Source organism: Setaria viridis, chromosome 2 (assembly GCF_005286985.2).
Source record: "Setaria viridis chromosome 2, Setaria_viridis_v4.0, whole genome shotgun sequence".
In the NCBI taxonomy this organism is placed as follows: domain Eukaryota; kingdom Viridiplantae; phylum Streptophyta; class Magnoliopsida; order Poales; family Poaceae; genus Setaria; species Setaria viridis.
In genome coordinates this window covers 34,880,486-34,941,433 of record NC_048264.2, presented here as the reverse complement: position 1 = coordinate 34,941,433, position 60,948 = coordinate 34,880,486, and the positions used below count along the sequence as shown (strand labels likewise).

Sequence of the window (60,948 nt, the reverse complement as noted above, 5' to 3'; positions counted from 1 at the left end):
AATCCACGGAAATCCTGACCCCGCCTGATCCTCCCACCTGAATCCTAAACCCAACGCCATTTTTTTTTTGAGGAAAACGATGGAGGGGATGAGTGTCCCCACCTGATTCTTTTCAACGGATGCCGGCAAGCCACAAATGGACGATGTGTACACCGTTTACAGAGTCAGGAGCCCCAGGAGCCCTAGGGCCAGATTAATACATGATTAGATGGGGAAGCTTAGAGCAACTCCAAGAGCTCTCCCTCGAGGCCTGCTGCTGCGGGAGGCGCTCTTGCTTCGTCCATCTGTCGGTCATCGACCAACACGAGGACGTACTCAACTCGGCCGCATAAGCAGAAGCATTGAGATCTATATGACAGCTTGGGATAGAACAACAGCTAGCTCAATCGTTTTAGCTCCCGTAGCAAAAGGTAGTCTACTTCAATTTAGTTGGAAAAGTTTTAGTTTTGATTCCGTATCACTGTAAATAGCACACAAATGCGCGAGTAGGGAAAAATGTGTTGTACATATAAAACATATAAAATTCAGAATGATGACATGGCCTGTTTTGAAATATTGGAGAGTAGTTTTTAGCGTTCTGCTGTGATCTGATATGTTTTTAGAGGAAAGTTTTTTTAGCATAGCCCTAATATCTTATTTTGCCGAAGAATTTTTGAGGAATTCTTAAGAGTTGCTGATTACACCACATATCAACAACTACTCGGTGCTAACGAGGCAATCGTGTAGCGCCATCAATCAAGAGGAGGGAATGTGTAGGTGTCCACGAAATGCCTTGCACTTGCGCGTTTGCTAAACCCAAGCCAGACGTTAAAAAAAGAGAATAGAAAAGGAAAAACCGGGACCCGAATTCGGCTACTGCGCCAGGCGCGAGAACGCTCATCGTACTCCCCCGGTCTCCCCTCAAAACGGGGGGACTGGCGGGCACCGGGGCGGAACACGAGGCCACCGGCACGAGCACATCGCCCCACCGGCGCCTATAACTTCGAGAGGCAATCTTGCCACTCGCAAATCCCCTTCCATTCGGAAGCCTCCCGCCCCGCCGCCTCTTCCCGAGCGCGACATCGCCGCCTCATCGGAACCCTAGAACCCCGCCGGCGGGCACCTCGTCGCCGATCACCGGGCATCCGCCATCCACGGCGATGGCGAGGGCGGCGGCGCGGCCGCGGCGGCTCGAGCTGGCCGAGCGGTGGCGCGGGATCCAGGAGGACGAGGAGGCCGAAGACGGCGGCGAGCCGTCCGCCGCCAAGCACCGCCGCCTCATTCGGGCCAAGGAGGAGTGGTACGTGCGGCTGCAGCCCTGCCAAGTCTCCCCTCATCGCTCACCCACTTCGCTTATCTCTTAAGACGGCGCGGCGGTCGGTACTATGCGTAATCGCGCGCGGGTTTAGGGGTGTCTTCGTGGGTTTAGGATTGCCCTGGGATTAGGATTCGAGCAACTTGGCTGCACATTACTAGGCCTGGGATTTGGTTTCTGGCTAGTTGGATTTGGCAGTGCGAATTTCAGCGCCTTACTGCCTATGAAGTCTCTCGAGCTCCTCACTTTGACTTTTGTAACTTAGCTGATCGAAACTCGCAGATTCCAGGGTTTACTAACATCATGAATGCAAGCATTGTTTATATTGGAATATGTGCTGTTGGAAGTCTGGTGGCAGTACTTTTATTTGATAGGAACTGGATTTTTTGAAACTGAACTTTTTCAATGGTGGTTGCAGACATAGTATTTGATTTGTAATGTGCTCAGAAGTAGACACTGGATGCAAAGTCTTGGGCATAAGGATTGAGTGTTTAGGTTCCAAGTTTGTTGGCAGTAACCAGTAAGTTGGGGAATCAGACGATCATAGGTCGTCGTATGATGGCTGTTACACCTAAAGGGTAGCAAGCTAACTGTGCGGATCTACGTACATGATATGGGTTTAAGATTCACTGGCCTGAATGTAAACTTAGCTAGCTAAAAAGTGGATCTAAAAGAATGCTATGGGTTTAAGATTAGCTGGCACGAATGGAACTTTCCAAATAGCTCAAGGACATTATTTACATTACTTTATGTGGCGTTTTATGTAACAGGCTTTCATGCCAGACATTGGATTAGGCATTTATAGGTTATAGCCAAATTCTATATGTTTCGTGGCCCATCTTTGTTAATTTTAGTTTCGGCACCAGAACAGTTTCATTTAGGTGAGTATGCGGACAACTTATCCATTTGATAACCACAACAGTAAAGTGGGGGTCACATTTACTTGATTTTGGAAAGAAGCATTTTCTGAGTTTGAACTGACATTTCTGCAAAAGATACAGTAATCCCCAAAAAAATTCTCAGTGAGCACGGTATGAGCTATGTAGCTTATTTTCTGCTTCTTGATCTGATATTGGATGTGCTGAGAAAGTTAGTTATTAAGATGAGTGATTATGATGTTGAATGGTTGGTTTGACAACGAAGCTTTTCGTCCCGATGACTATTTTAAAATGGGTAAAGCTGTGTACCAAGCAAATGACATGGCAAACCTAATATTGACCACTGCTTGGTCACCAAATTAAAGGACTATTACTCCATTTTTCAATTCTACTCTGCATCTTTAGTTCCAATCTTAGAATGATATGTATCTAGTGTTGTGTTTAGGGAAACTTAATTGTTGTTGCTTTTTTATACCACAGAAATATAAATCTTGAAACAATTAATTAGTCAATGGTGAGAAGGGTTTCAAATTATGCACCTGTGTAGAAATTGGCATTGTTTTTTTTTCTTGATTTTCTGACATTAAATGAAAGCTGATGTAGTCTAGGGTTATGATGAAAGACATTTTGGTCTATCTGAAATTAAACTGCCTCAGACACCAAAAACACGCAAATGCTAGTTCATGATGCTCCCTCGTACGTCTCCCTTGTTATCATAATGAGATCTTACACCTCACGTTTGTTAAATCATCTGCAGGTTTTCACATTGTTATACTTTCCTGGTAAATTTGCCAAAAGAAGAGCATATTTGGTGCGGATATGCTGATATTATGGGCCCCTTCTTGGAAACATTCCATGGCTTCTTTGACGATAAGGATGATGAGTCATCTCTTAGAATAATATGGAGACGAGTTTCTCAAGAAATGGGTATTTGCACACAATGTGTATGCGAACACCACCAGGCGCAGGGATTTTTCGATACTGAATATCGTTCAGATACTGTCGATCCCCTTCTGAAAGTATTGCGGCTTCTTGATGAAGAGAGGGTAACGGAGCATCTTATACAAATCAACAAAATGATTCAGCTCAAGGAATATGACCCTTCATGCCATGGTGAAGAAGTTGTCAGCATAATGTTCGAAGTATGCTCCATTCATGCGATGCCTTTTCAGTTTCTCTTTCTGCAACTTGTTGATTTCCTCTTGTAATTTGTAAAAGTTGGATTTCTTTTATTTACTTTTTTTTCCTTGAGAAGTATGGTCATGAATTATGATTAACTGGAGACTCCTATCTTTTCTTTTTATTGGATGTATTGTGATTTTAAAAACTCATTTCTAAGTTTGGATAACAATCAGTCAATTATATGCATCTTTGTGTATAAAAGCTGTATCAATGTATTCATTTACCACATATCTCTTAATGCAAAATTTATTTTGTAGCAATTCATGATATATCACACAATAAATTGATGGTCAAGCATAACTTTTAAAGACTTCATTCAAATCCTAATGCAGCCAATGAAAAGAAATTTTGGGAATAGTAAAAGGTCACATTACTGCATAGAGTACACAGATAAATTGGCATTTATTTATTAGTGCATTTGCATACAATGTTTTGTCTGCCATTATCACACAATCTGTCCTTCTGATTTTATTATTGTTATTAGGTGATAATTGACACCCATTGAATCTGTACGTATTTCACAAATTAATTGAATACCATTTGCTATGTTAATAATGTAAGAGGAACATTATTAGCCTGCACATATGGTGTACTGTGTTTGTGACCTGTAAATGAGCAGCTAATTTCCTTTTTCTTTTGTTATCTAATGTTGACAATGAACCTAATACTTTTATCTGCAAAACAACAAACATCCGTATCTTCTATAAGTATCTACATAAAACCATCTCATAGGTTCTTAAGTTCCGTGACAACCATGACCGACTCTTTTTTCTTTTTATTGTTTGCAGGTTTTGATGTATCCTGTTCTTTTAGATGACCAATCTTTGGCTAATCAGTTTCAGATGTTCATTGAAACAATTGATGAATCATATGAATTGAGCCTTTCAACTAATCAGCAATACCCTGTAAGCTAACTTTTTCCCTTGATCCCTGCTCATAGCACAAGTTTCTCAGTTGAGTATTGGAGACTTAAAAGCTGGAGTTTTTCTGGATGATCAAGTAGTCAAGGATATGTGTGTCTCGCCATTATTTTAGCCTAATGCTCAGATAGTATTGTTAAGATTCTCCACCTGTATCTCACAATGTTTTTAAAACTTTCAAATTTAGGGTGTCTATGCCCTACTTTTCTTCAAAAGTTGCAAAGCTCGGGCTATTGGGCTTCGATTGGCTCGATCCATGGGGAAACTGAGGTAATACTTGCCAGTCGCCACTTGTCCGTTCATCACGAGCCAAGAAAGTTACGACATTTCCGTAGCATATGATATGTAGAAATACATCTAATGATCTAGACGGTTGTGCAATGTGGACTTTAGTTGGCATGGTGGTTGGGTGGTGAGACTGCGCTAGGATCTATCAACTGTGTCGATAATGCTGTTTCCTGTCATCCATAGGCCATAGTGTGTATTAGAGCTTCATACTTGAAATTTTAATAAACACGGAACATTAATTCGGAAGCCCTTATAAGTGGTACCGACCTTAAATGCTCACGATAACATGAAAAATCAATTTATTTTTCATATAAAATTGATCAGCTTATGTTAAAGTTGTGCTTTATATATCTATACGTCTATTCTCAATTTCCCTGACTTTTAACTCATGTAAAATGTTTGGAAGACTCATACAATTCTTAAACCCAGCTGGCCAGCTCGTTTGTTACATGTATTTAGTTGTTCTTGAGCTCTTGGCACAGCAATCAAGACTAGTGGTGAAATTACCTAATATTGTTGTAGCTCTTTTGTTTCATATATTTAGTTCTTTAGCTGTTGGCAAATCCGAAACAAACATTAATTACAGACACAATTTTGCAATTTAATGAGGAGCATTGATTAGGAAAATTTGGCAAGTTATCCCTGTAAAGGTAGAACAATTTCTACCATGGTTTTTAAGGCTTTGCCTAGGCCACAAGGCGCTCACAGATCCTGGGAGTCTCCATTCACTGCCAAAAACTTTGGAAAACCGAGAAGGAAACCGGCCCACAGGGCCAAGCAGCCACAGCATGTCCTATGCTTGCCGAATCTGGCGCCGGTGGATGGTGCAGCACTCTCTATGGTCAGCTGTGGTGGCGGCGGTTATCAAAGAGCGCAGAGGTATCGGTTATCAAAGAGCTCAGCAGGGGTGGTTGGGGCAGGGGAGCTAGAGGGAGGAGTAGCCGGGGCCTAGCAGCACAACAAAAAGAAAGGTGGGGGATGCAAGCGAGGAAGGGGGAGCTGAGAGAGAGATCTGAGGAGTATAGGAGGGTTTCTACGAGAGGGAAAGGCACATTTGTGCTGGCTGTTTTGCTATTTCTCAAGAGCTTGGTAAGCCATTGCCTTGGGTTGCCTAGGCATTTGGAAGGGGGTGGATTGCCATGCGTCACCTTTACGGCCTTAAGAACCATGATTTCTACAGTAAAGTCCTATTAGAAGGGCATGCTGACTTATAATGCTAAAACACGAGAGGGACATGAATGCTTCTGTATTTATCCTTTAAATACTCCTTTTCCTTATCATCACCACTTTTCTTATCAGTTCATAGAGTATTGAATCTTAGGTTCAATGAATCTGTTGTTGTATATAACTCGCCATCTTAACTCTATACAAGGAAGCAAGTTGCATGTGAGCAATTGCTCTAATGACGTTAAGCATGCTGGGTTTTGCTTTAACCTAGTTGGGATTTAACATATTGGGTTTTGTTAACCAGGTCTGCTTTAAGTATAAAGTCATCATGCAAATATTTGAGTTTTTGACAATTTGCAGGAGAGCAGTTGATTTGGAACAATTGCAACCCTTAATGCAAAAGTATATTAACTTTTTGGAAGCGGAAGTTCTTCCATCTACTTCAGAACATTCAAGGCCTAGGGTGCAGCTGAAAAGAGCTGACATATGGCTTGGATTTAAATCACTGTATGTGTGTTTAACACATGACTTATTGCTTATGTAACTCAAACATCATGCCTGCTAATTTGTTGACTTGGTTTTGCAGCCTTGGATTTCTTGAGGCGCCAGCTTTTGAAGATGGAATTCTGGAAAAGTACCCTGTATTCCTGAATATTGTACTTAACCATGTCAGTGATGACACATCTGATTTGTCGTGTGCTGTAAGTTGCCTCAAAGCTTCATTTGAAATGCTTGGTAAGTGTGCTACGAGTTTCTGTTGACCTGCGGTACTTGCTTAATTTCAAAATTTAAATTCTCTTGTTTTAGGTTGCAAACTTTGGTTGAGAACAACACTATCACCTAGTGTTATGCGAAACACATTATTAGGTCACTGTTTCCATACCCGAGATGAGAAAAGTCACAAGGAAATTTTTGATCTTTTCCTCCCATTTCTTCAGGCATGTTTCTCATTCCTTTACTGAATTGTCTTCTCATCTAGCAAACGTTAATGTAATATATGATAAGCCAGCTATTTATATGCAGTCACTTGAAGCACTACAAGACGGTGAGCATGAAAAGCAAAGGAGGAACATCCTATATTTTCTTCTTCATCAAGTCACCCGGAGTAGTAATTTCAGTGCTCTGATGAGAAAAAACGCCACTAAGGTTAGCTTATGTATTTTTTTTCCTTTTTAGTTATTTTTGTCTTACATACAGTGGCCAATGAGCGTAGCTTATGGTGCATGACTGGGGCCTCCACACTCATGAGCTTCTCTTTAGGTCGCTGGCCCCTGACTCTTAGTACTGAGAGGTGTTTTGGTTGAGGTTGTCTGGATCCTAGACTCTGGCGCGAATGTAACTTAGTTTCTCTTCTTGCGTGTGCGTGCATGCGTGTGTGTGGGCGCACGTGCGTGCTGCAGAGATCTCTAGGGCTCTCCTTTGTAGCTCCCTTCTTAATGAGATGACACGCAGTTCTCCTGTGCTGTTCCAGAAATCAGAAGTTATTTGACTTTCCATTTAAATCCCCTCACAATTTTATTTCCTGTAACCCTTGTTCTTTTTTCTGGCTATTAAGTTCCACCTTTCTCTATTGCTCCTATATTGTTTTTGCTGTTTCCCCCTTTTGACCTGGTTTGGTATCGCTATCTTCGATTCCTTCTTATTATAATGACGGGCAGGGGCAGCTGTCCTGCCGATTCGAGAAAAAATTGCCACCTTTTTGGGACTTGGACTCATTTAAAATGGTTGTGTTAGCTTGAAATCCACAATGCCAAGGGACACATCTGTTGTGATGGTGATTTCCTTTTGTTTCAGAATACTATGCAATAGAATGATTTTTGGGTTAAACTAAGCATGATTGACCTTGACATCTTGCCATCTTCAAAACACTGTATTGGGGATCATTGACTTTTGGTGCATTTGGTGATGAAGTGGTTGAATATACTTTTATCTTGGTGTTGCAAAGCAACGCATCCTTGATTAGGTTCCATCATGGGATTTTTAAACTATCTTTTATATTATATATCACCTTTAATGTAAAAACTAGCCAAGCTACTGCAGGATTTTCTTGGATATTTAAAATTGTATGCTGGTCATCATTTTTTTACTGATTGCAAAATATCATATTCTGTTATTAGTTATTGTTTGTGATGACTTTTCTAGTTTCCTTTCCCTTCCAGATTGCCCTTCTTATTGTTCAAAGAGGATACACAATGTGCCCTCCTTGCCCACCTACCGAATGCGCCCATATGTGGTAATGAACAAACATGCTTATTCTGATGATAGTTTATATCTATTAGATTTCTCGTTATGTTTATGATGTATTGAGGCCATATGTGATAGTTAATGAAATTTTTAGTGATGCTGACTAATAGAAACAGAGGGGAAACCAACAATTATGCTGCTCACTGAATATTTCATAGCAGATACCTTTACTGTTTCATGCATGCTTTTGTTGAATGTTATTGGTGAACATGGTTCCTGGTCTTTATATTTTTAATTTCTTATACAGCTTTGCTTTTAAAATTATTCAGTGAGAAAATAGCATGGTGCCCTAGGTCATGTGCTGTCAAACTATTTATTTCTGAACTAAAATGATTCTAGTTAGCATTTAGATTGACCATATGGGGATTATGATTATAATGGGCCCGGGTTTACAGGTTGGCCCGGGTTTACATGGGATGTTCATGGGTTCAGTTGTCCTCTGAGCTGGGTGTTTTGAGTTTTGACTGTTTCAATGTACTGACTTGGGAGTGAAATGGCCCAATCCAAGCCAAACTATCCCATATCTTACTGACTTGACTGCTCACACATATTTCCACCAAGGCAATTCATTGTTCTGATGTTCTCTGAATCATAGAGTGGATTATTGTCCGTCCGTCCGTCTGTTTCAAGCAAAAAACTGATGTTTTTTTACTTCTGCTGTATTGCCATTTTCTCCTTTAAGGTTGCCTTAATTTATCTATTGTTTCACGTCATCTTTTGTTCTTTGTTTTTTTTTTTGATAGGGGGCCATCTTTGATAAGTTCGATAGAGGATACATGCTTACATAGTTCATTGCGGCAACCTGCACTTGGTCTTATATATATTATCATAATTTCTGATGCTTCTGCCTTGATTTCCTATAAATTGAAGTATGAGTCTGTTAAAAAGGATAATATAAGCAATTCTGTCATGTTTGCGGATGATGATGATGAATTGCCTTTCTCGCATGACGCTGAAGAAAAGTCTCAGAGCTGTTGGAACGACTTCAATGTTCTGAACAAGTTGGCAAGCCGGGAATGCAAGGATTGGAAATGCATCCCTTTGCTATGGTATCTTACAATGGTTCAGTTGGAACCCTCTAAGCTACCCATAGCATTTTCAAAAGCAGTCCTTTGGGGATTGTCTCATATATCTGTTTTAGAGCCTGGGTTAGCTACAGAGTCGTCGGTGCCTGTGAATGTTTGGTTATCATCACATGTCGGAGAAGTTTCCTCAACATTTACATGGCAAGTTCCAAATGGTGCTGATGATGGTGGAAGTGGGAAGGATTGTATCAATACCCTCAAGGTGTCACAGTTTTGCGTTCTCTTATTGAAAGTATTTAAAAGGTTGATCCTATTTTATTAATTTCTTTTTCTTCTCATTTGGTCTATTTAGTTTGTCTGCAATTCCATATTGACATCTTGCATTGACTGCAAACCTTAAGACCTAAATATTTTTTTTTGCCAATATGTCATATTTACATGAAATTAATACCTTTTAGATTATCCATTCATGTCATGACACAAATTGAACAACGTGGGCTCCAAAAGCAATGGACTTGGGAACCAATGATGGGAGAAAGCTTGATATTGGTGCTAGTTGATAATAATGATGTAAGGTTACTTCCATTATCTTTCATTCTACCCCTAATTTCATCTAACTGGTTATTATTATTCGTTACTGTACTTGTTATAGGATGTGCGGCAAGTTGGGAGGGCTATCTTGGAACATGTATCCCAAGCACGGGGTCTGACTTCTGGGCTTCAATTTTTGTGCTCGAGTGCATCTTCACTCTCTGCTGTTTTTCTGGGTCTAAGATATGCAGTTCAACTGGTAAAAAAAATTCATACTTCCCCTGTGTCTGGCATTTATCTTCATTTAGCTTTGTTGGAATTGAAGCATGAACCTAAGTTTGAAATTCACTTGGTTGGTCTCAGACTGTCAGTTTCTTGCAGTTACTGGAGGAATACCAGCAGAAACAATTTGGTCATATTTAAATCTTTAAATTTTGTACAAACAATTTTGGGATGGGAATCATCTGGTATCTTTTAATTTTAAAGGGCTGTGCTATTCAATTTGACGATCAATGAGAATGATTGTTTTCTCTTACCTATTCATACAGTTCTCTCCTTTTATTCCTTTGAAATTTGGAAATAGTTAATAATGATATTGTCTACTTGTTTGAAATATCTAGGTGGGAACGAGATCAGTTTTGGCAGATTTTCATACTTTCCATCACCTGTTTTTTGTCATGTGCAAACTACTTAAGGAGGTTGTTGCTCAAAAACCTCCAGTTGCACAGCCAGGGAAACCTTCAGAAGGGGGTTTCCTGCGGCAACCCTATTCAAGCGTGCTAGGTAGCCCACCAGAACATGTTGTGGATGTTACTAACTGGGAGAAGTTCTGCACTTTGCTTTCTGCAACTCTCTGGCCTTTCATTTCCACATGCTTGAGAGAAGGAAAGGAGCTAATAGGTACCAAACAGTGTCAGGTGAATCTCTAGCACTGTTTGTTATAAAGTTTGACAGCATTGTTCATATTGATTTGTTGTTATTTCCACCTGTTATATCTTCATGTATAAATATTGTTTCAGATATCTTGTGTCCGTTTGCTTGAGTTGCTTCCTCTGGTGTATGAGAGGGTCAGTATAAATTGTCGGACCCAATCTTGCAGTATGACGACAATGTTTCAGGACCCTATGGATATTGCATGGTTTCTTCACTTGATCCACTGGGGAAAATCATCTCTCCTTGTGATTATCAGACATTGGAAACAGTGCGTGCTCTCTTTATTGAAAGAACTTAAAGGTTCATATAGTGGTACTGGTACCATTCAGCGCTACATTGAAGATCTTGACAATATCATTTCGCATGGTTAGAATAATGCTCAAACCTTTGAATGTATATAATAGAAGCTTTGAAAAGAATTCGTAACACCTTTTGCCTTGCTTTCAGATGCAGTCAATATTGATGAACTTGAAGAGAGTGTTTCAAATCTTAAACTTGCACTGTCCAAGGAGGCTCCTGCAACAGTTAAAAGGGGAGAGTTAATTGATGCACCGATGTTCAAAGAACCAATTGTTAGTGTCCCTTCTCCAGTTCAGGGGAGACATACTGGCATGGACAATGTTGTGAATGTTGAAAGCACAAAGCCCTCCTGTTCACCAGATATTCACGAAATAATACTCCTTTCAGATAGTGAAGATAATTTAGCGGCTGCGGATGTGTCCAGTGAGGAGGTCTTATCATCAGTTATGGAGAATGATGCATCAACTACTTCCAATACGTCGAAAGAAGTTAAGCGTCCAGAACAAAGAATGCTGACTGAAGCTAGACACGTGCCTTTAAAACCGCAGATATCCACTCCAGCTAGTAATATTAGTGCTTCTTCTAGACCCATATCAACAGATAGTAGGGGCAACATTGCTGCCTCAAAACGTTTAGATGGAATGAAAAAGATGAGGCTTCCAACAAATGCAAATAATAATTCCTTTTTACCAAAATTGGTTAAATCATCTGTTAGTGGCACTTCTCAACCACAGCGTCCAAATTTGTCATCAGGTACAGAAAAATTTAAGTCAATCTTCAGGGATATATCTGATGATGAAGATGATCCTTTGGATCATGCACTTGATAATTTCCAAAAGCCACAAATCCCTTCAGCAAAGCCTAGTATATTAGTTCCTAAGAGACAAGTTGTTCAGCTTCCAGTGCCTGTTGGAAGAAGACAAGGTTCTGGCTGTAAGGTTACAAGTACACGACGGCTTCAGCCACCTAAATTGGGTAGCTGGTTTAAAAATATATTGGAAATGGACTACTTTACTGTTGTTGGGTTATCTTCTTCTGAAGTAGTAAAAATGCCTGCTTTAAAAGAAATTCCTGTATGCTTTGATTCACAAGCTCAATATGTTGAGATTTTCCAGCCACTAGTTCTGGAAGAGTTTAAGGCTCAGTTGCAGAATTCTTATGTTGAGACCCCTCTTGATGACATGATTTGTGGATGCATATCTATCCTGTCCGTTGAAAGAGTTGATGAATTCCTTATCGTCCGTGCCCGCCCTGAGAATAGTCAGTCTATCAAATTTAAAGGCTGCATGGAGAATGATTTAATACTACTCACGAAAGATTCACTGAAGGACCCAGAACAGCAAGTCCATGTGCTCGGGAAGGTGCAGTTCTTGCCCACCATTGTTTGCTACTCCAATGAACTAAACTCTTTTATGTGCTGTCTAATATTTTTCTATTCTTTCAGGTGGAGAGGCGTGAGAGTGATAAAAATAAGGCATTGATTTTTGTGATAAAGTTCTTTCTTTCTAGTAACAATGCACGTCTAAATAAAGCGAAACGACTTCTTGTTGAAAGAAGTAAGTGGTTCTTAAATCGGGTTATGAGCATGACCCCTCAAATTCGTGAATTCAGTGCTCTCTCATCGTTAAATGATATCCCAGTGCTTCCAGCAATCTTGAATCCTGTTTCTTGTGCTGAAAGCTATCATAAATCTGGAAAAGTGCATCTTGATCGACTAGCACACCCTTTGAGGAAAGTATTGAAATCATCATACAATGAAAGTCAGCTCCAAGCTGTAAGCATTGCCATTGGATCAACAAGCTCTAAAACAAAATTTGACCTCTCCCTTATTCAGGGCCCTCCAGGTTTGTCTTTTCACAATTTTTATCAGCAAGTTTGTGCAACTCTTGTCACCACATGTCAGAAGCATAAATATTTGTACTTGTTTTTTTTCCTGCAGGTACAGGTAAAACAAGGACAATCGTAGCAATTGTAAGTGCTCTGCTATCTGTACATGCAGATAACTCTTACAAGTTATCAAGAAATGAATCTGTGAATAGTACTGATTCTACCAAGCCAAGAGCAAAGATTAGTGAATCTGCTGCTGTAACTAGAGCTTGGCAGGATGCAGCCCTTGCTAAACAATTGGAAAAGGATTCTCAGACAGAATGTCCTGGAACGACAGAGCGGTTTGCCAAAGGAAGGGCTTTAATTTGTGCGCAGTCAAATGCTGCAGTTGATGAGCTTGTGTCAAGACTCAGTGAGGGATTGTATGGTACTGATGGAAATATGTATAGGCCTTATATAGTGAGAGTTGGTAATGCGAAGACAGTTCATTCTAATTCATTGCCTTTCTTCATTGATACACTTGTGGAACAAAGATTGTCGGATGAACTGAAGACTAATAATGATGGCAAAAATTCATCTGATGGTGAATCCTCTAGTTCACTTAGGGCTAATTTGGAGAAGATCGTGGACAGAATTAGACATTATGAGTCAAGGCGAAAACTAATTGAGTCTGATAAAAGTGAAGATGGTTCTCCTGTAGCTGATGAAGATGAGGTCGATGAAGTTTCTGATGAAGCGCTTGGTGGAAAGCTTAACTTTTTGTATGCACAGAAAAGGAAAGTTTCTGCAGAACTTGCCACTGCTCACGCACGTGAAAAAAAAATAGCTGATGAAAACAAGTTTCTAAAGCACAAGGTACGGAAGTCAATTCTTGGAGAAGCAGAAATTATTGTGACTACACTGAGTGGGTGCGGCGGTGACATTTATGGAGTTTGCTCAGAAACTGCTTCATCTAATAAATATGGGACTTTTTCGGAGCATGCTCTGTTTGATGTTGTTGTTATTGATGAAGCTGCACAGGTATTATTTAATGCTTACTAGGTTCTTTAAATTGCTCTAGCTCTATGTTCAATTGAACCAAAGAATAAGTTTCTCTTGGTTTCCTTCTTTATAGGCCCTTGAACCTGCAACACTGATTCCACTACAGCTTCTGAAGTCGAGAGGAACTAAATGCATAATGGTAATGCATTACTTTATAATACTTTTTGGCAGCACAATTATTTTGAACTACACTGAAGCAATACTAGATTTCTAGTTACTTACTTAGCAATGTCCCTTTTGAAGGTTGGTGATCCCAAGCAGCTACCTGCTACTGTGATGTCTGGATTGGCTAGCAAGTTTCTCTATGAGTGCAGCATGTTTGAACGCCTACAAAGAGCTGGTTACCCAGTGATTATGCTGACTAAACAGGTAGTCTATTATTACGGTATTCTCTTTCTATAACACAGCTTAGATGCCTTGTCGGCTGGGCCATCCAAACACAGCTTAGATGCCTTGTGGAACACTGCAGTTTATGCTATCTGCTTCTAAATAGCTTTGTGCAATAACAACCTTGATGACATTATTAAATGGAGTAACAGGGTCCTCAAAACTGTCTATACCACGAATGTGCGGAGCTTGGCCCTTGTTTATTCATTCATTATGTATTCATGTATCGCTGGATATGTAAGTGAAGCAGCCAACTTTTAGGCTAATTCCTTGTGCACTTCTTTTGATTTGTCTACAGTATCGCATGCATCCAGAGATTAGCAGATTTCCATCTTTACATTTCTACGAAAATAAACTGCTTGATGGTGCTGAGATGGCTGAGAAATCAGCTTCATTCCATGATCATGATTATCTTGGTCCATACATGTTCTTTGATATTGCTGACGGTCGTGAACATTGTGGAAGGAATGCTGCTACACAGTCACTCTGTAACGAGTTTGAAGCTGATGCAGCTCTTGAAATACTTACTTTTTTAAAGAAAAGGTGAGAGGATTGTTTCGCTCTGCCTGCTTAAGGTTTATTATTGTGCAGGAAACTGAAGCTCTATGTTTTCTTCATGAACAGATATCCGTTGGAGTTCTCCTCTAGGAAAATAGGGATCATTACTCCATATAGAAGCCAGCTCTCTCTACTGCGTTCAAGGTTCACTTCTTATTTTGGGCCTGAGATTGTTGCTGAGATGGAGATAAATACTGTGGATGGATTTCAAGGTCGTGAAGTTGATATCTTGGTGTTGTCAACTGTTAGAGCCTCTAATTCATCAGATGAGAGGCATCGCACTGGTGAAGCACGCAGTATTGGGTTTGTTGCAGATGTTAGACGCATGAATGTTGCACTGACACGTGCCAGGCTCTCTCTATGGATTGTTGGAAATGCAAGAACTTTGCGGATCAATTCACACTGGGATTCCTTAGTACGGAATGCTGAAGAGCGGAATCTGTTCATCTCAATTAAGCGGCCATATCGTTTGATATTTGAAGAGGTCCAACCTCATTCCAGAGATATACATGGTACTACTGGTAACTACCACACTAGTCATCTCAAGAAGAAGGATAACGGAAAGGCTGCTATGATGAGCTCAAAGAGAGTTGATGCTCGACTCCAGAAGGAGCAATCAACACATGCTGCCAGGAATGTAGAAAAAGATGGTAAAAGACCTAAAGAAAAATCAAAATGGGCATCATGCTGGGACCAAAAGGTTCCTAGAGCTCAAGAGTCGAGTGTGAGATCTTTTGTAGACAGGTCAGAAAAGCAGAATAGTAATATGAGATCCACCAAGAGCTCATGGCAAGAAAACACTGATCAGGATTCTGTGATGAGAAACCAAATGGAGGTTAAAAAGTCGACTGTGCATAATGATAATCATCTGGAGCTTTCTAAAGGCTTGGCAAAAGGGGGCTCTCTTGAAGGCTCCAGTGTTAGAAGGCAGATGGAATTGAATATACCTGTGGAGCAGAATGTTTGCAAGGAAACTAACAAGGCCTCGTCAAACCAAGACTTGTTTCAGAATCCGAAGGGCTCATTGAAACATGGTCTCGACTTGAAATCAGCAAGTAAGAAAGATGATGTTTCTCCACCAGCAGTTCCTGATCTGCAGAAGTTGATACAAACGGCTAAAGGTGCAAGGAAGTTTTCTGAGAAGCCTAGATGTGATAATCCAAATAAAGTGGGTCGCTCAGTGAAACATGATGGAATTTTGGATCCAGCAAATAAGAATGGTGCTTGTCCACCAACAAATCCTGATACGAAGATGGCTGATAAGGCCAAGAGGAGGAGGTTCTCCGAGGAACCAAGACCTGGGAATCCAACACAAGTGGATCCCTCACGTCCATCTCATTTCAATGAAGCAAGTAGCCATGTGCCAGAACTCAAGAAAAGCCAATCCACTAAATTAACTAGTAAAAATGATTTAATTGCAGAAAGAAAACGACAACGTGAGGATGTCGATTCTTTGCTTTCTTCAGCTCTTATATCATCATCCACTCATCGTACCAAGAAAAAGAAATGAGAAGAAGCCAAGGCAAGTTCATGCTACTTTAACTATGCTAGAGATAAATAATAGAGCTGGTTATAATCATGCTACCTTAACTATGCTACAGACAAAAACAGAACTGGTTGTGTTCTTTTTGCTAGTCAGTGCTTTGCCATCAAGACACAGTTGTGTACCGGTGTTTGCTGCTTTATATACAGAACCTATGTCTGCCGCATAATTGAAAGTTGCACAATTTTTTCTTTCTGTTGTCATGTTTGATCTTATATCTTTGTGCTTTGTTTTTTGATAAAATTTTGCCCCTTTTTATTAAAAAATATCCTTAATGGTAGTTTTTATACTGTGGCCGTGTATGCTTGATTAATGATTCATGTGTAATTCTATATCCACACAAATTTAACATATCTTTACTGGATCTTTGTTCTGAGTCATTTTGTAAAAGCAAGCTTTGCTATGTATCAAGTTTTCATCTCTTCCTGTATATGTGTTCGTATTTACTGCAATTGTTTTGGTCTGCTGTTCTGAAGCTAACACACTTCTAAAATTGTAATCAGGTGGCAGCAGACATTTCATCTGTTCTGTAGATCATAAAGAACATTTAGCCCGCTGACAGGATCGTGCTGATCTCATGAATACTGCAGTTTCCGTGGAAGTGCTTGAATTATGAGTTTCTGTCTTCCAAAGCTGGATGCTGTATGATTGGCAACGGCCGGTGCCTACAGAGGGAGAACTCCCTCCGATTCAGTGACAAGATCGTAGCAGCTGATTTTCCTAGTTCTGGATTTCCTCTGATGTCTGTAAATTGTTTCTTAGAGCATTTTATTACCCATTTTTATCCATTTGGATGTGAGCAAAATGGGACCATATGGACAAAACAGACTGATCATACCGCTTGTTGAAGTGCAAGCCAATTTTGCCCTGTAACATTTTGTAAATATGGAGCAAGAGCGCTGACAGAATTTGACATGTGCCTGGTGGTGTCCTTCAAAATGAAAGGGATATCACGTGGTTTGCGTCAGAACGAAGGCTTGACTTTTAACCAATTCTTTCGTTTGCAGGACGTAGTTTTGTCTACCGTGCTAAATTCCTAAATGTTGTGTTCTCGTCCCGTATAAATAGTGTCAAGCGTTCGTCGTTTTAGCTTGTTCTCGTCCCGATAGCACAGCAGGCGTCGTTTGGTGTAGCTCTGCTCTAGCTTTTTCAGCTCCACTCCTGAAGTCCACGGTTGATGGGAGGAGCAGCAATCATCAGCTTTTGCATTTGGCTAGAAACCTCCACCCGATGGAATCTAGACTCGAGGTGCAGAAATGGGAGATTGTTGGTGAATTGTCTGCGCTACCTTTTACGTTACATGTACTATCCCCCACCGCTACAATATCCGATCAAGAGGATGCGCCTGCGCACTAGGCACATTTATGCTCAACACAGGGTTCAGTAGCCAGACGATACACAGAACCAAACAATACTCTCTCCGTCTCAGAAAAAAAAAGTCATTCTAAGTTTGTTTTAAGTCAAACTTTCTCAACTTTAACCAAATTTATAAACAAAAATAAATCAATATTTATGGCATCAAATAGGTATATTATAAAAATATATCTCATGATAAATTTAATAGCACTTATTTCATACCATAAATATACGTAGTTTTTCCTATAATCTTGGTCAAATTTAAAAAAGTTTGACTTAGGACAAAAAAGACATCTATTTAGTGTCCCAGGGTCCCAGCCATTTGTTCAGCTCTGATGGTACAGAAAAATCTCCTAAAGAGTTTCTACTAAAGTGGCAAAAAAAAAAAACTATAGTACAAACAGTTGAAAAGAACATGATGCTACATAAGTTCAGCCATTCTAGTAAGGTACGATGATAACTGAAATTGCCAGATGGCAAAGAACGAGATCATGTACAACATACAGTTAACAATTTTTCATACAGCTAATTTGCCAAAAGTAACACAGCATAGAGCAGGAACCAAACTTTGTTCTGTCCACCCTCAGCAGAGATGAAGCTCACACGGTGTTTCCAGTATCAGCAAGTGACCGCAATATACATCCTAAGCCTGCCTTCTCAGTCAGTTTTTCATGAATTTTGAGGCACTGGTCACATGTTGGCCTGTCCCCCGTAGATAAACCTCTATAAAGGTACCTGTATCATATTGGTGATTACAGACAAATAATGTTGGGGTAATAAACTATAAAATGCACCAGAAATGATATTCAAGGCAACAGTTCAGAGACAAATAAAGTGACACACTCATTGTCGTTTTGTCAAAATATGGACTGCAGTTTGTACTACAGATTTCCTAAAATTGTATGTCATCCAGTCTAAATCACTACTTTGATCAGCAATTCCTATTCTAATTTATTTGTAAACCAAATAAACTATAATAATTCTTTGACATAAAACAAACAATCATAGGTCTGTCCAAAGATGCAAAAAGATACCGACAAGAATGTTAAAATAGATTGATTGCATGCAATCTAAATGACACCCATTTTCAAATGACACCTAAGTAATTTTCTTCTGAAAAATTCTAAACACTCTAGCTTCTTGACCACAAAAGTAATGGAATAAGTAATCCAAGACTCCATTGTGTGTTTCTCACATGTAGCTCCTAGATCTTACACAATCACATAAGTTCTAGATCCTAAATCCTAAATCCCAACAGGTAGCTAGCTACTTTCAAGTAGTCTCAATCATCAATGGTTGGCACTCTGCGCAAAACTGACGCCATGGAAATCTTTCAACTAATGTATGTATCAATAGCATCACACACTCAAGGAGGATCAATACAGCGATATCTAATCCTGGGATCCCAACTAGGAAATGTTAATTGTCAGGACACCTATTGCATGCCACTGACCTTCCCTGACCAATAAAATTGGGTCTTGGAAGCAAGTGATGGGAAGCGAGCAGGGGAGAGGTGTATGTCTTACTTCATGAGGATGTCGTAGTACTCGGGATCCAGGGAGTTGAACATGCCGTCGACGTCCCTGATGGCCATCATCGCGCGGTGCACCACGATCCAGTTCGCCGACTGCGCCCAACCAACCCCACGGATGAAGAAACCCACATGGAATCATTGAATCAATGGAAGAAATCGAAAAAGAATCAACGCCGAACCTTGCATCGCTCGTCGCGGGTCTTGAGGGGCGATCCCTCGAGCGCCGTCTTCAGGGCCTCCACCGGCTTCGACCTGCCCAACGCCGCACAGAAAGGATCCGGTGAATCAAGAAGCGGAGGAGAAAGGGTTGGAAGAGGTGGGAGAGGGGAAGGGACTTGCTGCTTGAGGAGGGTCTCGATCTTGCGGGACTTCTGCTCGATGCGGGTGATGATGGCCTCCAGGTTCTCGTCCGCGTCGGGGTACGCCGCTGACGAAGCCATCCCGCCGGCGACGAGTCGGCGCCTGGCTGCGGCCTGCGGGTCGGGTTGGCTTCTCCGCACTGCTGCGTGCTCTGTTGTTGGTGTGCTGCTTTGGAATTAGCAGGTTGTTATAAAAAGTGAGTGTGTTTAGATTTACTACGTGTCATTTGAACCTATTTTATTCACCAGTAGCCTTGTGATTGCATGGAATTGAGCTCTGGACGCGTGCGCTGGGAGACACGATTTTTGCCTGGTTACTCCTCCATAGTACATTTTTTTTTGTTTCTGTTTGATGGTAGAGTGAGAATCGAAATTCATTCCCAATTTTCGCGTCCTTGTTGATTTGCGAATGATTTGCTACTCGGTGAGAGCTTGCCTATTCTTGTTCAGTTTTTCGCAAATCAAAAGAGGTGATGGAGCAGAAGCTCACCACAACACAAGCTGAGGCGAGGATACACTAGCCACGTCAGGTAACCAAACATGAAACTCAAAACTCAAAAGTCAAAACCAATCTTCTCTTCTCTTTGTAGCGACCAATTTTGTTTTTTTGGCGGAAAACCCCCCCTTAACTTGCCCTGTTTCCTGGCACTGGGCTGAGATGGGCCGAACAGCCTGAGCTCTGTCATCTTCTCTCTTGCTGCCTGCTTGGCTACTTCTCCCAAATTTCCAAACCCTCGCGTCTCTCGAAACTAAGCGAGGAATCCTTCCCAATTCCGGCGCAATTCGTACTTATGCATAATAACATCTCCGACTTAATATGATCATCATATTTATTCAAGAAAGAAGCTGGAAGTTTTGCTAAAGTTATCACTCAATTTGGCTCATCATGACACACCAGTGAATATTCCTACCTAGTATCGAATAATTTTGATTAGTTGATTTTAAGTCATTTGTTTTGAGTGCTGGTACAATTTCATTTGTGTATGCCAAAATGCAAACTGCTAGCAATATTGCACTAACATCATGGGCATTGGAAACTACAGTGAACTTTTGATTGAAGGTACACCTTTTTTTTTGTTAAAAATATATCTGAAAAGAATTAGCATATCCATTAAGTATGTACACGATCAGGCAAAGACAATGTACAAATAGCATGCATGCACAACTTTTTGTTCTTGTTTGAAGCTAGATCTCCATGCTCATGAACCTGGGGAATTTAGTTATTTAGTAACTTCTGCTTATTTTAACTACTAGTAGCTACTCCGTAACTGATAAAGATATAGGCTACAAGTTGGTTCAGAATGCCGGAATTGAAAATTATCCTATCCTTGACTGGTGTACGTCCTTTACTGTTATGTGCCTCTGAAAAAATTTCAAGATCTTCATATGTAATTGCTAATTCATGTGAATTGAATTTATATTAAGTGTTTTTCTAGTGACTGGTAGTAATCAGTGTAAGAATTAAATTGACTGATTCTTTCTCCTGCCTTGTTCAAAAACATTAATATCATAGCCAACATTAGGTCACGAACTTAACTGTACCTATAGAGATCCTTACATATGTTTAGTTTTGCTGATCGCATGTCATTTTTCCTAGTTTTCCATGGCTCAAGCTACCTTTTCTTGTTGTTTGATGTTTATTATTTAATTTTCAATGCAGGGATCATACTTTTCATGACTCTTAAGGAATACAACAATAAGTATGCACTTCTTGATGTTGTCAGGTCAGTATTCACTCTATCACTTGATTGATTTAGTAGTCAAGAAGATATCATCCTCATATTATTTTGTATCCTTTTAAAACATCTGTTGTCTGATTGTGGACTGCAAATGGTAGTACATAACTAGTTAATGTCCAATTCGTCTATACATCAATGTAATTTTGTACTTAGTACAAATGTTCTTTTCTACTATTGTATATTTATTTAGACCGTACCACTTTTCAAGCTTAAAAGTGGCAATAGTGCCATGGCATGTACTTCTTCTTTAGCAGATATGGTTATATGTGCATTTACAATGGTACAGTTCTTTCTGGTATCAACGAACGGATTATGGTAGAAAGTGGGATTTTTGGAATGATGCTACCATACTAGTCCTAAAAATCATTACTGGAAAAACTATACTTTAGCAAACTAAACCAGAAAAGCATCTAAGGAACTTTATCTGGTTTCATTAATAAAAGCTTAATTTTGAAATTTTTGTCTACATTTTGGTTTCACTCCGGGTTGGATTTTTTATGTTGGCACAATTCCTTGTTTACTGTGCTATTTTATAAACAGTAAATATAGATGCAGCAGTGACAAAAGCCTCTTTGTCCCATGCAAGTTGGTGGGTTAGGCTACCCAACAAGAGTCAAATGAATTAGATATCTTCTTAAAAAAAGGCCATGTTGCCAATAGTGCTTCTGCAGTCCAAAGAAACTCTTGCTTTATCAAACTTTTTCCACTACATGTGATGTTGATTGCATGGTCCTTCTAGCATAAAGCTATTTAAACGCAAATCTAGAATCCACAGTAACCTGGGACTTGAGACACTAGTGGGTTGCAGTTCTTGGTTAATAACAGTGATGTCTTCATCTTCTTTGTCCATTGAATCATTATTCCCCATGTACTGTACGTTAAAACAGGGGTACAGGATCATAGGGACCATAATGACACAGGCAGTCTGTGTGTTAATAGCATAATGACATTGTTGCAATGTAGAAGGAAATGCTGAACATATTCCTGTCTTAGTCTGCCATCATAATCCTACTTGCAAAACTAACTAACCATACAACAGATTTATGTTTCACCGCCACCTTGGCTATCCATAGAACCCTGACATTAGTTTTGAGATAGGTAGCATGGAAGCCATTGTTTTGGATGTGATACTACAGCTGTCAGTAGTTACTAAATATATGTAGGATCATTTGCAGCAACTCCAAACTGCCGTGGTTGGCCCTGGGCTACCTCACTTAAAAGGCTAATTAGTATATGTTGGTTGTTGATGACGCTACTAAAGCTTTTCTTCCCAGTAATATGTATCCCATGTCCAACCCCTGTCTGCTGAAAATTGAACTTTCTCCCTCTAGTGGATGTTAAAATTCTGAATGAGCCACAAAGCCAAGGTGGTATCGCAGCATTTGGTCAAACTGTGTTTCGCAATGTTTTTGCTCACTGCTTTTCCTCAAATATATTGTCATGATTTGCATTTGAAAATGCACTGTTCAGTAACTAACTAAAATTTTGTTCCATGATACAGGTTGCCATTGTGTTTTTTTTTACCTTGGTACATTCATGTTTGATGTGGCAGGACTGAAAAAGTATGGAAGGCATGCTCCGTTGGAAAATTAGATAATTGTATGATTAAATTCCGACTATATTTCTTATAAAAAAAATTAAAACTAGCATGCACTAACATACTAGGCAATAGCAAGAATAACATCATGTTCTCATAAAACATGCTGAAATAATAGATCAAATCACAGCGTACGTGTTGAGCGGGCGCAACCGTGATGGAAAGCAGTGCTAATGGAACGACGACGGTGTTGCGGATGGAGCGCAGCAAACGATGCTGAAGACGACGAGCCGTGGTGAAAACCCTGAGCAGTCGCACAGAGTGCTTCCCAAAAACCTTATTCGCCCTCTCCTGGTGCAGGATCACAAGAGCGAGAGGTTCCGGAGACCTGCTCTCCCATTCGCGGTGCACACCGACGCTCGGGATGGAGTAGATTACGGTGGCGGCGCAATAGCGAGAAGAGATAAAAACCTAACTCGTTCAGACCATCTTAGGGATACCCACTTGGGGCCTTCCGTATAGTAGTTTATATTGCATCTTGTCTATGAGGGAGGTGGTCCATATATATAGGGAGGAAAAGCTCAAACACCCTCGTCTATTAGCAATATGAGACTAATAGATGGTGTACCCCTCTTTACGCTAATGGACCTTTGAGATTTATTCAAAATTATCATTTATATGGGCTACACCCGCCCATATATCTAACAGGCCCTTATATCTTTCATCAGTCTACTGAAAACTAAAGGCAGGATAAAGGAAATATTCCGTATCGTGTGGTATCCTGGTTACGTTTCTCCATATGATGATGGTTTTGATTGTAAATGAATCTCGGGTTTTCACTAGTGTGGACCCTTCTTCCGCGAGGCAATATATGTAGTTTTAGCCTAGTTAAGTTGTAGAGCTAACATTTCTTCTGTAATGGAGCTCTATACGACCTATGCTACTCGTTGATAAATATCGTGTGCAGCTATGTTTCTTCTTGTGATGGCTGATTTGAATGACGAACATATGGTGGTTATTTTTGTTCCAGGGCCTTCTCTTCTTGAGGCCAGGACCTTGTGTGTGGTCCCTTCTGTTCCAGGCCATAGATGTGTAGTTCTAGCGTAGTAGTACCTGATCTCTCTTCTTTAACCGGAGCTTTTCATATAAGATGATAACTATCAGTGTTGTATCTGAATAAATTAAATATTCAGGGTGGTGCCTGTCTTAGCTATATTTCCCTTTCCATATGAACTAGAAAACCTAAAGCGGCCTTGCCGCGCCTCCTCCTTAGAGTGGGCTAGTCTCTTACCCTTCTATTGGCACTTGATTTGAATTTGCGTTGCTAATATTAACAGCAAAATGTTAACTGCAAGGTAGTACAATTACCAGATCATCCGTTGCTAATGTGCGAGGATCTTGATTCTTGAAGTTGAATTAAGTTGTGACTTGTAAGATGTCACATACATAGTTATTACTTACACCTAAAGCATAGTCAGGATGTCAAACTATTTCCTCAAAATATCATTCCAAGAATGCTGGAATTGACGTACCAATTCTATCGGTTGTTCAAAATTCAAAGTGTTGTAAATAAATTTGGGAAATAAATATGGGGTCTGAGTAACCTACTACTATTTCTCGAAGCTCATTGGATTGCTACTATCGGCATGCTACTATAAGGAAAGGAAGATGAGCCTCTCGTGGAACGTAGGCGTCCCTACTCGGTGTGCCCATGCCCGGCCATTCATTTCCACTGCACGGGGAAGGAAAGCCGACTAGCTTGTTGGGCCCAGCGGTTGCCCTTCCTCGTCACTGCTAGAGAGGATCACTACTAGAAAAATGACCTCTCATCCCGAGCCTTAGTACCGGTTCCTTTTTGGCCCTAACATTAGTACCCAGTCCAAATTTGGATTCCCCCGGAGGCCCCTTAGTACCGGGTGGGGGCTCCACCCGGAACTAAAAGTCACCCTTTAGTACCGAGTGAAGTCCCCACCCAGTACTAAAGGCTTTAGTACCGGGTGGGGGTACCACCCGGTACTAAAGGCTTTAGTACTGGGTGGGGGTACCACCTGGTACTAAAGGGGACCCTTTAGTAACAGGTGGGAATCCCACCTGGTATTAAATCCCCCGCATGCAGGGACTTAATTTTTTTTACGCACTTGCCCCGCCGCCCCCTCCCTTATCTCCTCCTTCCGCCTGCCATCTTTCTCTCCACTGCTATCTTTCTCTCCTCTATCTTCTTCTTCTTCCGCTAGCTATCCTTCCACTGCCTCCCCTCCCCTCCCTCCTCCACGAGCCCCTCACCGGCGGTGAGGAGCAGCGGCGGGGCGAGGTGAGCGGCGACGGTCGGTGGCGGGCTGTGACATCCTGGCCCAAGGCTTAATAGGATTGATAGAATACTCATACCAACAAGTTGCAACTTCTTTTCCATAAGCTCATCCTCAAAGAACTCCGGGGTTAAGCGTGCTTGGCCCGGAGCAATTTCTGGATGGGTGACCGATCGGGAAGTTCTTCCCGGGTGCGCACAAGTGAGGACAAAGTGCGTAGAAAAGACTTGTGTTGGTTTGTGAGGGAATTCTTGATATCCTAGAGAGCTGCCAGGTGTATGCGGGCCCAGCCCCGGGGGGGGGGGGGGGAGTGGGGCGGGACGCCACAGTTGGTATCAGAGCCGACTCTCGCGGTTTCACGGGCGCGTGCGGTCGCAGTTGCGCAGGCATGGTGTGCATGGCTGGTGTGGGCCCAGAGTGGTCACACAGCATGGCACATGCGCTGGCACTGGACACACGGACATGGCCAAGAGGGGACGTTCCTGGCTTGGGGTTGACCGATGAGGGCGTCGGTCTTCTAAGGGGGTGAGCATGTGACATCCTGGCCCAAGGCTTAATAAGATTGGTAGAATACTCATACCAACAAGTTGCAACTTCTTTTCCGGAAGCTCATCCTCAAAGAACTCCGGGGTTAAGCGTGCTTGGCCCGGAGCAATTTCGGGATGGGTGACCGACCAGGAAGTTCTTTCCGGGTGCAGATGAGTGATTAGAAAAGACTTGTGTTGGTCTGTGAGGGAATTCTTGATATCCTAGAGAGCTGCCAGGTGTATGTGGGCCCGACCCCGGGGGGGGGGGGGTGGGACGCCACACGGGCGGAGCGGAGGAGGGGCGGAGGAGGTCGGCAGAGGAGGCGGAGGAGGAAGGGTGGCGAGGGTGGAGGGGGTGGAGGAGGCGGAGCGAGCGGGACGGCGGCGGCAGAGGGGCTGATGGCGGGCAGAGGGAGGCAGGGGCGGCGGGGCGGGCGGGGCTGACGGCAGGGGTGGGGGGCGGGGCTGGTGTGTGATTTTCTTTTTTTAATTTTTTAACACCCTCTAATACCGTTATCTCAACTGGTACTAGAGGACCCCCCTCTAGTACTGGATTGCTAGTACCAGCTGCACAACCGGTACTAGAGGAGGGTTCCAGATCAGTACTAGAGGTGATTTCTCTAGTATTGGATGGAAGAGTGAGTTCTCACTTTTGCTGCCCGAGGGTGAGGGAACGAGGAGAGACGGGATGGGATAACTTTGGAAGGATCACCAAGATGTAACTGGTGCGATGGCGGACCAGAGAGTTAGGCATATATCCAACAGTGGAGTGTACAGGTTGTCGGTGTTTTAGACCGGCAACCCGCCTAGGGGGTACCCTAGGTGGTCTTTTGTGCGGTGGGTGTTGTCGAGAATCAGGGAGTCAATGGTGACGCAAGGAACATGATTTAGACAGGTTCAGGCTGCTAGATCGCGTAATACCTACGTCATGTGAGTTGATTGTATTAAACTTAGATGTGTGTTGAGAGAGTTGTCTTTGAGGGGGTCCCTGCCCGCCCTTATATACTCGGGAGGGCAAGGTTACAGGTTTGAATCCTAGTCGGGTATAGTTATAGAGTTCTACTCGGTGTAGACCGAGTAGTTTCCATATGCACACCTGACTAGTCCGAGTGGGATACGCTTCTTGCCGCGTAGCCCCCTAGTCTTGATTATGTCCGAGTACGCCCCTTAGTAGGCCGCACAGGGTCTACTCGTGGGCCTGGGATGCATGCCTGACAAGCCCCCGAGTATTTTGTAGTCGAGCATCACAGTTCCGAGTACTTTGATACTGCCATCCAAGTAGTTCTCAGCAATGGTTGTAGTATCTTTAAGTACTTAGTACTGTCGTGTGGCTGGAAGGTACTCTTTTTTTTCCTTCGGGTTGCTTCTGTCTTGAGAAGTTATATGGTAGTGCGATGACAATTGCACTCCATATGGAGTAGCCCCCGAGCCTTAGTTGGAGTCGAAGAGTCAGGCTTAGGGTCAATCCCGCGTTCTGGCTATTTCTCTTTAGTAGTCTGAAAAGAAAACTTTGTTCAGCGGGTACGGTATCCACAGCCCCCGAGCACTTAGGCGATTTCTTTGTTGTCAATGAAGTGGTCAAACCCTTTGATTTGAGTAGCCATTGGATATTATGGCAATAAATCTAGTTTATATCTGATCGTTGCGTAACTGACGCTTGGAATCCGGAGGTGATGGAGATATAACGGGAGAGCCCCCTTATGGTTAGGGTTACGTTTCTTTTTTAGCAGATCTGTTTTGTTCCTCCCCCCCTTTTTCCTATTCCTCGTTGCGCCGTCGCAATTTCTAGTGCCGCCACCGCCATTGCTGCTTTGCTTTTGAGAGATATCAGAGGTTGACTCCTCTTTGTCTCTAAGATCATCTGATGTGCATCAAGAAGATGGGGAAAAAACCTAAGAAGACTCAAGGCCAGGCTGTGGCGGCGGGTAAGTTGAGATCTAAATCCAAGAAGGGGAAGGAGTTGGTGCTGCCAGTGCCAAAATGTGGTCCGACGAACCAGACTGCGCCGCCGCCGCCTGGGATCACATGGCAGAATTCTGTGATGAGGGAGGTGGCTGTTCAAGCTTTGGTTGATGCTAAACTTCTACAGCCGAAACTTCAACTCGAGTGAAGGCCTGCCTTTGGCAATGCGTGGCAGTTCGAGGAGCATCCAAACGAGACTATTATGCTTGCGCACTTTGTCGAGAGGGGATTGGCAGTGCTTGCTTCCGACTTCTTCAGAGGTATCCTCGAGTACTATAAGCTTCAGTTGGTTCACTTGAACCCCAATGGTGTGCTTCATATGTCCATCTTTGTACACTTGTGTGAAGTATACCTGGGTGTTCCTCCTAGTCTTGAGCTCTTTAGAAAACTGTTTCGTTGCAAGCCTTAGCCTAGTGCAATTAGGACTGAAGTTATTGGAGGCGCCGGGTTCCAACTTAGGAACTCGGGCGCTTATCTCGACTACAACTTGACTGATTCGCACGGTGACTGGAAGAGGAGGTGGTTTTATATTGGGAATCATGACCCTCGTTTGATGGTAGTCACTGGTCATGCCCCAAAGCATGCGGAGAACTGGGTGAGCAAGCTTGAGGATACTCCTGAGATTTCCAACCTACTGAGCCAGATTGCTGAATTGAAGTTGTTGGGTTTGATTGGCATTAATGTGGCTGCCAGTTTTCTCAAGAGGAGAGTTCAGCCTTTGAAGCAGCGGGCTCACTCGGGTTCGGAGTACTCGAGCTTTGATGATCCGTCGCGTATGTCTCCTGACGATATATCTGGTGATGATGTGGAGGCGCTGCTAGCAAAATTCTTCAAGAATTATCAAGGAGTACCGGTTATTCCTGGAGTCCTTCGCCAATTTGATAGTTGGTATGGGCCACAAGAGGTATGTTCTTTTGCTTGACTTGTATTTTTCGAGATGTTGGGATATCTTTGAGTAACAACTAGTTTGTAGTCCCGGGTTCTCTTCGGCTATCTGGCGCATTCTGAGGAGGAGTTAGTCGTTGATGACTCGGAAGACGAGCCTTCTCCTCCTGCGAAAAAACGGCGAGTAGTTTGGAAGAGGCCTGCTGCGAAGTCTATTTCAACCTCGAGTTTGACCCTGAGAGGTCGCAGAGTACCAAGGTACATAGTCGTGCCTTCATTGGTAACTTTTGGTAGAGTTGTTCTGTAATCCTTTAATGATTTTAGTTGATTGAGAAGGTTGTCGACGCGACTCTTGGTGGTGATGAGGCTACTTCTGGTGAGGTAGTCGCTACTGCCAAGGATGATGTTAGTGTTGCGTCTGTTGAAAAGTTACCGGTGGGGGTGCCGCTTGCGGACTCTGGAGCAGCCCCCGGCACCGTCGATTACCGAGTTGCCAGTACTCGAGCCGGTAGTCGTGGATGCTTCGTCTGAAGCGGCAGATGTCGTGAAGTCACCGGTGATTGCTGTCGGAGCTTTGTTACGGTGCTATCGCCAGTGATGAGTTTTTTCTGACTACTTTTTACTAGTCTGAAGTTATTGTAGTCTTATCTCTGATTTTTCCGGGACTTGGCGAAAATATTGTGCCTTTGGCTGACCCTGGGGTGCCGAGTACTCGGCCGCCCGTTACTGAGAAGAAACGTGTGCGGTTACCGGCACGGTCATCTCGGTGAGTTTTCAAATCTTTTCTTTGTAACTCATTGTCAATTTTTCTAAAAGGCATGCGATGACTTTGTGTTTTGATGTAGGGATGCAGAGGATACTATCCCTGTGGACGCAGGAGTGGAGTCTTGTCCTTCGACTACTCTTTCTGTTCCCTTGGTTGATTTGTTCGTTGATGATGTATCCAAGGTTGACACTAGTGGTCTTGGTGCCACCATGTCCATGCTTCAAGAAGTACTCCGCTCGGTGGAGAACCCTACGGTTCCTTCGGGTTCTGGTGGTGTTCCTTCCTCGACGTCTACTGGTGGTATTCTGGCTTTAGTTGATGTGGCTAAGGCCAATGAGGCAGGTGCACCAGGTATGTAGTCAGGATACAGGTGTTGTAGTTGTTGTATTGTGTCCTGTAATGACTAACCTTGGGTGCAGCTTCAGAGCCTCATGTTGTAAAGAATGATGAAGGTCCAGTACTCGAGCTTCCGTCGAAGTCGGAGTTTCAGAGAGCTACCCAGAGCTTTCAGGTGTGTTGTCTCTTTTGTCTGACTATTTTTTTGTTGAAAACTTGACGATTTGCTTTTATTTGCAGGATCTTTATGACAGAGCTCAAAGGAATGCCCGGGCCCTCCAGGAGCGAAATGATTCTGTGTAGCGGCTAGCGTAATTGGAGCAAGAGTGCAGCCGTCTCATTGAGTCCTTGAAGGTTCATGAGGAGACTGCGAAGTCTTTTGCCGTTGAGCGGAGGGATCACGAGGTATTGCAAGAGAAGTTGGAGAATCGCTACAAGTCATTGAACTAGATGTATCAAGGTGAGTACTTGCGGTTCTTTGAGTATTTCTGACTATACTCGGGGTTTTAAACTTGTTGGTTTTTGCAGAGCTCAAGAGAAAAGAGGCTGTTGCAAGTAGCCAGCTTCTTGATTGGAGGAACGCGCATGACCAAGTAGCTGACAAGGCTGATCATCTTCGGGCATCACTGGCTGAAGCTCAGGTTGCATGTGAGCATTAGAGGGACAGGAAGAACCAGAACGGAGTTATGCTTGCTATGGCCATGGTAGCCTGTAGGGATCATGGTCGGACCATAGGAAGGCTTCGAGGCGAGCTCCAAGAGTTGACTGATGCTACTCAGGATGTTGTTAATGCCATTGCTCCTCTTGAGGATGATGCAAAGCCCCGTTCACTAGTCGAGCGGTTGAAGACTGCTTCGGGTAAGGTTGCTAGCCTCTGTAAGGCTGTTTGTAAACAAGTTCTTGCGGTGGTGAAGTCTTATTACCTGAGGACAGATTTAACAGTGGCTGGTGATGGTGTGGCTCGTAACTATACAGAGGATGCTTATGCGCAGTATCTAGAGGAGGCTGAGCCAATTGCTTCAAAGATGTCTGAATTTGTATCTTTGGAGGAGCCTTAGGTTGTGTAGCTTTGTAATCTGTCGAGTATTTTGTTTACTCAAGAATTTTTTTTAATTCTAATGAATGATTGTCAATCCTTGTCATTGGGAGCAAGTCTGAGTACTTAGTCAAGTAGTTGCGCGATTGTCAAGTACTCTGTCCCTTTATTCTCGGAGGGGGGTGCACGGGTGTACTGTACTCTTTTATCTTTTGTGGCGTGAATGCTTTCATGTGATTGGAGTCAGAGAGCATCTTTACTCATCAGTACTTTGTTGTCATGAGCGAATAGTAACTCTTGAGTGGTTGGTAGTTGTGGCGTTCGGCTATAAATAGACTGCCATGGGAGTCGATTGGGATCAGGCTTGAGTAGTGATGGATTGCTTTCGGTTGCTGTTATTTGATTGTAGAGAGCCTTCAAAGAGTACTCCGGTGCTAGAAGTTTCCTCGTAGATTAGAGCCACCTTCCCTCCAGAGACTCTAGTGCTCGTAGGAATAGCCGCGATGCTAGTAGAATCCTCGTAGGAGGGTTCGTCGCGTGCCTCATCTTGCAGCTCGTGATCCAGCTAAGTCCGTGCTGGAACTCGCGAGTGATGGGTGATGAGTGCTGCGGTCTTTATCCGGCTCTTTTAGAGGTGGAGGTGTGGCATGCAATGTGGGACGGCTCGCCAAGGCTAGCAAGAGAGCAGCCTTGTTTTTTTCTCCCTTATGCAACACTCGGGATTCATCGTTGCCGCTGTCGAGGTAGCGGCGGTGTAGGAGTTCCTGGTGTTGTTTTGGAGGAGGACCTGGATGTGGCTGCGTTTTGCGTAGCTTCCTTGCGTGTGGGCCCTTCCCTTTGCAGTAGTCATTAGGCCTGTGTGCCCTTGTGATATTGTAAAAGTCTGAGGCTTAAATGCAGACTGCCAGTAGGCTATTGCTTGTAGTCTTTGTTGTGCTGTTATGTTGTATTTTGAGTACCCTTACTCTGTATGAGTAATCATATGTAACTTCAAAATTTGTTCTGTTTGAACCAATCTTGAGTAAAAAAAGGTTGATTCGTCCTTTGGAGTTTTGGAACTCGTACTGAGGCTTCTGCAGGAGCTGGTCTCGATAAAGTTTTGTTACCAGTAGTAGAGCGTCAGTAGTCGGAATCGGGCTTTTTAGGCTCTGAGTAGCTGGAATGAGTTTGTTTTGAGAGACTTGGAGCGAAAGCCCGAGTACGTTTGTGTACTATGGGTAGTAGCGACAGAGATGTTCTATATTCCAGGAGTTTGGTACTTTTTCTCCTGAGAGTTTTTGTAGTCTGTAAGATCCGGGTCCTGTGACCTTGGATACAATGTAGGGACCTTCCCATGGTAAATTGAGTTTATGCAACCCTGACGTGTCCTAGATTCTTTTGAGGACCATGTCGCCTAAGCTGAAGGATCGCTCCTTAACATTGTGGTCGTGGTATCGTCTTAACCTGTTGAGGTATCTGGCTGTTTGAACTAATGCTGCGCATCTCGTTTCTTCCAGACTGTCCAGATCCGTGCGTCTTGTTTCTTCTGCCATTCCTTCATCATATTGTTCAACTAGAGGAGACTGCCACATGACGTCCGCGGTTAAGATAGCTTCTGAGCCATATACCAGAAAATAGGGGAAGAACCTGGAAGTCTTGCATGGTTAGATTCGTAGTCCCCACAGAGCATTAGGTAGCTCTTTGAGCCATTTGCCTCCTTTTGTATTGCCGATGTCATGTAGCCTTTTCTTGAGAGCTTCGAGTATCATGCCGTTAGCACGCTCGACTTGTCCGTTGGCTCGTGGGTGAGCAACTAAGACGTAACAGACATCAATTCCACTATTCTCGCAGTATTCCCAGAAGTCATGGTTGTTGAAGTTGGATCCCAGGTCTGTGATGATTCTGTTTGGAAAATCGTAATGGTGTACGATTTCGTCCAAAAAGTTGAGGACTCGGTCTGCCTTGGGGCAAGTGACTGGCTTGACTTCGATCCATTCAGTGAACTTGTCGATGGCCACGAGTACTCGGTTGAAACCTCCTGGCGCAGTTGGCAGTGGTCCTATCATGTCTAGCCCCCAGCAAGCGAAAGGCCATGTTGGATGGATTGTGACTAGTTTGTAGGCAGGGATGTGTTGTTGTTTAGTGAAGAATTGACAGCCTTGACATTTTTGGACCAATTGTTTTGCATCGTCCAACGCCATAGGCCAGTAGAAGCCTGCTCGGAAGGCTTTGCCTACGATTGTTCGTGAAGATGTGTGGTTGCCACAGATTCCTTTGTGAATTTCTTTCAATATTTCTTGGCCATCTTCTTGGGTGAAACACTTCATGAGTACCCCTGATGATGTACTTTTCCTGTATAGCTTGTCTCCGACTAGGATGTAGTTTTTTCCCCGTCTGGAGATTTGCTCGGCTTGATTTTTGTCGGATGGTAACTTGTGGTATCTGATGTAGTCGATGAAAGGTGTCCTCCAGTCGACCTGTATCATCATGACTTCTCGATTAGTTTCTGCAATCTTGATCATAGGTGGTATGATTTGTTCTGGTATGGACGGTTTATGGAGTTCGTGTACAAAAATTCCTGCTGGAACTTCTGTACGACTTGAGCCCATTTTTTATACTACGTCAGCGGCGACGTTGTTGTCGCGAACAACGTGATGAAACTCAAAGCCTGAGAACTTGTTTTCTAGTTTATGGACTTCTTTGTAGTAGGCGTCCATGTTGTCCTTGTTTCGATCCCATTCATCATTGACTTGGTTTATAACGACTAGTGAGTCGCCGTATACGAGTAGTCTTTTGATTCCGAGGGATATTGCCAGACGAAGGCCGTGTAGCAGTGCTTCGTACTCGGCTTCGTTGTTTGAGACTTCCCAAAAGATTTGTAGTACGTATTTGAGTTGGTCTCCTTTTGGGGAAATGAGGAGTACGCCTGCGCCGGCTCCTTCGAGTTTGAGGGATCCGTCGAAGTACATTACCCAGTGCTCTGGCCTCTCGACTGGTGTTGGTACTTGGTTTTCTGTCCATTCAGCCATGAAGTTGACCAAAGCCTAAGATTTGATGGCTGTCCTTGGTTTGAAATCCAAGGATAGGGCTCCGAGCTCTACTGCCCATTTGGAAATTCTACCCATGGCATCTCTATTGTGGAGGATTTCGCTGAGCGAGAAGTCGATGATGACCGTAATGGTGTGTTCTTGAAAATAATGTTGTAACTTCCGTGAAGTGAGCAGAATTGCGTAGAGCAGCTTTTGTATTGGCAGGTACCGAGTTTTGGAGTCAAAGAGTACTTCGCTGATGAAGTACATGGGTCTCTGGACTTTATAAACGTGGCCTGGTTCAGACCGTTCGACTAATACTGCGGTGCTGATGACGTGAGTAGTAGCCGCTATGTATAGGAGCAAGTCCTCGTTTGGAGATGGAGCAGTGAGGATTGGTGGTTTTGACAGAAAATCTTTGAGTTGCGTCAATGCTTTGTCTGCCTCTTCTGTCCATTTAAACTTGTCCTGTCGTTTGAGAAGCTTGAAAAAGGGTAGTCCTCGTTCTTCAAGTCATGGTTGTTATTGTCGCACACGCGGTTGCGATGAGAGCCGAACCGTTCTCGCTCTTTGTCTTCTTCATCTGCCCATTGTTGCACCATGACTTTGAGATCTTTGACAGTGATTGGTCGTCGTCTGCCGAAGTCTTGGTATGTTTTGTCGATCGTAGAGGCCATTTTGGAAGCACTCGATGACGTCTGTTTCTGAAATGTCGACTATAGTGGCCTTCTTTTCGAAGAATCGTCGTAAGTAGTCACGTAGTGTTTCGCCTTCTTTCTATTTTACTTGACTTAGGTCGATTTTGTTGCCTGGTCTAGTCATGGAGCCGGCATAGTTGTTGGTGAAAGTTTTTGTCAAGCCTTCCCAAGAGTCAATTGTTTTAGGCTTGAGTGACTCAAGCCATGTTAGAGGCGTGGGTTCCATGTATATGGGAAAATGGATGACTTTGGTGTCGTTATTGCCTCCGACTGCCTGGACTACCAACGAGTAACATCGGAGCCATTGAATTGGGTCTTGCTTGCCGTCATACTTAGTGATTCCTGTTGGCTTGAATTTTTCAGGTAGTCTTGTCCTCATTACCCGAGTTGTGAAGGCGGGAAAGTGGTTGTAGTTATTGACTTTCCGTTCGCGTCGACTATTGATTATATCCCGTAAATCACTAGAGTTTGATACTTCGTGATTTTTCCTGATATGGCGAGGACTTTTTGTGGAATTGGTGCAGCTGACCTCTCCAACATCTTTGTGTGGCACTGGAGCTTCGTGTTTGCTCTGTCCTTGGCTAAGTTGCCTTGGTTGGTTGATGACTTCATTGTTTCTTTGGGTTTTGTGAGGGTCATTGTTAGCTGCGGTACCCCTACTGCCCTCTTGATAAGCCGAGTTGCGAGTAATAGATGGGATTGGTGATTCTTTATCGAGTAGTTTGTATGCTTGTTTTACGAGTTGCGCAATTAGCCCATTGCCTCTCTGTGTGAGTTGAGCTGTCACTTCATTATCTCTATTTTGAGGTATGAGAGTTGATATGAGGTTGATTGAGGCAATTGCTGCAAGTGGAGTGTTGTGCTCTTGAGCTTGTACTGCATCAAATGCTCTTTCAAGGTTTGTGATGGGAATGTTTGTGGCTAGCAACTGTCGGCGTTCAACCCGAGTAGTGTTTCGTATCCTTCTCTGGTTTCTTTGATCAGAAGTTTCATTTTGTGGAGCATTAGCCGATAACTCGTCTTCTGAAACGTTGTCGAGTTGTGCTATCGGTCGAGGGGTTCTTTGTTGGCCAGTACCCACGTTGTTATTTTGAGTAATGACAAAGACTTCTCTGTCCGGGTAGTAGCTTCCATAGCTTGATGTTGCGATTTCTGTGGAACTCTCCTCACGGCTCGAAGTGAGTGGGACGCCTTCCTGATACGGAAGGTTGTCTAAGTGAGCAACAAGGCGTGATTCATAGTCGAGGAGAGATGGTCTCATTCCTGGCCAGTGAATGAATCTGCCTTGCAGTGTTGAAGTTATTACCAGACCTTGGGCTGATCCTGATAGTGGGATCTCTTGCACATAGTCCGAGTTGAAGTCGTAGTCCACGTCTTTCCCGTGTTCGAGTTGAGTTCAAATGAGGAGACCTTGGTAGACTTCGGCTGCATTGCGGAGTCCGTATGGGGACCGTTTTGGAGTTGAAGTCGTCTTGTGGGGTGATTGGGGTCGACTAGTCCGAACTGGGGTCGAGTTCAAAGCGTAATCGAACTTGGTGTTGCTTCTTTTGAAGTTTTGGCTTTTCCTGACCAAAGCCTCTGTTTTCGGCTGAGAAAAGCTTTCGTCGAGAGATTTCTTCTCCTTGATGTTGATGATTTGGCACTGAAACGATCTAGAACCATCGGCGTTGCAGAGCCAGGATCCGAAAATGAAGGTTGCGCCTGCCTCAAAGGTGAAAGCAGGCTTGATAATGACAGGTGCCATTGAACTCGCGCAGAGAAACTCGGCGACCTCCCCTACCTGGTGCGCCAGCTGTCGGTGTTTTAGACCGGCAACCCGCCTAGGGGGTACGCTAGGTGGTCTTTTGTGCGGTGGGTGTCGTCGAGAATCAAGGAGTCAATGGTGATATAAGGAACACAATTTAGACAGGTTCAGGCCGCTAGATCGCGTAATACCATACGTCCTATGAGTTGATTGTATTGAACTTAGATGTGTGTTGAGAGAGTTGTCTTTGAGGGGCTCCCTGCCTGCCCTTATATACTCGGGAGGGCAGGGCTACAGGTTTGAATCCTAGTCAGGTACGGTTACAGAGTTCTACTCGGTGTAGACCGAGTAGTTTCCATATGCACACCTGACTAGTCCGAGTGGAATACGCTTCTTGCCGCATAGCCCCCTAGTATTGATTATGTCCGAGTACGCCCCTTAGTGGGCCGCACAGGGTCTACTCGTGGGCCTAGGATGCATGCCCGACACAGGTGTCCACATTGCAGAAGGGCGACATGGGCGGCACCGCGATCCCGCCGCCGGCCCTTCGCCTCCACCACCGTTGGTTCCCCTCCTTTCCCACCTCCGGCATCTTGCCGGAGGTCGGAGAAAGTGGAGATCCATCTCTTTAATAGGTTTTAGTAGATCGAGTCCTATTTTAGGGTTTAGGTTTCTCCATGCTGCGGTTTGTGGTATTGGAGATTTGTTTCCTCCTCTTTTCCGGCAACGGCGAGGAGGTAGGGTGGATTTTTCTATCCATGGCGACTCCAATGAAGATGATGGTGGTAAATATGGTGTCGGCAACTTTCTTGGCATGACGACATGGAGATTAGATTTCCGGATGGCGACATCGAGGCGGGGATGATGCTACCATCGTGGCATAATTTTCTCCAGCCCCTTCTCCATTTTGTCATGGTTAGATCCAACCACGATGAAAGGCTTGTGAGAATAATTCTACCCCTCGAGCTGATGTTGATTAGTCTTGGGTTGGGTAGATTTGGATCGGTCTTTCTTCTTCATTGGTGACAAAAGAGGAAGAAGAAAGATGCAGGAAGGAAGAAGAAGATTTTGCTCAATCCAGGCTACAGGGATGTTGGTCATCGTTCATTGGGCGTTTGTTCACAGCCTGCTTGCTGAGCGTATACTTGTGCGGCCTTCTATATGAATTTTTATACAAATTTGAGACTGAAATTTGGAGTTGCATGACGCGTGAATACAATGAAGATGAAGAACAGTACTTGATTGTTCTTAAATGTAATTTTATTTTCTTCGAGAATGCTGTGTGTTACATGATAATGTACTCAGCTTTGATTTAATACAATTCTTCCTTTGGTCTAAAAAATCCAACGGTGGAGCTTCGCTCGATGACATGGCCCAATACCATCGCCGAGCTTGGCTCAGGTTTCGAAGATAAAGATATGATGACAATGAGACTAGGTTCTATGTGTGTTTTGTAATTTATTAGTTTTGTTCCACGGCCTATTTGGAGGAGGGCATGAATATTCTATGCACCAGTTGAGTTATTGTTTGTTCACTTCTTCGCAATCCCAGTGCCCCAGGTCCCAATAGCTGTGACTCACTGACTCTGACCATATGAGCAGCAACATCACCCGAATGCACCACCCATTTTTTTTCTCCTGATACCATTGTTAAAATATCTTATGTATATGTAATTGATTCAAACTCTAGTTATCATCGTTGATTGATTCGGATAGCTTAGAGATAGTTAGAGATCGATCTTGTAAATGTAAAGCATCCGAATCACATACAATGTTGACGTCATGTATATCTCTTGAGCGATTGCTCCTATATTAACATGCATCCGTGGTAGCCAAGATAGGCAACCACATTTCCTTAAATTCTTACGTGGTAATCAGAACATCCTCTTCCACAAACATCCTAAATCTTTGTCGCATAGCTCAGGGCGTCCACCTCATCTGCACCGGTTCAGCTAGGAGTGGTTTCCAAGAAATTAACTTGGGACAACTACCTTCTATGGAAGGCTCAATTCCTTCCTGCAATTCGAGGAGCTCAACTCATGGGGATCCTAGATGGATATACCCCTGAGCTGCCCAAGACCTTGGAGGTGACCAAGGCGGACAAGTTGAAGGAGATTGTCCACAATCCCGACTATGATTCGTGGATTGCAGAAGATCAACAAGTTCTAAGCTATCTGCTGAATTCTCTCACAAAGGAGGCACTGGCATCGGTGACAACGGCGACTACCTCGGCGGAAACATGGGAGGCACTTGAAGTTATGTTCTCGATGCACTCCAAAGCAAGGATTTCAAATCTACGCATGCTGCTTTCCACAACCAAGAAGGGCAGCATGACCTCATCGCAATACTATGGGTCCCTTTGGTTGGGCTTCCAAAGTGCTTTTGCTACCAAGAAAAGCCAAAAGTCCACCCACAGGGGTAGAACCAGCAGCAGCTTTCATGAAAGTAGGTGCTTTCTCCTAGTGTAGTTTTCACAGCAGCACGCAGGGTGCTTCCACCGGTTGCGGCTTCCAACCTTTTGAGAAAATTACGCACCTGCCACTCGTAAGTCACATAGCCCTTCGTTTCTTTTCTTCCCCGCCAACTCTCTCTCACTCGTTCCCTCCGGCAGCGGCGCCCGCTCCCTCTTCGGCGACTCCCGCTCCCCACTCCGGCAGTGCACGAGGGTTCAGACATGCCGGCCGACCGCCGATGGCACTCTCCGGGCCCCCTTCTCCTCCTCCGGTCCTCCCACGCGAGGCGTAGCAGCTCAGCTCCTTCCTCATCTCCTCCGGCCCTGCACAGTGGACGAGAGAGACCAGTGAGGGGTGGAATGGGTGTGGGAGCTTGTGGGGATGCCGAGGGCGCGAGGAATCAGCCGGAGGCCTACCCACGATGGTGAATCAGGGTCGGCGACGAGCTCGGGTCGGCGGCAGAGGTGGGCGGAGGCGGTCATCAAGAGCTCGGCACGGCGAGGAAGAGTAGCGGGTGAGTGGCGGCGGAGCTGCGGGTTGTCGAGGGGAAGCCGTGGATATGATGAATCAATCGGAGATGCACTGTGGGTAACGAATCGCCGGTAATGGAAGCAAGAGGAGGGAGAAGAGGAATGGGGGCTGTCGCCATTGCAAGAAGAATGGGCAGCCTAGCCGTGCCCCTCCCCTCCCCTCCCCTGCCACCTGGCACAGGCTCCTCTGCGCTGTCCAGCCGCACCCTTCCGCATCGTCCGGCCACACCGCTACCCCTCCTCGCTGGCCGACCGCACCACTGCCCCTCCACGCGAGAGGGAAGACCGAGGAAAAGAAGAGAAAAAGAAAATGTGTCAATGACTGTAGGGTCCATATGTTAGTGAAAGGGACTGTGAATGACATGTGGGGTGTGCTCGTAAGTGTTTCCAAAAGTCCACAGCTGTTTCACCATCTTTCTCACATCCCACAACCTACAGCAGCTTTTCCACAGCCCGCAGCTCACAACTACTTTTTCAAAAGCCACAACTCAACTAAACACACCCTACACCAAGATGTGTGCCTTAAAATATGAATTGGTTGCGGTTGGTAAGGTGATAGATGACGACGAGATAGCTCACTTTATTTTAAACGGTCTTGATTTTGAATACAACCCATTTGTATCTTCTATGCTTGGTCGTGTTGGATTTGTTTCCTTGAGTGAATTATACTCTTAATTATTGGCCTATGATATGCGTCTTGAGATGTATCATGAAGAAGGACAATTTCAGTCATCTGCCAACATGGCTAGAAGAGGGCGTGGTTGTGGTCATGGTAATGGCCGTGGCCGAGGCAGAAGTAATGGCGGCCACGGTGGTGATAGCTAGAACCATGGCAATTATGGTCCAAATAACACTTCCAAGCAAGGGGGCCGTAACACCAAGATTATATGTCAGATCTACAAGAAGGGAGGACATGAAGCATCAAAATGTTGGTACAGATATGATGAGGATGAGGAGCAGCAGCAAGATTACAAGACAGCAGGGGCGGCTACCATTGGTTATGGCTACGACATAAATTGGTATGTAGATAGTGGAGCTTCTGATCATGTTACTGGAGCACTTGAGAAGTTGACCATCCATGACAAGTACAATGGATGGGATTAAGTCCATGCTGCCAACGGCTCAGGTATCAGAATTAGTAACATTGGTCATACAACTTTGCATACCCCTAGCAAAGATTTACATCTTAAAAATATCCTTCATGTTCCTTGCGCTAGTAAAAACCTTGTATCTGTTCATAAACTTGCCAAATACAATGATGCCTTTTTAGAATTTCATCCAAATTTCTTTTTTTATTAAGGATCAAGAAAATGAAGAGAATTATGCATCAAGGTAGATGTTAGGGGCGACCTATATCCTTTAGAGCCGTGGTTGTCCATTGAAGGTCCTAACAAGCACGTCTTTGGAGTTAGTAAGCCGTCAACATCTAGATGTCATAGTAGACTTGGTCATCCAGCTTTTTCTATTATAGAAAGAATTCTTAGTTCAAACAATCTTCCTCATGATAGCAATAAAAATTCAGATTTCATTTGTAATTCTTGTCAAATGGCCAAGAGACATCAGTTGCCTTATCCTTTGTCAAACAGTATCTCTGAATTTCCTCTTGAATTGATATTCTCGGATGTCTGGACACCAGCGCCCATGTCAGCAAGGCGGTATACATATTATGTTAGCTTCATCGATGACTTTAGTAAATATACTTGGATATATCCCATTAAGAAAAAATTTGATATTTTTCAAGTCTTTCAGGACTTTCAACAACTTCTTAAGAGAAATTTTGGTAGAAAAATTAAAGCAATGCAATCCGATTGGGGTGGAAAATATGAAAAGTTGAATTCTTTTTTCCAACGCATTGGAATTTCTCACCAAGTCTACTGTCCCCATGCTCATCAAAAAAACAGTGCTGCTGAGAGAAAACATCATCACATCGTTGAACTTGTTCTTGCCCTTCTTGCTAATGCATCTATGCCTTTGAAATATTGGAATCATGCCTTCTTAACTGCTACCAATCTCATAAATCTCCTACCAAGTAAAGTCATCAACTTCCAAACACCTGATAAGCGTGTTCTTCAGGAAAAGCCTGTCTACACATCCCTAAGAACTTTTGGCTGCACTTGCTGGCCTAATCTCCGACCATACAATACCCACAAATTATATTTTCTCTCCATACACTGTGCCTTTCTTGGGTATAGTTTCATGCACAAGGGGTTCAAGTGCCTTGACAAATCCACTGGTTGTATCTACATATCTAGAGACGTGATTTTTGATAAAGATGTCTTTCCTTTTTCCCATCTTCATCCAAATGCCAGGGCTCAGCGTCGCAAAGAAATTGTGCTCTTTCCAAGTCATCTTCTAAATCTAGGGGGTATAGGTTGTATTACTAATGCTACTAATATCTCGGATGCTATATGTATTCATGCGTCGGACACAGCTGCAGAAAATTTGGTGCAAAACTGTGAAGAATCAACTCAACTTGACCTCCCTACAGTTCGTGGCACTGAAATTCATACAGATCCGGTGACGCTTGCAGTTTCCAGCTCGGATCCCCGTGTAGATCTTGCTCCGACCTCGAGCATCGCTGGGGCGAGTCCTGGCTTGCCGCGTGGGGGTGGGGGTTGATTCACCTGCGCCAGCATCTACGCCCGGCGCGCCAGGCGCGGCAAGTCCTGCCCCGACATGTGGCATTGTGTCTCCCGCGACTGCACACGCACATGCGGAGTGGACTCTGCCAGCACCTAGAGCAGCCAGTCCCACTTCACCACGCGTCCATATGTCTCCCTCGCACCCGACCGAAGCTGAGACAGATGGATCTTCTATGGCTCATGTGGCTCACGCTGGATCTCCACCGTTGACAGTTCAAGATGAGTCACCTATGCCAAAATGACGTACACGGCCTAAAAATTTTACTTATGGAACAGTTCGATGATTAAATTTCTGTGCTACAGGAGAGTCAGAAAATTTGGAGGCAGCTCTAGCAGATCCCAAGTGGAAAAAGGCAATGGATGAGGAATACACGGCATTAATGAAAAATCAAACTTGGCATCTTGTTGAAGCTAAGCAAGGAAGCAACCTGATTGATTGTAAATTGGTTTATAAAATTAAAAGGAAGGCAGATGGGACAATTGACAGATATAAAGCACGTTTGGTAGCAGAAAGTTTCAAACAACACTATGGCATTGATTATGAAGATATGTTTAGTCCGGTGGTCAAGATTGCTACAATACAGCTGGTGTTGTCCGTTGCTGTCTCCAGAAATTGGTGTTTGAGACAGCTGTGGCGGAACCGTCCAAATTAACTTGGCTAAAGCACACTTAAGCCGCTTAACACGCGATCATGTACTTTAAACAAATCAACTTGGTCATCAAATCCGATAAACCACTTATCTCAGGATCGAGAAAGCAAAACTCACACAATGGTGAGTGGTTATAGAGATTACAACAGTCCATCCAAATTTAACAAGTGCGTTGAATTATTACAACATGAGTTTCGAAATTCAAACATAGTTTGCAGAGTTTTCAAGCAATGGAAATAAATAAACGGAAACTAGACGTTGTTGCATGATATCATTAAGAAGCCAATCATGACATCAATGATCCTTCTCCTCGCCCTTCGAGGAGGGATCCCACTTAACCGTCCAACCTGCCACTTGCAGTGAGCTCAGGGGTATCAACATCACCTGAAAAGATGTGCCACAACAAGGCTGAGCAACTACGCTCAACGAGACTTAACCGACCGGTGGTACTACTCCACCCACACCTAGACATGCAAGCTTTCTGGCTCTGGGTTTTGTTTTTGCCAAAAGCGACTAGTGTAGGTCCTTACTTTCAATATTTTAGCCAGAGGTTCTACATTCATTTACCAGTCTAAGTTAGCAACTATACCAAACCAAGCATAGTTTTCAAGCAATTAATACAGGTAAAAATATTAGATCATCATCATCTTTCATTCTTACTCAGTGTAGCATAGCGATCAAACAGTCCCAAACTGTGAGAGGCAGACGAATCGATTCGAATTTCTTAACCATGCATGGCGAACCTAATCTCATAATATCCGCACACCATGAAGGGCCGCTTCACTTGCCAGTCATCCCCATCAATTCCCAAACCCGTGTCAGGCCCACTTCCCTTGGTATAAGGCTCCATAGACCTGGCCTCTGCCGTTGTATGACCGCACTTGTCACCACATGCGGCCGCAAGGGAACTCCATTTCAGAGACAGTGGAACGATCTGCTCACGTCCCGGTTCAATCAGGTACTAGGCTTCCCCATCCCATACTAGGTATGAGATTAGTAGTTTCAAACACTTGATCACGAATACTATCACATCTCAACCTTAGTCCAGTTTCATGTAGACAGACGAGGCAAACCACCGAGTACCAAACATAGGCCCGGCCCCGTCCATCGTTCTTATAGTTGCAACATAAGAAAAGCAATCAACTCCTATAACTCGCGAGTGACAGGAAATCACTCAAGTTTTACCGAGTCCTATTAAGCATTGCAACTACTCGACTTAACATACTAGTGTTTAGATCAAGGGTACTATATTCATGCATCTATGGTTTCAATCAACTCCTAGAACGTAAATGCGCAATCAAAGCAATCAATTATGTTGCAAGTATTTAAAGATAGGAAATCATGCTCCAGGGCTTGCCTGGAATCCAACACTAGGTTAGTGTTTGTTAGATGACACTCGCTTGGCGAGCACCTCCCATCTCAACACTTGCTTAGTCCTTCCATCTTTGGGATACGTCCACCATACACTGTCTTCGGGTTCGGTTCCATCATCATGTCCTTCACGTGGTTTATCTAGCGTATCTAGATGAGATGTAAGATGCAAGTACATGAATACGAAGAATGGTAACATGAGATGCATTACATAAAAGCATTCAGGACAAGCACAAGGTTACACCACAAGACATAAGTACTTAGAGAGCAAGTTATTTAACTAACTATCACTCAAGTCTCCATAGAGATAGCAAGCATAACAAGCATGGCACACTAGTTAACTCAAGTCAAGCTATTGCAAGCATTTAACAGTCAAGAGCTAATTAAGAAGAGCATCATACAAGAACTAGGGTGATGGTGCTTATCAACATGGCATACATAAGTGCATCGCATAACCGGCAAATTGAAGGTGATAAAAGTATATTACATTTGTTTTTAAACCACTCATACACAAGCAAGTCACGCACCAACATCACTAAGGTTATAGTAAGCTATGCAGCAAGGTTATTTTATAGGAACATGTATACATGATCATTTATTAGTTAAGTGCTTGACCAACATTATATAACACATTTATACGATTCTCAGGTAGATCAAGTTAACTCTAATAGTGATATGAGCTAACTAACAAACACACAAGGCAACGTCAAGTAAAAGCTAATAACTTAAGCACATACACAAAATCTGGATAGTAGCATAGTAGTCACTTGTTTTAACCATAACTGGAGATATAAGCATCCAACCAGAGTGACCCTAGACTTCCTGTAAAGTTAATAAAATTATCTAAGACTTTGTTATTAACACCAAAAGCTGATTCAACAATTAATAAGGTGAAAACACACCAATAAGCAGATCTGTACAAACAAGGATAGAAAACGGTCATGAACTTCAGAGATGCATATATGGAGTTCTAGACATCCAACAACCATGATTCTTAACTTGGTAGAAACCTTATTAAGTTATCTATAATACTTAATTATTGTCATCTGAATATGATTCAATAGTTAACGAGACTATACAACATAAAGAAGCAAATCTATCCAAACTTGGACAGATTCTGACATTAAACTTTCGACAGCCATATCTCGAGTTATAGCTTTCACAACAATGTGGTTCTATACTTTTTAGAAAGCTTAGCAAACCACTCACAACTTTATTATAAATACCACAAGCTAAAACTAAAGTTAACCAGGTCAAACATCATAAAGAAGACATCTCTATCCAGATTAGGACAGATTCTGTCATTCCACTTCACAAGCTCATAACTGGAGATTTAGACCACCAAAAGGGGTGATATTTAACAATTATAAAATCTACTAAAAATCACTACATTCTTCCATTATCTCCAAGACATGATTCAAAGCTTAGCTAATTCAAACAGCACAACCATTCAGACCTATACAAAGAGCATGCAAAACTTGACAATGAACTTGTAAAATCTATAGCTCCTAAACCATCAGGCCTATGGTCATGAAAATTTAACACAAGATAGATTATGAAGTGTCCTACAACTTTTGTATTGCACATATTCATAAAAAATATCATTTGCATCATGAAAATATTACCACAACAGAACTGCTCTAGCAGCTATTTCAGCACATATGCAACAAAGCTCTTCATTTAGTTCTTTAACAAGGTAACATATGCATAAGTTAAACACATAGCTCAAAACTACTATGAACATAGTTAATTAGCATTATTTATAAGTAACATGGAACATCCTAAACACCTTAAGCAAGAATTAAAGTAAGAATGAAGAATTTATATAAGCAACATAATCATTAGTTGTTATGTTAACATGAAAGTATACATATGAGTTATATTCATAGCTCAACCACTACTTATCATAACTTAGCATCATATGTACCCTTCAAAAATAACTATTAAAAGCATGAAATGACTTAAGTATATGCATCTACTAGCAAACTTTCATTAACTTCCATAGAATGACATGCATATATATATTTTTAGTGTCATATGAGAATAACTAGCTTAGGGCTGAGATTATTATGAGTGGTAGATGCTATCAAAACATGGCTACTGTATAAATTTCACATGCTCAGGTTTTATAATTTAATTGCTATGAAAAAGATAAATTGCTAATGCAAGAAAACATGTAAAAGCAAGATAATTCTAAAGATCATCCTTTTCTATAAACACATAGCCATATAATATATTATTATGGTAGAAAAACCTCATAAAAAAGGTATTGGAACCATAATTTCTATTTTTAGATACTCCTAATATTTATAATTCACATAACAAGTATTAAACAAGTTAAATAAATAACTTAGTCATACATGCACCAATAAATATGAAATTTTTACAACAGTACAAGAGCATCAATTATAGCCTACCATAAAAATTTCACAGAAATTATAGCACCACAACTTTAGATATGAAAATGACAAGCAAAATAAGCTAAAATTGCCTATTAAATCAAAACATGATAAAAATAAGATACAACTAGCATGTTTAATATTTTTCTTAGCTAGAGAGTATCATCACAAGACTAACACAACTGGAATCACAATCTTTGGACTTCTATAACTCAAAATATGCATCTAACCAACTTACAAGGATTTCTAAAAGCACTTTGAAAGAATAAAAAAAGCATCAGAACTTTCTACTAACACATATCATACTATGACTCTACTGTGTAAATCTACTCACAAGGATTCGAAAAAGTCTTCATTTGCTATTTTACGATTTTTCTACAATTTACTACGAATTTCTAAATTTGCAGCCTTTTTAGATCTAGGAAATAAAGAAAATCGAGGCAAACTTGCAATCTAGCCCCTGGATCTACGGGTTAATTGCGCAAAGGTCTCAGGATTTCACCCATAACCCCTTACACTTCCTTCTTCTTCTCCACACAAGTCCCTCACGCCTAACAGATCACACGCACGATAACAGACAGGCACAACAGGCCATGAACTTGGGGGCCGGTGGTGGGGGAAGGAAGGGGTGTGCTTGGGGAGGTAGAGGGGTGGCGCACAGGGCCAAGGAGGTGCTCACCAGTGGTGTGGCGACAAGGAAAAAGGGGCGGTGTAGGGAGTAACTGCGCATGAAGGGGCGGATGGGGGCTCACCGTGGACAGGGTCGCCTGGCGAGGGAGGGAGCCCGGGAAGGGGCAAAACGGATGCGTGTCATCGAGGAGGCGCCGTGGCTGCGAGGAATCGAAGGGGGACGGAGGGAGGTGGCCGAATTTCGCCGAAGAACATGAAGAGCTTGGGAGAGCAACAATGGGGAAAACTTTGGTTTGGGGGAGCAGGAGGCTTGGGGAGGGGTCATTTGTGGCCGGGCGAGAAGATAAGGATGCCACAGCGTCGAGGATAAGGTCGACGTAGCACCGGGCCACGGATTGGAGGTGAGAGGAGGTCCAGTGGGTGGCCATGGAGCGGCGTGCGTGCTCTGGCGCGCGGGATTTGCGGGACAGTTGCAGGGCCGAACTTTGGGGCCATATTGCGCACGATTTTTGAACTAAACCACGTTGGCTCCCTTTACAAAAACTATTATCCTAACAACTGAGTTCAAACTTTACTAAATGTTTTTGCCTAGATTTCAAATGGATTCAGAGATAAATCACATCAAAGTTCGTCAAAAACTGAAGTTTTCAGACTTAGAAACATTTCAGCCGAGCTGCTCGTGTTGACCAAACTGGTTGTGTTTGATCTTGTTTTTGAAAACCTTTTGTGCAGATTTTGGCCTAACCCTAATAAGCAAAGTTGTTAAGGGCTTGTAGCACTAAAACTTTTATGTGAGGCTTGACTTGAGTTCATATTAGAAATTTTAAGAAAAAGGGCTGCAAATTTGGGGTTTTTCATGTTTTTCTTAAATTGCCACTGATTTGAATTCTAAGTTTTTGAACTACTTCTGTTCAATTACAAACAAAAAGCTAATAATAAAAGTTGTTAGAAATGATGATTTTAACAACTCTTAGTTGGATAAAATTTCAAGTTCTTATATAAAATTTTAAATTATGGACTAATCACCTTTTAAGCTCTTAGTGGCAAAAGTTGACCCTTGACTCGTTTACTTAGCTGGTAATTGCCTCTCTTAGGCTTAATCAAGTTTAATTAACCTAGGGTTGTTACAAATTGGATGTTCAGAATGCGGTCCTACATGGCGTTCTGGAAGAGGAGGTTTACATGAAGCAGCCGCTAGGCTTTGAGAGTGCTCATAATCCACATATGGTGTGTTGACTTGATAAGGCTATATGTGGCTTGAAACAAGCTCCAAGGGCCTGATATGCAAGATTAAATTCTAAACTTATTAATCTTGGTTTTATAGTCAAAGTTAGATACTTCTCCCTTTATCTATCAGAAATCAGAAGTTACTATTTATATACTTATATATGTGGATGGCATTATTGTTACTAGCTCATCTAATGAAGGTGTGGCAGCTTTGCTCCTTGATCTTGAGAAATATTTCGCCTTAAAAGATCTTGGTGACTTGCATTACTTCCTGGGAATAGAAGTTCAACGAGATAATCAAGGTTTGTGGCTGTCTCAAGGAAATTATGCTCAAGAAATCTTGAACAAGAGTTGGCATGATAAATTGTAAGGCATCTTCTACACCATTGTCAACTTCAGAAAGCTTTCATGACATGAAGGAAAGATGTTGAATTCTTAAGATAGTACACGGTATAGAAGCATAGTTGGAGCATTGCAGTATCTCACACTTACTAGACCTAATTTGGCTTTCTCGGTTAACAAGGTGTGTCAATTCTTGCATGCGCCTACTAGTGATCATTGGACTGTCATCAAGAGAATTCTCAGATATGTTCATTACATTGTGGACATTGGTTTAAATATTGAGAGATCTAGCTCAATGGCGTTAAGTGTCTTTTCTGATGCAGATTGGGCCGGTAGTGTCGTGATAGAAGATCTACTGGTGGTTTTGCAATATTTATAGGATCAAACCTTGTATCTTGGAGTGCCAGGAAGCAGGTTATAGTTTTAAGATCAAGTATAGAAGCAGAATACAAATCTATGAATAATGCTACAGCCGAATTAATTTGGCTGGAGTCTTTACTTGGTGAACTTGGCGTCCAATTGCAAGAACCACCTATTCTATGGTGTGATAATTTGAGGGCCACCTATTTATCTACAAATCCAGTGTTCCATGCTAGAGCAAAGCATATAGAAATTGATTTTTATTTTGTAAGAGAAAGAGTAATGAAGAAACAACTGCAAGTTAGGTTTATTTCTACCAAAGATCAGGTTGCTGACGGTTTTACTAAAGCATTGCCGGTTGGAAAGCTTGAAGAGTTTAAAAGCAATCTAAATCTCAAGCGTAAAAGGAGTTTAGGTTGAGGGAGGATGTTAGAATATCTTGTGTAATTGATTCAAACTCTAGTTGTCATCATTGGTTGATTCGGATAGCTTAGAGATAGTTAGAGATAGATCTTGTAAATGTAAAACATTCGAATCACATATGATAACGACTTCATGTGTATCTCTTGAGCGATTACTCCTATATTAACATGCATCCGTGGTAGGCTAAGATAGTTTCCTCAAATTCTTACAGCCGTCACTGTGCGGAAAACTCGAAACCGAAACGAGTTCTGAACCTCCAGCCAGCCGGATTGATGCTGGAGTAGTTCCTTTCCTAGACGGACACACGGGCACGCACAAGACAGGCGTTCTCGTCTATATATCAATCATCGGTGCCTGCAGACCCGCGCCGCCAACCAAACTACGGCGATGGCGTCGCTGGCTGCTTCTGGCCTGGTGTTTCCCGGGGCGCGCGCGCCGGTGATCCGCACGGTGTCGTGTAGTCCTCTGCGCCCGGCTGCCCCATCGCCCGCCCGTCTCCCCGCCGCCGCCGCCGCAACCGCCCCAGCGCGCGCCCCTCTCCGATCCGCCACCCGGCCGGCGGCGGGCGTGCGGCTGCGGTGCGCACCGTCGTCAGGCAACACCACCTCCGGCCCCGACGGCGGCGTGGCCGATGAGGACGACTTCCCGGACCCGCCCTGGTGGGCGCCGAGCTTCGAGGAGCTCAAAGAGTTCGAGGAAACGGACTTCAGCCCGGAGGCGATCAAGAAGCGGTACGTGCGCGAGTCCAAGGAGGCCGCGGCCGCCGTGAAAGGCGCCGCCGCCGGCCTGCTCGCCCGCCCGCTCCGGGACCTCTTCGACGACGTGCGCAAGCTCAAGACCGTCTACGACGTCGAGGAGTTCCACATCTGCTTGCCCATCGGTACGTAATTGCTAATACAAAACGTCGAACAACGAACGTGCATCCTACTCCATCTGCTGATTGATTGTGTGTATGCAGGTGCCCTCATGTCGTGCGTGGCTGCCTACCATCTCTGTAAGGCTGCGCCGTCGGCGTTCGTCGATTTCGTGCTGCACTACGCTTTCTACAGGCTCTGCGTCATGGCGGCGGATGTCAGGAGGAGGGGTTTTGCCACCGACTTTATCATCCGGCTTAAACTATGTAAGTTCATCTCTCTTGTGATTCAGTAAATTATGGTTGCGATAGATCCATATACAGCTAGCATGAGACAAATTATAGTTAATTTCTTCAATGACTAAGGTGAATTGACACGACTATGTGCAGTTATTACCGTGGCTACGCTTGCTAAGGGCTTCATCGATCAGGTTACCTTCCTTAATTTTATAGCCAGGTTCGTACAAGGGCAACTTAACTTTTGGCTTTGTTCATTTGCAAGGCAACTTTTCACTTCAGTGTTTCATTCACTAGTTCGGTTATTTAAATTGCAACTTCGTCATTGCACGTACGTGATGCTCGCTGACCGCTTACTTTGTTAAGAATAATGTTTTATGTACCCTTGTAACATTTGAACGTACACTAAATCGAGTCACGTATACAAGATGTATAAAGGAAATATTCTGCAGGAACAATAATTGTTACTGTGCACCTTGTATTCCTGGCTGTTGCTTTTAAAAAATACTGTAACGGTAAAGAGACTATATATGTTCTTTATTTTACTGTAAATAAACGTATTCATTCAGGAATATAGCAGTACTAATTTCATATGCAGTCTCAAATTTTGAATTTGGTGATAAAAAAAACCCCATGTTTCTTGTTGCACGATTTGCCTAATTTAGTCTTCGATCTTCCACATATGACACGGTTGTTCTCCTCGTGTGATACAGGTATGCACTTTTCGCAATCTATTATATCTCCGTCAGCGTTGAGGTATACGGTCTGAAGAAATACAGAAGATTTATACTCCCATGCATCTTCTACTCGCCGCCCCCCGAAATGAAGGAGGCTTGGGACTCTGTCTGAGATTGATTTTGCATGGACGAAGAGGATTAACGGTGGACGAGAGTTTTTCCTTTCTCAAGTGTGTGCGCTTGTGCCCTTACTTCTATAAGAAAGATTTTTTTAGCAGTCTATTATGGTAGCCGAACGCCCTCGCTCTCTGCAAATGTGCTCGTCCTCGGCCTTCTTGAGTCCCTGTCAAACGGCAGCATGATAGTTTCATCCCTATAACACTAATCTGGCACAGTTACCTAGTTCTCAGTCTAGATAGTTGTGCAATGAAACTGTGCACTGAGACTAGCCTAAATAAACGTCGACTCTGCATGTTTTGAGGATAATTTAATGGCAAGTTGCCACGTTTCCTCAAATGCACTCACCTATTCTTTTACTGACAAGGCAATCCCAATCCACACAGACAGACAGAAGCTTTTGTACTTCAAAATCGTCCAGAAAGAGATATGCATGCCACTACTTTTGAAGATTTTCAGGAATACAACAGATAACCCACAATTTCATGATCTCATAAAATCCTCTGCCATTTACAGCTGCTTTTGCCCCCTCCCCCCCTACACATACACCCAAAAAATACAAAGAACATGATCTTGCCTCCTTGGGCAATGGCATGGTTCGTTTCATGAATGAATAAACCAACTTCTTGCGCCAACTTTCCAGTAACAGTGCCCAAAAATAGAAGCAGAAATTCCAGAAAAGGTGAAAGAAGCAAACAGAAATTAGATGAGGGATATCAAAGAAACCCTGACAATTTGCTTATTCATCCTTCATGAGCACATACTAGTTTGGGACAAGATGCCCTCTGCAACCATTGGAGCCTCCCATCCAAGACTTCATTTGAAAATGCGCCTTATTGATATTCAATCACCCATTTTTCAATGAACCACTGACTAATCATAATCAGCTGATTTGAACATGGAATGCAATGCCTTCATCTGGCTAATGCCACATTGCAGATGCTGAACTTTGGAACGGCTTGCACGACATAACAGAATTCATGCAAAACACACAAAATCAGAGAAAATAAAAACCATGTAACCAGATTCTGCAGCCACAAGTTACTTCAAATAGAGTCACGGACTAATATAACCAAGACTATGAAAAAAGTGATCGCTAGCATGCATATCACCACTTCTCCTAATCTCCGTATCACATTCAATCTCATTAAGACAGCATGCTGAACACCATTCAGCATCTGCAATCTACACTGCATGATCTGAAGTCTGAAAACACAAAGAGGCCAAATAAGAGATTTGAATAACTTCCTGAACAACGTGCACCTGATAATCAATATCGTATCGACAACTAGAGATGAGTGATAAAGACTTTGTAGCACTCATATATAAACTGCCGCAATAGAGAACAGACAATTCGATTGTAGTACTAAGCTAGTATCTCAAAATCACAAGTAGCCGGCAACATTAAACTAAAGAAGCTGTATATTTGCATGGTATCACCATCAAGATGATTGAAGATACGTCAGTCCTCACTCACAAGCGATCTGAAAAGATACCAGTCATAAAGCAATCAGTCAAACTACTTAATGAAAAACGCTGAAACTAAATAGGAGGTGTTAACGTACCAGTCCCAAAAGCACTCCCACAACGCAATTGCTATGGGCACAAAATGTGATGCAAATTTAAACACTTTCTCCGCCTTATCGCATATGTTGATTACACATGTGGCATGACCTGCGTACGGCTGGACGTTCCTGGAGGTAAGGAGAGCTAAGGCAAGTGAGATAAGAAGCAGGATAAGGGTGACACCAGTCTTGTTCAATAGTTTCTCCTTGATCCTCTTGAACACCCACAGCAAGAATTTCCGGATTGAGCCCTTGGGTGGTGGGGGTTCCTGCGCAGCCTGTTTGCTCCGGTGAGCCCTCACCGGCCTTCGAAACCACACGTGCTCTGCGCCGAACCGCGAGGAATGCTGCACAATCGAGCAACTTCGATCACACAACAAACAACAGGAAAGCCCAGCCGAACTGGCACCAAACCGGTGGTTATCCGGTGAAACGGGTATGACACAACAAATCAACAATCAAAAGGCAAACCGAGCTAGCATGCTGCACAATCGAGCAACTTCGATCACACAACAAACAAGAGGCAAGCCCAGCCCAACTGGCACCACACCGGTGGTTATCGGTGAAGCGGATATCACACAACAAATCAACAATCAAAAGCCAAACGGAGCTGGCACCACAACGGTGCTTACCTGATGATCTGGCGGCCGCGACCACCAAGCCAGCTGCGGCGGCGACCTCCAAGCGACGAGCTGCGGCAGCGATACGAGCCCCGGCTGCACGAGATGCATACGGAGTTGGTACTAGCATGATTCGAGGTTCGAGCGGAGAGGGAACCCGCCGTTGCTAACCTGGAAATACGGCGGCGGAGTGCGGCGGGGTCGAGCGCTTCGAGGCGGCGCATCCTCGCACCGCCAGACCCGCTGCTGGTACGCGGGCGGCGGCGGCGCGTCCTCCCATCCCCGGCACCGGCGAGAAGACGCCGGCGCGGGCCATGCCGACGGCGATCGCCGTGCGTGAGCGGTGCCGGTGCGGAGCGGAAGGGGGATTCCGGGAAATGATTTGGGCTAAAACTCGGATCCGATCTGCCCAGCCGGAGGCCACCCCTCTTTAGACCCTACTCCGTGGGCTGGCCCAAATTTCATCGTTAATAGGCCCGTCAGATTTTCGGCCCGTTTCTTCTGCAATTGTTCGGCCCGTCAACTTCAGTCGTTGGTACTCACTTCCTCACGGGCCACGGGGTCGCAAATCTCAAAAAAAAGAAGAAAAAAAACTTGGGCAAGGGCATTCATTGATCGTCCATGGTCGAATAACTTGTCTCTGGCTCTCTGCGCGCGCGCGCGTGGACGTGGGTGGACCCGGTGGAGCGTCATGGTCAAATTTGCGTCAGATATATGCCATGCACGGTGATGAAGTGATGGAAAAAACGGTGGCGTGCTTAGCAGCAACAATATCTTCTGTTGTTTGGGCACGGGTATTGGACGACAGCCCCTGATAAAAACACACTCGTGCCGCCGATACGCCTGTCCGCACTCCCTTTTGCGCAACGCGATTTCCATACGCTGCGCGTGCCAACACCAACCAACGCGTGCTCGGTCTCCTTACTGCTTCGACCTCCATGGGAAAAAAAAGATCTTCAAGATAAACAAGACAAAGGGACAGGAAGATAGAAGGCAGCTAGGAATGTGCATGCCTCGTAGTGGCACACAACACGTCAACCTGTCGAGCACCAGCACTCGCGAACGAATTGAAGCAACCGGCAGCAACTAACCGAACGCATGGGTTCCATGTCATCCGTGCAACGGATCGGCGGATTTTCCTAGTACATCTGTCTTCTATCATCAGCAGCTAAAGACGGCTAGGCGCCCGACATGGATCACCATCACCAAACAACAGCTAGCCGCACTAGCTGCCGTCGTCTCTTCTTGAGAGGAAAGCCCGCACACAGCCTTTGTGGTGGCAGCAGCAGCATACTGAAATGAATCGCAAATACTACAGATTATCACATGGTTTGTTCAGAAATAATCAGAATAGGTTCAGGTCCCTATAGCTTCGATGATGCATGACTGCGTGCTGGATCGATCGGGTTTCAGACGGCGTGCGCGCACCCGCTCCCGTTGGACATCTCGGCGGATTTCGCGTTGACGCAGCCGCTGTGGCCCTTGAGATCCACGACGTCGAGGTTGTAGAGGATGGGGATCATGACCAGCGACGACAGGAAGGCGAGGAGCGGGCCGAAGATCCAGAGGAGGAGGGGCACCCCGGCGTAGAAGAGCCGGTTGCCGACGAGGTTGAGGGTGAACCCGCGCTCCAGGACCTCGCCGATGTAGTCCCTGGCGGACGGCAGGCCGATCAGGTCGCCACCCTCGCCGGAGCCTGACGAATCGGCGACGAGGCAGCCGGAGGTGTTGATGAGGAAGCTGGCCTGGTTGAGGAAGCAGATGGCGAGGGAGTGGCAGAGGAAGGCGAAGAGGAAGGCGAGCAGCAGCGCCACGTACTTGAGCGCCATCATGTACTCGCCGTGCGCCCCGAAGACGGTGTCGCTCAGCGGCTTCTTCACCGTGTAGGTGCTGCTCAGCACCGCCGCGATGCCCGTGCAGAAGAGGATCGCCGTCGTCGCCATCAGCGTCGAGCCCATGATCACGTTCCGCACGGACTGCACAACCGTCACCGCGTTCTTCGCGTTGTCCTGCATGCATGCGTGGGTTGTTGTTAATTATTATTGTTGGAATGAAGAACGTGTCGGTCGGTACCCAGCCTGCTGGACTGGTGGTCCTTCACCGGGCCGCCGGTGCGTGCGGCGGCGCGGCGCGGCGCCACCAGCTCGGTCGGCCGGACGGGGACGTGTCACGAGCGAGCAATGCGTATGCACGAGACTACAAGCACGTACCTTCATCATGCCGGCGGCCCAGAGGCGGCGCGCGGCGGCGTTGATGCCGGCGGCGGTGCGGAGCGGGCGGAGGCGGATCTCGCGCCACAGCCAGACGTGGTACGCCATGGGGAGGAGCAGGCTGAGCGGGATCAGCGCCAGGTCCAGGAAGCTGTCCCTCCACTCCATGACCGGCGACAACACGAAATCAACCAACGAACGGGACGCAAGCAGCTACACGCGAGCAAAAGCTTCAAGCCTCTTCTCAGGAATTTCTCTACCAAGTTGGAGCCTACTTGTGCTAGCAGAACGCTTGGCTCTGACCTGTTGGTTGGAACGCGTCGGATTGGTGTGGGGGGAGAGGTTGCTTTCCGATCAGGCGTCTGGAGCTGTCCGTGTGCGGGCGCCGCTATATATAGAGGAGCAACGGCCGGGTTCCAGGCAGAGATCAGCGAGCAGTGACGTACGGGGGCAGGCAGGCAGGGGTCTGCAGGAGATAGTGGCATCTTACACAAAGGCCACGATCTTTAGTACAAGTGATCAATCACCAGCACTAAAAGTAGCAACGGGAAAGCCGGGGCAAGACCGGATCGGTAATTAATCAATAGGGTCTTTGGTAGAGATCCATTCAGATCCCTTCAGGATTAGCAGGTATGGGCTAAATTAAACGGGAACGCGATCGATTCACTGGCAAAGCTATGGATGTTTCTGCACACTCTCGATTTGATCGCTCCTGCGTACGTAACGTGATGGCGTTTCGTTCCGGTTCCGGCTCGATCGTGCCTTCAGGCGGCCGGGCGGGCTCGTCGCCGTTGCTTCGTGCCAGGGGGAACCGAGAGCTGATCAGGGGCGGCGTGGTGACGCGCTGACGCCGGTGTCGCGGCCTCGCTCGTAACCGAATCGCCGCACCGGGTGTCTGGTTTTGGTTTTGGTTCGGCTCGCACGGAATGCGCATGGTGACAGAGATGTTTCGCCTGACTGAGATCGCACCGGATCTAGAGGGAATTAGCCTGCCATTATTTTACGATTTTGTTGCAAATCTGAACTAGTAAATGTTAAGGACAACACGAGAACAAAATAATCTCGTCGCCTAGCTATAGTCCAACTGCAAAAAAAAAAATGCTAGTCGATCGTTGTGCATACGTCACGTTACAAAGCAGGAGTACGTGTCTTTTGTCACTCGTGCCACGGTCATTGGTTTGGGTCCTAGTCGCCTTCCGATCCCTATCTCCTTTGTTCGCGACGAAGGCTCCACGGCGTGGTCACCCATGGATCACTCGATCAGCTAGTAGCTGCCTCACTCGTCAGTCGTCACTAACCCGGCCAGAGCATGTGGAGACCACCATCATGTTCGAGCAGGGCCAAGCCGGAACCCAACCCCGTTCCCTTCCGGGATTCTGGAGAGATCGATGTGGCTTGCAAGTACACGCCATGGATGTGTGTGTGTGTGGTATAGCGCTTGACCCGCCGGGCCGGCCGCCCGGTTTTGTGCATATCTGCGTTGGTTGCCACAGCTGCTTTTCACCCCCGGGGGCAGGGGGCAGCTCGATCGCAACCCGACATGCCCTTCTCAGTGTTCTGGTACGCGAAAGCTACGCGTCATGTTACGTGTAACAGCACTACATGTGTGCTAGAAGCAAGCTTAGCCAGTTTTGCTTTTTGCTGGATCTTGTAGCTTGCCAAAAAAATGACTGCAGTAAAGAGGAGAGTATAATCTTGTATGCGTACACGGTTAGGGCATGCATACACTAGTAGAAAACTGAGTATTAGTCCCGGTTGGATAGGTGCAAATCTCTCGAAAAACTATCCGGGATAAAGCAATCGGGACAAAAGGTTGGTGTCTTTTATCCCGGGTCCCTCAACCGGGACTTTAGTCCCTGTTGGGACTAAATGGGCTGTCACGTCAGGTGCGGTACAGGACTCCTTTTATCCCGGTTAGTAATACCAACCAGGATAAATGGTTTTGCAAAAAAAATTTGAAAAATAAATAAATTTCCAGGGGTCCGAAGGAGGCCTCCCACACACAATTTTCACGCGAAATATGCGCGTACGCGGTTCGTGGGATTCGAACCCACAACCTCAAGCCTCGCACCTAGCTTCCTTGCCATCCCACCTACACACCACATCTAACTATATAGGGGATCCAATCCTTTTATACTAACTCGTGGGGACCCTTTTATCCCGGTTGGAAACACCAACCGGGATAAAAGAACCCCTTTTATCCCGGTTGGTGGGTCTGAAGGATTTAGTTCTGCCTCAGCCACACGTGGGGGATCCTTTTATCCCGGTTGGAAACAACAACCAGGATAAAAGACCCTCTTTTATCCCGGTTGGTATTACAAACCGGGATAAAAGGGTTCGAGAGTTTTAGTTCTTTTTCAGCCACCCGTGAGGGACCCTTTTATCCCGGTTGGAAACTCCAACCGGGATAAAAGGCCCCATTTTATCCCAGTTGGTGTCGTGAGCTTTAGTCCCGAGTGGTAACACCAACCGGGATTAAAAGGGTGACCTTTAGTCCCGGTTATTCTTACCATCCGAGATAAAAGGGTCTCCCACGGGTAGCTGATTTTTTCACCCGGGACTAAAGGGTCCCCACGGGTGGCTGATTTTTGAACCGGGACAAAATGTGACTTTTAGTTCCGATTGCAAATACCAACCGGGAGTAAAGCTCCGCGCACCCCTTTTATACTGGGCCTACTTTAAACCGGGATTAAAAGGGGGCGCATCGAAAGTCAGTTCTCTGGTGATACAGTTTTCGTCAGTCTCTCTTCTCGCTCCTGCAAAGATTGACATGATCAACGCCAAAGTCTCGCCTGGGGATCTCCACGAAACAACAGATAAATTGTAAGCCCGAAGGAGACAGTACCTTCATTGTAATGAGCTTAATAAACTAATGGCGAGAAGCTTTTGTTTGAGAAAACGGAGCTGCTAATAAGCTAAGATGAGGAAGCACCTCACAGAGACGTCACAAAGACTGCAGGTACGTCAACCAAAGTTGAATATGAATAAGTTGAGTTGAAGAAAGAAACATCACAATCACTCACGTATTATTCATGTTGATTACCGGGATCGGAACCATCTTTTTCGTAACAACTAGCAGTATCAAGAAGTACTAGCAAATTGAAGGCAGTCGGTTTCTCTCAAACAAAAGGCGCCAAAACCGAAAGGAATGCAAACAAATGGCTTCACAATCACAACTAGCAGTAAATTATTATGATTATCATGCCCCCTTGTTGCAAAGTGACATGGAGGAAGTGATACTAAACTAAAACACATCCACTCATGCACAGAATCCATGAGAAAAGCAAGGCAGCAGCTGAATAGAAGTGGGCGCTGACATGCACGCACCCACTCGTTGTAGCTTAGCCGAGTACACACCTAACTGATGAATCTGGCCGTGGCGTCGTCCTGGTTCAACCCCGCCCCGTGCATGGGAGCATCACGCATGCCCACGGCCCTCGCTCACCTACCTAGCAGCAGCTGGTGTGTGCAGTCGACTAGGCAATTGCTTTGATTTGCTGCTCAGTAGGCCAAGTGCTCCCACTTTTATTTTTGGTGGGGGCAAAAAATTAAACAAACCTGGCGATAAGGCTTTGAACACCACTAGTTATTTCACAGACCGCTTTACTTGGTTTTCCACTACTGAACAATCCACCTTCGGTACCGGTCCCAAACCTCCCTGTACCGGTTGTGCTAAACGGGTATTAAAAAATTAAAAAAAAATCCGCCGACCCACTGGAGCCCCGGCTCCATCCTACCGCCATTCGCCTGAGCGCTGAAGCTCCGGCCGCACAGCACCTGAGCCCCGCACCGAAGAGAGAGAGCTGCCCTTCCGACTCGTCACCGCCGGCCACCCTTCCTCCTTATCGGACAAGCCTAGTCCCCGCCGCCTCGCCTCCCCGCGACCCCCTGTCGACCCTCTCGCCCGGCCGGCTACCCTTGCGACGCGCTCCGCTAGCCCCCTCATGCCGCCGGGCACCCTAGCCTAGAGAGAGACGTAAGGCCACGCACCTCGTCCTGCCGCGTCGCCACCCCTTAGATCCCGCTGCCCCCGACGCGCCTCCACGCTTTCCCACCGTGCCAGTCTGCAGATCCCGCTGCTCCACGAGCCATCGCCCGTTACTGCTCCACGCGTCGTCGCCTGTTGTAGCTCCCCGCACCGTCGCCCGCCACTCCACCTCTGCGCTCCCCCACCATCGTGATGTCGCCTCACCTCGCCCCGCCGTCACTCCTCACGGCGTCGCAGTGAGGGGCGCGCGAAGGGGAGAGGGGAGGGGAGTGGCGCGCCTGTGGGAGGAAGAGAAGCGAGGCCACCATGAGGGGAGAAGGGAGAGAGAAGGGCCGTTCGGGAGAGAGGGAGGCGTGCGGATAAGACGGTGTGGAGCGGACGCGTGCGGTGGACTTCAATCCAGTGAAATCCAAATTAGAACCGGGTGGAGGCTTCACTCGGTACTAAAGGTTACACATTAGTACCGGGTGAAGCCTCCACCCGGTACTAAAGACCCTCAGGCACATTAGTACCAGGTGGAGGCTTCAACTGGTACTAATGTGCAAGCTTTAGTATCAGGTGAAGCCTCCACCCCGTACTAAAGGGGTTCACAGGGGTCTCATTGGGGACTAGTCGTTAGGCTCGGTACTAATGCTCATATTAGTACCGGACCAGCCTCGGGACGAATGCTCAGTTTTCCAATAGTGTTCATTTCATCCATTTTTAAAAATTTCTTTCTCAACTCCTCTTTTGAGGATGTACCCGCTGCATCTCAAATTCTCAATACAACTGATGTGGGGAACCACAAGCACGGGGATATATAGAACGCGAATATACAGTTCCTAATACATGTGATGTGAGAAAATATCAGATGACAAATAATAGAACAGAGGAACAGGTAATGCAGCAGTACTAGGCTAGGCTACTAGTCGCTTGACACGTAGCACACAGCAAGATCAAGTCCAAATCTCACAAAGCCAAAAGGAGTGTATAGGTTCTTTGGTCCATCTTTTTTCCGACCCCAGGATTCTGAAAGATAAAGTAGAAATCACACCTCCGAGACATCAAACCACTCGTTTGAGGTCCATCATATGGACTCCAACCTTCCAGTAAATTGCACTGCAACAAAAAGTACTTTTGGAAAAACATTCCTTTTAGCAAAGACACAAAGGGAAATTAACATCTCAAACAAGGATCGGAAAATCCCTCATATGATCATATCGACCACACGCTGTGATAAATTGTTACGGCAAATAACTTTTCGACATGTCTTTTAGCAAAGGCTCGAAGGAGCTAGCTAGTATGCATGCATTTAGCCTAGGTAAAGGCCGCATCCAACCATAAATAACTTTTACTACTTTTATCCATAAATAAATTTATTTTAAATAAATTATAACTTATTCTTAAAAACTAATTATAATTTGTTGTATATTTATGGACGGAGGAACAGCAACAGATATCGGCTCAAGCATCGTATACTAACCTATACTTGAATGCCAATGTCAGAGGCTCAGAGCTGCGAACTTTCTTTAAGAAAGCGCATGCCAAATTGTGCTATGTACAGTGCACTGCAAAAGTTTTGTTTTCAAATGAGTTTCTGTACATGGTTACATATGAGGCACGTACCGATTTGTGTATCGATTCGCGAGTGAGTTAAATATAATCCGCGGGACGAGAGCTTGCTCGGTGATGGGCTAAACTTGAA

General features: G+C 44.4%; 4 protein-coding genes, 2 long non-coding RNA genes and 1 other non-coding gene across 9 annotated transcripts; 3 read left to right on the top strand and 4 right to left on the bottom strand.

Moving 5' to 3' along the window:
• Positions 1-846: 846 nt before the first annotated feature.
• LOC117844978 (uncharacterized) lies at positions 847-17,110 on the top strand. Of its 3 annotated transcripts, XM_034725845.2 has the most exons (22): positions 847-1,279; positions 2,930-3,314; positions 4,143-4,259; positions 4,462-4,544; positions 6,090-6,236; positions 6,316-6,464; positions 6,537-6,667; positions 6,753-6,875; positions 7,889-7,962; positions 8,717-9,301; positions 9,457-9,568; positions 9,651-9,788; positions 10,150-10,446; positions 10,549-10,828; positions 10,910-12,123; positions 12,207-12,606; positions 12,702-13,609; positions 13,704-13,769; positions 13,874-13,999; positions 14,316-14,560; positions 14,642-16,097; positions 16,622-17,110. In XM_034725845.2, the coding sequence occupies exons 1-21, from the start codon at positions 1,140-1,142 to the stop codon at positions 16,083-16,085; spliced, it is 7,164 nt and encodes a 2,387-aa protein (XP_034581736.1). In that variant the 5' UTR covers positions 847-1,139; the 3' UTR covers positions 16,086-16,097; positions 16,622-17,110. The 3 variants fall into 3 exon arrangements, with proteins under 3 accessions (XP_034581736.1, XP_072147579.1, XP_034581738.1); XM_072291478.1 differs by lacking the exons at positions 847-1,279; positions 2,930-3,314; positions 4,462-4,544; XM_034725847.2 differs by lacking the exons at positions 847-1,279; positions 2,930-3,314; positions 4,143-4,259; positions 4,462-4,544; positions 6,090-6,236 and having other exon boundaries at positions 6,326-6,430.
• Positions 17,111-17,878: 768 nt separating this feature from the next.
• LOC117844979 (actin-related protein 2/3 complex subunit 5A) lies at positions 17,879-19,562 on the bottom strand. Its single transcript, XM_034725849.2, has 4 exons — positions 19,348-19,562; positions 19,188-19,260; positions 19,001-19,101; positions 17,879-18,209 (listed from the first exon to the last, which is right to left on the bottom strand). The coding sequence occupies exons 1-4, from the start codon at positions 19,446-19,448 to the stop codon at positions 18,074-18,076; spliced, it is 411 nt and encodes a 136-aa protein (XP_034581740.1). The 5' UTR covers positions 19,449-19,562; the 3' UTR covers positions 17,879-18,073.
• A 19,880-nt stretch (positions 19,563-39,442) lies between these two features.
• LOC117846653 (small nucleolar RNA Z247) lies at positions 39,443-39,584 on the top strand. Its single transcript, XR_004638381.1, has one exon. It is a non-coding gene; the product is annotated as a small nucleolar RNA Z247 (small nucleolar RNA).
• Positions 39,585-41,238: 1,654 nt separating this feature from the next.
• LOC140221710 (uncharacterized) lies at positions 41,239-46,961 on the bottom strand. The gene is made up of 2 exons (XR_011897374.1): positions 46,708-46,961; positions 41,239-43,706 (listed from the first exon to the last, which is right to left on the bottom strand). It is a non-coding gene; the product is annotated as an uncharacterized lncRNA (long non-coding RNA).
• A 2,363-nt stretch (positions 46,962-49,324) lies between these two features.
• On the top strand, positions 49,325-50,131 carry LOC117844320 (uncharacterized). The gene is made up of 2 exons (XM_034725054.2): positions 49,325-49,817; positions 49,896-50,131. The coding sequence occupies exons 1-2, from the start codon at positions 49,325-49,327 to the stop codon at positions 50,084-50,086; spliced, it is 684 nt and encodes a 227-aa protein (XP_034580945.2). The 3' UTR covers positions 50,087-50,131.
• Positions 50,132-52,102: 1,971 nt separating this feature from the next.
• LOC117844319 (uncharacterized) lies at positions 52,103-53,062 on the bottom strand. The gene is made up of 2 exons (XR_011897373.1): positions 52,447-53,062; positions 52,103-52,365 (listed from the first exon to the last, which is right to left on the bottom strand). It is a non-coding gene; the product is annotated as an uncharacterized lncRNA (long non-coding RNA).
• A 1,071-nt stretch (positions 53,063-54,133) lies between these two features.
• On the bottom strand, positions 54,134-55,663 carry LOC117842564 (uncharacterized). The gene is made up of 2 exons (XM_034723037.2): positions 55,277-55,663; positions 54,134-55,075 (listed from the first exon to the last, which is right to left on the bottom strand). The coding sequence occupies exons 1-2, from the start codon at positions 55,442-55,444 to the stop codon at positions 54,476-54,478; spliced, it is 768 nt and encodes a 255-aa protein (XP_034578928.1). The 5' UTR covers positions 55,445-55,663; the 3' UTR covers positions 54,134-54,475.
• Positions 55,664-60,948: the final 5,285 nt, after the last annotated feature.

Excerpts from the sequence above, each read along its gene's own strand:
- LOC117844978 (XM_034725845.2), top strand. The coding sequence starts at position 1,140 with ATGGCGAGGGCGGCGGCGCGGCCGCGGCGGCTCGAGCTGGCCGAGCGG. Across the intron at positions 12,607-12,701 it reads CCTTATTCAGGGCCCTCCAG|GTACAGGTAAAACAAGGACA; the intron begins GTTTGTCTTTTC and ends TTTTTCCTGCAG. Across the intron at positions 14,561-14,641 it reads CTTACTTTTTTAAAGAAAAG|ATATCCGTTGGAGTTCTCCT; the intron begins GTGAGAGGATTG and ends CTTCATGAACAG.
- LOC117844979 (XM_034725849.2), bottom strand. The coding sequence starts at position 19,448 with ATGGCTTCGTCAGCGGCGTACCCCGACGCGGACGAGAACCTGGAGGCC. Across the intron at positions 19,102-19,187 it reads CCCGCGACGAGCGATGCAAG|TCGGCGAACTGGATCGTGGT; the intron begins GTTCGGCGTTGA and ends GGTTGGGCGCAG. Across the intron at positions 18,210-19,000 it reads TACTACGACATCCTCATGAA|GTACCTTTATAGAGGTTTAT; the intron begins GTAAGACATACA and ends AATATGATACAG.
- LOC117844320 (XM_034725054.2), top strand. The coding sequence starts at position 49,325 with ATGGCGTCGCTGGCTGCTTCTGGCCTGGTGTTTCCCGGGGCGCGCGCG. Across the intron at positions 49,818-49,895 it reads CCACATCTGCTTGCCCATCG|GTGCCCTCATGTCGTGCGTG; the intron begins GTACGTAATTGC and ends GTGTGTATGCAG.
- LOC117842564 (XM_034723037.2), bottom strand. The coding sequence starts at position 55,444 with ATGGAGTGGAGGGACAGCTTCCTGGACCTGGCGCTGATCCCGCTCAGC. Across the intron at positions 55,076-55,276 it reads GGGCCGCCGGCATGATGAAG|GACAACGCGAAGAACGCGGT; the intron begins GTACGTGCTTGT and ends GCATGCATGCAG.